At 33.3% G+C, this 61,136-nt stretch overlaps 2 protein-coding genes and 1 long non-coding RNA gene across 7 annotated transcripts; all 3 read left to right on the forward strand.

Annotated features, from left to right (window-relative positions):
* Positions 1 to 4,317: 4,317 nt before the first annotated feature.
* LOC132069337 (uncharacterized) lies at positions 4,318 to 6,057 on the forward strand. 2 transcript variants are annotated; one of them, XR_009417750.1, is made up of 4 exons: positions 4,318 to 4,389; positions 4,696 to 4,800; positions 5,069 to 5,202; positions 6,020 to 6,057. It is a non-coding gene; the product is annotated as an uncharacterized LOC132069337 (long non-coding RNA). The 2 variants fall into 2 exon arrangements; XR_009417749.1 differs by lacking the exon at positions 4,318 to 4,389 and adding an exon at positions 4,390 to 4,512.
* A 17,729-nt stretch (positions 6,058 to 23,786) lies between these two features.
* LOC132029993 (pectin acetylesterase 8-like) lies at positions 23,787 to 33,205 on the forward strand. 4 transcript variants are annotated; one of them, XM_059419439.1, is made up of 12 exons: positions 23,787 to 24,499; positions 25,081 to 25,163; positions 25,293 to 25,422; positions 25,506 to 25,585; positions 25,723 to 25,809; positions 25,946 to 26,070; positions 26,183 to 26,243; positions 32,110 to 32,163; positions 32,267 to 32,344; positions 32,459 to 32,564; positions 32,673 to 32,818; positions 32,953 to 33,205. In XM_059419439.1, exons 1-12 carry the CDS (start codon positions 24,364 to 24,366, stop codon positions 33,043 to 33,045), a joined length of 1,179 nt encoding a protein of 392 aa, XP_059275422.1. In that variant the 5' UTR covers positions 23,787 to 24,363; the 3' UTR covers positions 33,046 to 33,205. The 4 variants fall into 4 exon arrangements, with proteins under 4 accessions (XP_059275422.1, XP_059275421.1, XP_059275420.1 ...); XM_059419438.1 differs by lacking the exon at positions 26,183 to 26,243 and adding an exon at positions 31,939 to 31,999; XM_059419437.1 differs by lacking the exons at positions 25,506 to 25,585; positions 25,723 to 25,809; positions 25,946 to 26,070; positions 26,183 to 26,243 and adding exons at positions 31,256 to 31,335; positions 31,474 to 31,560; positions 31,699 to 31,823; positions 31,939 to 31,999.
* LOC132029994 (pectin acetylesterase 8-like) lies at positions 26,364 to 27,429 on the forward strand. Its single transcript, XM_059419441.1, has 4 exons — positions 26,364 to 26,589; positions 26,705 to 26,810; positions 26,921 to 27,066; positions 27,203 to 27,429. The coding sequence occupies exons 1-4, from the start codon at positions 26,503 to 26,505 to the stop codon at positions 27,293 to 27,295; spliced, it is 432 nt and encodes a 143-aa protein (XP_059275424.1). The 5' UTR covers positions 26,364 to 26,502; the 3' UTR covers positions 27,296 to 27,429.
* Positions 33,206 to 61,136: the final 27,931 nt, after the last annotated feature.

Below are 61,136 nucleotides of genomic sequence, written 5' to 3' on the forward strand. Positions count from 1 at the left end.
ACACTTGTTCTTGCTACTCCAACAATTACCCCATGTTGTTATGCACCTTCTAAAGAGTTGAAAGGCTAGAAAAAATAATTTTTTTGATCAAGATTTCCATGGTCCATGTTTGGCCAGCCTTGGCTGAACTCCTCTCCTCTCTTTTTCTCCATTTTTCTCCAAGCTTCTAAGTTGAAAAAGATGACTAATGTCTTGCTAAGTCATCTAGAATGAACTTATATGATTCATCCAAATGTCCCATGGCCCACACATGGCTTGGATGAATTTAATTTAGCCAAGCCATGGGTGGGAACCACCCATATGCCTACGACCCAATTGGCCATTTCATGAAAATTAATTAACTTTCCATAATTCACTTTTAACCCCAAATTTTCCCTAATATTCCATACCAATAAAATCATAAGCAACTTATGCCTTAAAACAAAATCGAAGGTCAAAAGTCTCAACCTCGTATCCCGGAATAGTCTTGTCCTTAACTTATCGTAGTTAGCTCGGAATGTCCCAATGTACAAAATATGGGATACAACAATTTGTTTGAGTCATCAACCTTAAACTCCCTCATATCCTTTATACAATAAATTTTGACAGCCCGTTGCAACGCCGTTTTTGATGCGAGCATCATTCCCTTTGCAAGGACGCATTCATCAGTCATGAGATTTTTTGGTTCAATCCACGTTTTTTGACGACTTTGATCATTATCTCTTATGAAGACAAATGCATCCTCATGACCTTGTAGATTGTCAAGATATGAAATATAGTCAGAATGCCACTGCGTTGGGCTATCGGGAATTGGGTTTTCTGCCATCGGAGGTGGTACGTGGTGGTGAGTTGGTTCTGGTTAGTTCGGGGGACTAAAATGCGTATCTTCTTCATCCCCTTCACTATCTTCATCATCAGTTACCTCTGCATTATTAGCTGGTTCATTGCCATCACTCTCTGATGTATCCACATAACTTGGACAATCAGCGCCATCTAAGAAAGGCCTCCTCCTACATGATAAAAAACATATGTTAAGTTCCAAATTCAAATATATATATATATATGAACCTACACATATTGAGAATGAGCATGGTGTGGAGAATGATCAACTCCACCAAACTGAGAGGACCGCCTAACATCCACAGTTGGTATCATTGGCGAGTTTTGATAATAGTCAGCTGCACCGAACTGAGAATTATTATAATAATCAGCTCCACTGAACTGAGAATTTTGATAATAATGAGCTGCTCTACTAAATTGAGATGATTGCCCAATATTACTCGTATTAGGTCTATAACCCCTACAAAGATTTAAAAATGATTATTTACCAATACACACAATAAACACGTGCTACTGCACAAAATAATAATATAAGAATGCATATTTACCAAGTTTGATTTAATTGTTGGGTTAGATTTTCCAGCGGCACCTGGCCACTCAAAATGTCCCCGTAAGAACTAATATCCCCATAAGTATTAACTTGACTGGGCTGTTCTTGAGGCCCCTCTCAGGGTATCTTTTCAACATACATCTCAAGAAGATTAATGGCGACTAAATGTTTATATTCTTCTGGCGCATTCAAATAATCCCTTAAAGAATCATCATCATTGATATAATGCCTACCATAAAGCACTATACCATGGGAAACTGATTGTGGATATCTGCCCGTTATAGAGATTTCATACTCATCTGGACTAATGTTCATTTTTTCATGTATGTAGGTGACTAGTGATTCATAAGACATTTTAAGTGGACATTTAACATGAACTTTTGGTCTTTTATTGTAACGAACTGTACTATTGTCATCAAGAATAATACCATCTCAATATAGTGAAACTGATGGAATATCTTGAGCCATTTTTTGTATGAAGTTTGATTTTTTTTTTTGAATGACTTAAGAGAGGTTTTTTTGAATGACTTAAGAGACTTAAACTTATGAAATGGATGAGTTTCTACCTCGTCCAGCAGTCTTCTTAAATAGATTCATATTAACCCCTATTGCACATTGAAATGTTGCGCAATAGTCACTATTTTCATCATTTCATACATTATATTGTCAAATCGGTCCTTTATGTATGATAAAAAAGCTGAAATTGACATGTATGGCATATAGTCTAATCAAGCATGGGGTATAAATACACCTGTATTGTGCATTAAAATATTGCGCAATATGAATTAATGTCTAATAAAACGGTCAAATAATGCATCATTGTATTGTCAAATCGGTCCTTTATGTGTCATAAAAAAGTTGAAATTGGCATGCATGATGTATTGTCAAATCGATCCTTTATGTGTCATAAAAAAGCTGAAATTGGCATGCATGATGTATTGTCAAATCGATCCTTTATGTGTCATTAAAAAGCTGAAATTGGCATGCATGATGTATTGTTAATCGGTCCTTTATGTGAGATAAAAAAGCTGAAATTGGCATGCATGACGTGCAGTCAAATCAAGCATGGGGTGTAAATACAAGTTTACAAACCCTAAACCTAAATATAACAAGTTTCCAAACTTACTTCAGAGCACTTTACAACCCCTAAAACGACATTCCAAATGTATATGTATACTTGATGTAATGAGTCGATATTATTTTACGCTTAAAAAAATATTAAGTTCTATATAAAATATTTATATTCCGGTGTTTTAAAACTGACTAATCTTCTGTCAAAGTACGGAAAAAAGCTTAATTTTAAGTTTGATTTCCAAGAGCAAAGGCTGGGGTCGGGGGAAAGAGGATTTCACGCACAGATTCTGTGCATGAAAGGACTAAAGTGTAAATGTATACTTTGGCCCTTTCACGCACAGATTTTGTGCGTGAAGCATACTTTGATTTTTTTTTTTTAAAAGGGTTAGTTTAGTTCCAAAAATTATTTTTTGGGTTAAAAAGTTCCGGATTCAGAAGCATGACTCAAAGGTGAAGCGTGTTCAATACTATTTGAAACTGACACGTTCGGTTCTCGCCTAGAGCACTAACTATGAACATTGTCCTACGTCTATATATATTATTAAAAAGAGAATAGTTTGTCATAGGATTTTGACAAGTGTCGGCGTAGGATCATAACATGTGGTAGTTTTAGAACAATAAATAGTTAATTAGTTATTAGTTATTGTTTTTAATTTAGAAATAAAAATAATTAATGGTATACATCTATATATTCTATTTTAAATTGGTAACAAAAAATTGCCAGATCAATACTTTTCCATGATTAAGTTTTAAGAATTTGTAATTCATTTCTTCTAAATTCTACTTGAAAAAAATAAAAAATGAAGGGAAAAGAAAAGAAAAATGAGAAGGTGGTTTACAAAGGAAATATGAAAGAAAGAAAGTGGGCAACAAAGATGGAACCGGTGCCACACAATTTTAGAACATTGCTAATAAACATTGTAAATAATTGAAATGAGATATAGAATTTTCAATTTGTTTTGAAAGAGTAAAAGTTGTAATTGAGATAATTAAAAGAAAAAAATAACTAACCTAAATGCGCGCGCGCGCGTGTACACACACACACACACACACACACACACACACACACATATATATATATATATATATATATATATATATATATATATATATTAAAAAGAGGATAGTTTGTCATAGGATTTTGACAAGTGTTGGCATAGGATCATAACATGTGGTAGTTTTAGGACAATATATAGTTAATTAGTTAATAATTAGTTATTAGTTATTGTTTTTAATTTAGAAATAAAAATAATTAATGGTATACATCTATATATTCTATTTTAAATTGGTAACAAAAAATTGCCAGATCAATACTTTTCCATGATTAAGTTTTAAGAATTTGTAATTCATTTCTTCTAAATTCTACTTGAAAAAAATAAAAAATGAAGGGAAAAGAAAAGAAAAAAGAGAAGGTGGTTTACAAAGGAAATAAGAAAGAAAGTAAGTGGGCAACAAAGATGGAACCGGTGCCACACAATTTTAGAACATTGCTAATAATTATTATTATATATATATATATATATATATAATAATAATAATAATAATAATAAATAATAATAATAAAAATCACACGATGCACGTCACTTACCCCATTTTCCCCACTAATTCACAAACACACGCATGCACGCATTAAAACTTTAAAAATTTCTAAAACATGTTTTTTGGATCTTTTTTCGTAGCAAATTTATTTTCAGAAATATAAGCATAAAAACACGTTCTTGGGAAGTTACCAAGTAAAGTTATAACTGCAAAAATGTCTAATTTTTCTATTTAAAAATTGGGAAGTTACCAGCTGGTAAAATTATAACTGCAAAAAGAGAAATAAAATAAAATATAAGTAACAAATGCAGGGACAATTTGGTTCCACCAAATCTGGATAATGGTCCGGAACTTCCAAACCATTACTTATTCTTTATTTTTTTAGGGGAACGTCTAGGCTAGAAGAGGTTGCTTTTAACTTTTGGTGATTTGCATTCATTTTTTAGTCTCCTTTCTTAACCGTACTTGAATTGTGGACAGGCAGTGAATCAAACTTTGGGTGTTCCTTAAAAGATTTAAATTTTGAGAATGTATGTTGAGTGTTTTTATTAATATAGTACTAATAGTAATTGATTTATTGTGATAGTCTGTCTGGGATTTATGTTTCACTGATCTCTCTTACTCCCTTGGCGTTCAAATAGCTTTTTCACATAACATTGTTGTTAGTATAAGGGAATGTTGGGGTAAGATTCCTACGTAATCTTGTGATGCAGATAATATCTGGTCCATGGCTTGCTTGGTCACTTGAGGAAGCAGTGGAGGAATACAATGGAGATTCATTTGGGAAAGTCAAGTAGTCCTTTAAAGATCGATCCAAGGTATAAAAATATATCCGTGCGCACCAACAAATGTCTGCTATGAATCTAATATTTAGTGGGCATTTTATTAAATGAATGGATGTCAATATCCGCGCGCACCAACAAATGTCTGTTATGAATCTACAATTTAGTGTCATGGGCATTTTATTAAATGAATGGATGTCAATATTTATTATTGTGTATGGTTTCTTAAGTTTCTGTCTAATTTATCCTTAATTCATTACATGGTTGATTTATGCGCTGCCTCATTCGATGAATGGTGAAGAAGACCAAGAAGACGCTGTTGGATAGGAGGCACTTTGCACTGGAGCAGATCCACCATTTGGGAGATGGTTCTCTCCCGTAAGGCTTAGTTCTAAATTTATTTGGCGGAAGTACGCAAGCAAGCTTTTGAATTCAAGAGTAAGTTAATACCTTCTTTGATTTTTTTTTTTTTTTTTTTAGAGAAGGTAATAAGTATTATCATTTAGTGATCAACACTTAGAGATGCTAAATTACTGTACAAGGAAAAAAAAAGTGTATCCCTCTTTTAAACTTGATAGGACTTATTTAAACCAAAAAAAAAAAAAAAAGGATTTTGCCTAGCATAAATCATTGTATGATATCTTAACTATGGATACTACTCTGCTTCTCAGATCCAAGTGGAATGTACCAGGATGTTGTAACATGAAGCAATCTGAATATTAAATTTGTTTTGCTCTCAATATTAAAATGCGTTCTTTAAAGTTTTTATGTTGCGGGTGTTTTGTTGTGGTGTTTTGGGATCATTGTATGTGCATATGCAGATATAAGATTTGAATGTCTCAAATCTATGCATATGCAGATACTATAAGATTTGAATGTCTCAAATCTGTTTTCCTTGAGGTTGTCATTTATTTAGTTTTTTTTAGCTAACCCGTCCACCCAGACTTTCAGCTATTTATTTAGTTCATTTGAACCTAAGATTGTCTATGAGGTTGGTCTAAACCAATATATATAGATGTGCATGATTTTGAAAATCAATACCGGCAACTGAATGTTATTAAGGAGTTGAAAAACTCAAAATGATAATGCTAAGTACGGGCCCAACATGCTGAGTTTTGAGGCAGTTTTTGTCACAATCTTTTATGTACTACTAACAGCTAACTACACTTAGCCAAAGGCTTTAGTACTAGCACGACGGAAAATCACATTTCCATATACATGTGGATATTCACAATTTAAAGGATTCTATTCACAGGTGGAGGTTAAATTCTGAATCTCTCTGAAAATAGTACTTCTAATTCTATTTTTCTTAGAGATTACTGATTTAGATATCTTTATCTCTATGAATCTGAACTTTTCTTTTGATGGATGATCATATATTTTCTTCTTGCCCAAAAGTCCACTTTTAAGAGATCTAATTTCCATGAGGATAGATGTTCTAATTAAACATATGCGTCACTGCATATCATTTGGTGGCATATTTTTAGTGTGTGCATCTCACAAACTATAGTCATGTCTGTGTAGCCCAAGGCAAGGCATCAAACATCTGTACTTCTGATTAGCTGAATCACAAACCAAACGAATTCCTTACTAATATATATTTTTCGAGCTCCTCCATTTCAATCTTTTATTTATTGACATTTACTTGCCTTTTGCGGTTTTCATCCTAAACTTCTCCAAATATTGTGGTTTATGGAATGGTAAAACTTGCCTACTAAGCTGATGACTACAACTCCTACAACATAGGAAATGATGAGTTCGAATGAGCTTATAATGATAATTTTGGGTGCTATGCATGATTAAGATGCTTGTGTGTTTTGCACATACTATAGAATAAAAGATGTCTGTTATATACGCATCATAATGATGTACACAAAGTGTTTTAGAAGTGTTTTTGTGATGGGTATCTATTTCGCACATGTATATGGAAATGCCATGTTCTACCGTGTTAGTGCCAAGGCCTTTGGCTAAGTGTACTTAGCGGTTGTAGTACAAAAAAAGATTGGGACTTAGGACTTCTTTCCTCACTTTTTCTTTTTAACGGTAGAGTTTGAGAATTGTCTGTCTACGACTACAAGACATAGGAAGTGTAAAGGCGTATTCGTTACAGACATTCAATACTCAAAGTGTTTAAACTAGAAATTTGTGTTCGTATTATATTTGATTTTATTTAAATCTGTATTGTGTGTAAATTCTTATATATTATGGATCTCTTAGTCGTTTAGAAGGTTAGCAAGAAAATGATGTATAGTGGCTAATACTTACAAGAAACTGGATATAAAAGCAATAACTGGGTTGTTTTCTAATGAAGAATAATACACACACTTGAAACTTCTTTGATCTCATCTATCTTCTAATCTTCAGCCATGCATCTGTAGTGTTACTAGGAGTAACCGATGTACCCTTTCTTTGATAATCAGATATTTGATTAAACCAAGCCTCTGCAAGTTTAGAATCTTTCTAACACATAGAAATTGTATCTGTATTGAGGGGGTACTAAACTTGAACAAGAACTGAAAACATTCTATGTATTTATATAACTTCACACTTCTTTTTATGTTGTTTGGCTTTTGATTGTTCTACATATCAGTACGGTTTTTCTCCCCGGTCATCATTAGTTAATTCGTTAAAGACATTAATATTGTCTACTAAATTTTTATTTTTCCTTTAGTGTTGCGTTACTAATTACTCCAATTATATCAACTTTATTGTCATGCCAAGTATGTCTTAAAGTTATGCTGATGGGATGGACAAAGAGATACCAAAGGTACACACATTGTAAAATTTTGAAAAATAAAATGTTTAATCCTTTAATGTTTTAAAATCCTTAAGTTAATTTTTTGTTAGTATATAAATTTGGTTAGGATGTCGAGGGCTTGATTTAGAATATATGCAGCTATATTGGTGGAGTTGATCTGAGGAAAATTAGATTTCGATGACTTCAATAACCCGTCAGATACATTAGAATACTTGAAGTCGCCAGTGATTCTGAAGAATATATTTAGTTAAATGTCATATTTTTATTTTATTTCTAGAAATTATTTTTGTCACAAACAAGAAGTTTTTCGTACTGTCTATATTTCTGGTGTAAAACAGTTCTATTTCTATTTTATAGGTATAAGTGCTTGAAACTAAACAATTTGAAATCTTGAATATTATAAGCAAATTTATTTCAAATTGTGTAGATGTGAAAACCTCATGATATATAATCGTGATAGGAAAATTAGAAAATTGAATCGTTGGCATCACTATGATTTTTAAGATGAATTCAATTTTTTTGTGGTTCAACTTTTTACATGTTATTAACATGCGTTACAGTGTAAGAATAAATTCTTAATGTTAGCAATTTTCAAGATGATTAGAACTTAAAGTCTAAATTGTTACAATTATCTATCTACGCTCTTTTTTCTCTTGAAACTATCCGCGCATCGCGCGGATACGTATACCCTTTTTGTGTCCTTTCTTTTTTATGTTCAATACCTATTCTATTTGTTTTTTTCTTTTTCTTTTCATTCTTTGTACTTTTCTCTCCGTTCCTTTGGACTTTTCTCCTTTTTCTTTGTTCTCTATTTTCATTGACAGTAACATTGAAATGAAAACACACGAAAAGAAACTCAAAACATCCAAAATCTGAAGATTTAGCTTTTAAGTTCTTAATCAAATTTGTAAAATTTTCTAGTTCTTTCAGGAACTTTAGAATGAAATCAAATTAAATGTATTTCTATTGTTTATTACTTTTCATAGTGTCCAATTCAATTTAGAACTCTCTAGCATTTAAATTATGATAAGAGTATTCGTATAGAAATAGCATAATTTTCTTAATTTTATTTTTCGAGACTCCTATTTGCTTACTTTTATATTTACCTTAGTGAATTCTTTCATTTGATTTTTCTTAAAATAATGGTGTCTGAGTCAGTTTATGCGCACGTCGATCTTTAATTTAATTTTATCAAGCTTGTGAGGATAACAAGTATTTGCATAGATAACATTTTAAAGTTAGGATTGGGTACATACTAATTGTGTAACAGTACTCCCTACCGAAATTTTTGTTTCAACTTGTATAGATTTAAATATATTTGCTAGAAGAGTGTGAAATCCCTATTGAAAGTGTTGATTTTACTTGTATTTGTTAATAGTAAAGGCATGATTCACCCATTTGAATTTCATTTTTGCTTGTAAAGTGATATTTTTCTATTAAAAATGTGATTCTTGGTTATTTTGCTAATAAAATATATGTGATTACTTCTTGAAGAGTTTTTTGTCCTTTCTGTTGACTAATTGTGAGATTTTTATTTATTATTCTATTACAGGTGTTTTAAGATTTAGCTAAATATCACGTACTTTCATTAGATAAATGTGTTGTACCCATTTTTAAAAAAAAAGAAAGAGTCTTGACTTTTTCAAATTTTGAACACCCGTAGCACAATCTCATCTACATACGCCCACTTAATGCAATAATGCATGAACTTCATTAATTTATTCTCTCGGAGTAGTTTCTACAAGAGAGAATGCTTGTCAATAATAATTTAAAGATTTGATTGATAAATTTAACAAAGTCCTTGATTCTATTTGTCGTTTTCTACTTTACCCAAATCTTTTTCAATAACTTTTTTTTTTTTATTTTGCAAAACAATTTTACCAAAAATCTAACTAAAATAAATCCAAGTAAGTACCATCTTAATTTCCAGAAAATATGTTTACTTTCAAATAAATATAATTGAACGTAATAGTGATAAACAAGAATTGAAATAATAGGAGCCTTTAAGAAGGCAGGTTGGGACTAACTTGTATAATTTTAGGTTACAATATATAGGAGTATTAACACTTAAGAAGGCAATAACCTATTTAGTGTATTTTTTTTTTAAACTACATCAAAGGAATCTCTTATAAGTCGAAACCTTGTGAGAGGCACTTTGTGAAAAAAACTTCTTCAAATAAATGTCAAGGTCTATTTAAGTATCAGAAAAGGGCCAAAAATATCCCTAAAATGGATCACAAATACCTTTCATCCATTTATTAGTTTGAAAATACTCCCAACCTATTTTCTTGTCTCAAAACTACCCCTCAAACTAACACCTTAAACTTGGTGGCTGTTTCCAATTTAAAAATGTCATATGAATTATTATAATTGGCCACATATATTATTAAAATATAAAAATCAACTCACCCGCTTTTAAATCTAAACCTGCTAACCCGTTTAATCTGACCTATTTTTTTAACACAAACCCCACATTCCGTTCTCATTTTAGACGCAACAATCAGTTGTATTTAGGTGTGGGTTAAAACATCATCCTGTTCAATTGTAGTTAAACCCACACCGAATTACAGCTGAATGTTGCGTCTAAAATGAGAATGGAATGCGAGTTTAGGTTAAAGGAGCGGGTCTGATTAAACGAGTCATCGAGTTTAGATTTTAAGTGAGTGAGTTTAATAGTTAAATTAAATAGTATATGTGGCTAATCATAGTAAGCTACGTGGTTTTTTTAAATTGAAAAAAGGCCACCTAATTTAGGGTGTTAGTTTGAGGGGGTATTTTTGATCAAAATAAACAAATTGGGTTAGCTTTAGACCAATAGGTGAATGAAAGGTATTTGTGAGCCAATTTTCATACGATAAGGATATTTTTGGCCATTTTACGTTTAAATATTATGAGATCTTCCTTTTTTCATATTTTGTGTAGTAAAAATAATGTTATAACCTCAAATGGACAAATGTACCCCTCATAATTATAAAGTTCCTTAGCCTCTTGGAAACGTCCAAAGAATTATGTCAGCACATGACACTTTTCAAAGTTAGGAAGCTTCACTTCATTTTCCTTATGTACAATAATTCCTAATGATTTTTTTACTTTTTCTTTTTAGTTTTTCAACAGCACAAGCACTTCATTATGCATAAGTCTTTTTCTTTTTCTTTCACTAGTGGAAACTTGAAGGGTATAGATATTTAAAATTCTCATGCAGCTGAGCAGTAATATTTTGAGAACCTGTGATAATCACCATAGTTTTATCCTGTTTGTATCCAAAAAACTAAAAGAAAGAAAAATGTGAGAACATGTATCCACACACCACATGCAACAACAAATTTAAGGGGCTACGAAGAAAATTAGTACCCCTCAATCTCATATTAGTTGTCATGTTTCCTTTTGCATTCATCAATGATAAAAAGTATTTTTTTTTTACTAATTTACCCCCTCTTCAAAAAATATGCACTATATCTAAGAACAAGACTAAGCTGATCTTATTGGCATTTGAACAATCATAATACCAACCGATAATTACTTGTTTTAAATATTCAAATTTATAGTTTTAAATAATTTAATCAATATTCGTTACTTTAAAAAACACTTAACGTTAAGGGCAAAATGAAGCATAATTAATTAATTTCATCTTGATTTTGTAAAATGATCAAGTATTTTTATTAACCTTGACAACTAATATGGGACACAAGAAGTACTAATCCATATATTGTAACATTGACAATTAATAAGGGATGGAGGGAGTAATTTGTATATTGTTAGTAACCTTGATAATTAACATGGGAATGAGGGAATAATTCGTATATTTTTAGTAACCTTGACAACTAATTTGAGATTGAGAGAGTAATCCATACGTTTCTAATGAAGTTCAACCATAATGTTAGTATGGGTTGAGAAAAATGTGAAGAACGAGAGAGGTAAGTTATAAAAATTGTTGTCAGCCAAATATTCTTAGACTACATATGTCAATGCCAATTATTAACTAAGTGACTGCCAATTGCTCTTTATAATTGTATATATAGCTGCCTCTTATTTTCTAATATTCACACCCTTTTATACCTGGGCCATGTTTGTTGGCATACGTTTGTAATGTATTTTATGGGATATGAATTTGTAAATTTTGATTATTGACTGTGTAATGACATTTTCGCAGTAGATTTTGTGTATTGTTATATGACAATACTAGTATTGAAGTGATTCCTAAATACTATATCCAAAAAGAAACATGGAGTTTTGATTGATGCTCTGTTATAGTGGTGAATCTAGGATTTCAACCCACAGATGCACCATCATTGACATCGGTAGTAGGACAAGACACAAATACTTGTGATTTCGACAATTGCCAAGCTAAAGTTTGAAACTTTGCATGTGATGGAGCTAGGGAGTTGGACGAGAGATATAGGAGAATAGTGGTTTTATGACCTTAGTTATTAATATTACAGTATAAGTAATTTTCCCCTATTTGTTAAGAAGTTAATTATCGATAAGTTTTTATAGGAAGCAATTGATTGACAACTCGAAAAGATGATAAATGACAAACTGAAATTTAAAGAGAAATCGGCATGTATAGATCAATTGGGTGAAAGATTGGCATAAAATAGACTAATTTTCCCTATTGGGACACATTCAATCTAATATGTCTTAAAATTGGCAGCCTTCGCCAGGGTCAATCACCTGTCATCTTCTGGCTTCTATAATTGTCGACACTACCTCAAACTCTCTCCAAAGGCATAAGTGGCTCATTTTTAAAACCGTGGGGGGTATAATTGGTCCCATTTGCAAATTGAGGGCATAACTGATCCATTTTCGATAGTTCAGGGGTAAATCTGACTTGCCTTGTTCCCTTGAACAATGGCCGTGAAATATTGAACTCAAAACATTAATGTAACATTGAATTTATTGAGTGAGGTTGAAGGACCTGAAAACACTATTAAAGACCATTGAAACTTGGTTTGAATTTTTTCAATATGCTTGTGATTTATCACGATAGGGTGATACCGAGTTTCAGTCGAAACATCTTAAGGAGCTTGAATATCAATTTTGGAGATTATTTAAGGGGGACTTGAGCTGATTTTCATATTGGAAGTTTAATTTGAAGACGATTTCGTCCATGTATATCACCTTGTATCTCCTATATCTCATGTATATCGGTGAATATCCATGGAATGTGTGTTCGATGGAAGAACGTATATAATGTATATCCATGTATATTTGTGCATGATATACAATATACACGATATACATACATGCTATACATTATCGAGGTGATATTGTCCAGGTCAATTTTGGGATATTAAGCATAACTCTAAACCAGCTCCAAATCACCTTCAATATCCCTCAAATTTTGAATATAGCTTTATCAAGCTGTTTCCAATGAATCTCAACCACATCCACTAAGAAAAACTATTTGAAAAGTTTGGAATTTAGTTTTGTGATTCAAAATTGAGATATTGATAAGATTTTGCCACTGATGAATTGTGAGAGTTTTTGTGGTAGTAGTGGAGAAATTCGATGAATTTAGAGATAACGGGATAATGGAGGATCGAAGGAATTATACCCTGTTCGGCCATGCTTTTGGGGACCAAAAGCGCTTATTTTAAAAAGAAAAATGAGGTGTTTGGCCAAGCTTTTAGGAGAAATTAAGTGCTTTTTGGGAGTAGCACGAGGCTAAAAATGTAGCTTTTCTCCAAAAGCCTTTTTTTGAAAAGCACTTTTGAGAAAATACAGTTAGTGTTGGGATCGAAATAATCAGGGCGTCATGCGGAAGCTAATAATTTCAAACGTTGAACACGATAAATCAGATAACAAAGAAAATATACTAAAAAGATATAATATTGTAATATAATTTGATCAACTGACCTACATATTGAAAAACTAATATTAAAAAGCATAAAACCTATTGAGAGAATTATCTCCCCCTAAACAAGACTCTTTAATGACTACATTGTGGATGCTATTATGTTCTCTAGTTGTGAGAAGGGGGTCTTCAATTTATAGATATCCAAAACTTTTCCTCCAAGAAAAGGGTTGCTCATATATGGAAGATTGATATTTTCCATTTGTAAAAAGTAAAATCAATTATGGTGAACTCTTTGCTCTTCCTTCAAGAAAAGGTAAAATCCAAATATGGTAAGAAAATCAAGACAAAACCCTAACAAATCTCCCATTTTGGCTTGGATTATCTTGACAAAACTTGATCTGTCTTCTTCACATAATCTTCATCACTGCTGCTTGCCGTGGTTAAAAATATGTTAAAAATATTATTGGTTAAAAATGATTTAAAAAATATTTATTTTTATTTTTAAAGATGCAACAACAGGAATGTTGAAAATATAGTTGAAACTTTGTCTCCACATGTAGCACCTCCGGACTCTTTGTTTTGTTTTTTTTTTTTTTTTTTTTTTTTTTAATTTTTGACAAAACTCTTCATTATCTCCAAATTGGTTGCTCTTGATTTGAACTCGCCTTGAACCTGTCTTCAACCTTGTTAAACCATTGGCTCTAATATCACTTGTTGAGATCGAAATAATCAGGGCATCATGCGAAAACTAATAATTTCAAATCTTTAAGGCCATAAATCAAATAACAAAGAAAATATACTAAAAGGGCATAATATTATAATAAGATTTGGTCAACTGACCTACATATTGAAAAACTAATATTAAAAAGCATAAAACCTATTGAGAGAATTAACTCTCCTAAACAAGACTCTTTAATGATTACATTGTGGATGCTATTATGTTCTCTAGTTGTGAGAAGGAGGTCTTCAATTTATATATGTCCAAAACTTTTCCTCCAAGAAAAGGGTTACTCATATATGGAAGATTGATATTTTCCTTTTGTAAAAAGTAAAATAAATTATGGTAAACTCTTTGCCCTTCCTTCAAGGAAAGGTAAAATCCAAATATGATAAGAAACTTAGGGCAAAACCCTAACAATTAGAATACTTTTAACAAGCTTGGTCAAACACTAATTGTTGCTCAAAATTGATTTTCAAATTGATTAGCCAAATACAAATCGCTTCTCATCAAAAATACTTTTTTAAAAAAATACTTTTTAAATAAGATAATTTTAGAAGTTTGGCTGAACATGCTATTTGTCTAGTTGGTGGTGGGTGCATAAATCTCGCAGTATCACTAAAAAGGGGGATTTGGCTATCCCTTTCCATTTTATTGAGCTACATTTGCTAAATCTAATCTTTGTTAAAAAATGTGCTAATAATTAGGGTCATTCGCACAAATGCCCCAATTTTGGGGCGTTCTTTAATTTTTGCACCTCAAGTTTGTGGTATTTAATTTTTGCCTTCAGCACTTTTCACGTGGCATAATTTTAGATTTCACTTGGCAAAATTTATATTCTCGGCAATGTATCATGATATCCCACAAGTTATGTCAATGGACACGACAAAAATTGCAACACTCAAAATAATATGAAAAATACTACACAACTTATGCTGCATAACTTAATTCCTTCCGAATATGTGTTGAGCGAGGCAAAAGTTTAGTTTTCGAAGGTAAATGCTACAAAACTTTTACCAAAGCTAAGCAGATCTAGATATTTTCATTAAATGAGCAGTAAAAGCAAAAAAAATTAAAGACCACAAATATGAGGGGCTAAAATTAAAGACCAGTGTGTTTGAAGGACAATCTGTGCAAAAACTTCTACTAGTTATTGGGGGTTATATATGCGGGTCAAATTTCCAAATTAAAACTCTCTTATACTTATATACTAATCAACGTCGTATATAATCCAAATCCTTAATAAAAGAGGATTGCAACCTTGGAAAAGTGAAAATAAATAAATAACAGGGAATAAAGCATACAAAACTTGGAAAATGAAATAAAGAAAAGAAAGAAAAAGGAAAAAGAAAAAGAAAAAGAAAAAAAGAAAGAAAAAAAGAATACTACGGACCTAGCATGTGGGGAAGAAAGAAAGAACGAAAAGAAAAAGTGGGAATAGAGAATATATAATTTGGAAGAATAAAAAAAAAGGTAACAAAAAAAAAAAAAAGAACATTAGTTTTGAACTTATAATTGATTGTAACATTAGTTTTGAACTTATAATTGATTGTAACAATTTGATCTTTAACCATAGTGCACCTGCTATTTGGATGGATGCCCAAGTAAACATTGAGTTAAATTTTCAGTATTTCTATTATATATAAGTATGAAGATGAGATGAACACAGCTACACATATTGTATCAAAAGCTATCTGAGCTATACATTAAATTTAGACTTATTTCAATTGTACTTGATTTCTTCCCTTTTTTATTTCCAGTTGTTAGTCCACTTCATTTAACAAGTACTACTACTTGGTTTGCCACATGTACACGTGTATTTCACTTTTACGTTATCATACTTCTTTACTTCTACACTTCATTTTATTACTCTATTATGGAAAGCACATGAAATTATACTCTAAGCAGGGACTAACATGTATACATTTCAGAAGTTTAACATTAATAATACCTCTTATGTGTTTACTTTTTAGGTCCTCACGTGTCCACAGTGTCTCAATTGTCCTTTCATTGCCTTCATTTGGCATATACTCTCTTTGTCTCAATTTAAGTATCTAAGTTTGACTAGACAATAAAAATAGACTTTTGAATCTTGTGGTTTTAAATTAAAAATGTGTATAATATAATAAAATATCATTTGAATCCTGTGATTATAAACTTGACATGTAGGACATTTGAATTATCAACTTAATAGCAATTGAGAAATTAAGGGGAATAATAAGAGGAAAAGAAATAAAATATGGAGACTCACTAAGGAGTTTCATTTGTGAATTGCTTCTTCGCTTAATCGCTTCTCCTCTTAATTTTTTCATTGCTCATGTTTTCTTTGATATTTAATTTTTCCATTTTGTTGCTTATTTTATTCTTCTTTGCAATTCTCCGGTTATTGTTTCTTCACCTTTTCAAAATTTATTATTTTATATTTTCATTTAGCAATTTGAGAATTTTACTTAGTGATTAAAATTATGTGATTTACCATATTAGGTCCATTTTTTAATTTAAACTTCTACCATGTAGTCAATGATTAGTTAGTTTATATCCTAAATCATTTTTTTAAAAAATTTCTGACTAAGTCTCTTCAAATAATTAAATTGACTAAACATGGTGATTAATTATGTTGGATCCCGTGCATCGCACGGGCGTAGTTTGCTAGTACATATAGAAGAGTAAAGTATGGTCCAAATTTGATCAACGTTGAGTTGGACAATATTTTTGTTAAAGAACCTTTTGTAAAATATGGTGGAGCCTAATTTCAACGTGATGGAGTTGGGTCATTTTGGGACTGTGAAATGGATTTTCCCTTCAAATTTATAATTTTTTAAATATAATTTCAGATATCTCCCTCCAGATTTGCCTTAACACTATTGATCTTCTTTGCGATTTGAGATATTACACTAACTTCTCTTATGTGGATATTTTTCTAACAAAACTTTTTCAAATGATAAATTTTCTATGTTCTTCCTAATCTACCCTTTTATGATATTAAATTTGCTCTCTTACACACAGGAAAGACGAATTCAACAGAAAAAAAAGAAGACGAAGTCAAAATGCAGATATATTGAACCATCAGAGAACTGGATATTTCATCCAAAGTGAACGATCAATGAAGCAAATAATAATACCAACCTGTTTCCCATTTTACTACCGATTTCATCTCAACAACCTAATACAATAATGCACAAAGTCTTCCCGTTAAATATTGTGAAAACAGAGTGTATATTCAGCTGTATATTATTGTATATCACATAGTGGAGGTTATTAGAGTTAGTTAGAATTGTGATCATTAGATTGTTATGTGGTTTTGAGTGCAATGATCTGATGTATGACAACTGTAGCATAGCTGGACGAACTACACTACAAATATCCTATTTCCCTCCATTATGTAATTCAATCATATACAAGTGAATAAGAAAATCTTCTCTCTACTCTATTTCTCTCAACTACCTCTCCATGGTCGAGTGCAAAGCTTGATCATGGATTCCAATTGATTATTCACATGGTATCGGAGCATTGATCACTCGATCAACACTGCGCAGATCAAAACTCCATTGGAGAGTATAATTGGAAGCTTAAAACACAGAAAAATAGGAGAAGAAGCCACACCAGTCACTATTGATCATCATCATCCACTTTACTTGCAATCCTCAGATGTACCAGGTATGGTACTAATGCCAACTAAACTTACAGGTCCAGAATATTACATATTGTGAAGCAGATCCATGAAACTAGTAGGAAGAGGAAAGGGAAAACTAGAATTCATAAATGGAACCTGTGTTAAAAGTGTCTATAAAGGCAAAAGAGACTTAGAAAAACTATGGGATAAGTGTGACGCTATAGTGCTATCATGAATATGAAGTACAGTTTTAAGTGAGTTGATACCAAGTATCATCTATGATAAAAGTGCTAAGAAGGTATGGAATTAGTTTAAGGAGAGATTTGACAGATCTAACCTTACTAGGATCTATCATATATGGACAGGTATAATGAATTTGAAACAAGGAAATGACACAGTAATTGCCTACTATTGTAAGATGAAGAAACTACGATAAATTGGATGTGATTGTGCCTTTGCCCTCATGCTATGATGAATCCAAGCATTATACAGACCACCTTAAAGCTCCAAGGCTAATACAATTTCTGATGGGATTGAATGAAAGTTATAGCAACATAAGGAGAAACTTATTAGCAAAAAAGAAATGATGTCACAGTAAATGAAGCTTATGTAGTAGCAACACAAGAAGAAAGTCAAAGAGCTTTAGGAGTGGTGGATATTGGTCATATAGAGGCTCTAACTATGCTAGCAGGAACGAACCAAGGGAATAGGTACAGGAGAGAAGCTACACAATCAGGATATTCTGGTCCACCTTGTGGAGAATGTGGTTACAAAGGACATAGGACCAAAGATTGTTATAGATTGGTTGGATATCCTGCAAACTTCAAAAGCAAGAAGAAACAAGCACAATCTGGTGACTTCAAGCCCTATGCAAACTCAACTACCACTGATGGAAATGCAGGAGAGTTTAGTAGCTCGCAACATCAAACTGGTGGTTTGTTCACTCCACCATAGTATCAGGAGGTACTGAACAAGTTGGATGAATCAGGAACGAGAAGTGTGTATCTAACATGGCAGGTATAACTTCTTTATTGTCCAATGCAGTAGCATATGAATTGATAGTGGATTTAGGAGCATCACATCACATAACACCTTGTAAAGAACTGCTGCATGCACTTAGAAACATGTCTGACCACAAAGGTAATCAAGTGTAAATGCCTACAAGAGGGAAATCTCACTTAGAAATTGCAGGAAATGCTATGATCTTAGGACATAAGATTCAAAATGTGTTACATGTGCCAGATTTCAAATTTAACTTGCTCTCAGTGTCTAAACTCATCAAGAAACTATGTTGTGTAGCAATATGTTTGCCTGATTTCTGCGTGTTTCAGGGAATCTTCAATGACAAGGTTATGGGGATTAGTAGAGAAAGAGATGGTTTGTACATATTGTAGGGGTCAAGATAAATAAGTGCACATGCAGCTGATAGTGCACTCATTCCCAATAAAAAAGGATTCCTGTGACATATGAGGTTGCGGCATCCTTCAGGAGGTGCAATGAAGCATATTCCATCATTGAAGTCAAAAGTAGAGTATGATATTTAGGATAGCTGTCAAGTATGTCTTTTGTCCAAACATCATAGATTGAATTTCCTTTAAGTAAGCATAACACTGTTGCTCGTTTTCAAATTATGCATGATGATCTTTGGGGACCATATAAGAAAGAAACTTATGATAATAAGCATTACTTTGTGACTTTAGTAGATGATTACAGCAAATATACTTGAATTTTCCTCATAAATTCAAAACAAGAAGTGTTCTTGTCTTGTCAGGTTTCATAAATTTGATAAAGAATCAGTTTGGTTGCATCATTAAAACACTCAGGTCTGATAATGGCACAGATTTTTTAACTCTAATTGTGTAAATCTGTTTGCTCAACATGGCATTATTCATGAGAGTAGTTGTCCATATACACCTTAGCAAAATGGAACAGTAGAAAGGAAACATAGGCATATCTTAGAAGTTGCTAAAGCCTTAAGATTCCAAAATGGAGTTCCAATAAGTTTCTAGGGTGATTGTGTGAGGACAACTGTATATTTGATCAATAAACTTCCTACATTAATTCTAGATGGGAATAGTCCATATAAGAAGCTGTTTGAAAAGGAACCAAGTATTGAACTCTTAAAAGTGTTTGGATGCCTTTGTTATGCAAGCCAGCTGCCAAAAGAAGACAAGTTTGATCCAAGGGCTAAGAAGTCTGTCCTAGTTGGTTATTTTGAAACTCAGAAGGGGTATAGCCTATTTGATCTCAGTACTAAGGTTATCTTCATCAGTAGAAATGTGAATTTTAGGGAATCCGTTTTCCTTTTTAAGCAAGACTCTTTATCCAGCACATATGACATATTGCTGCTCCATCATTAAAAAGTTGCTGAAGTAAGGTGGACAGGAAGTGATCCTGACACTAATGGTGATGCTGATACTTCTCCAATTTTCCATGAAGAGGTGTTACAAGCATCATCCACATATCAGGATGATGTTGTGCCACCTCTTGACACTAACAGTGTTGAAAATGATAACTCATTTGAGGTAAGAGGAGTGGTGAATGAAGAACAGTCTCATGCACCACAAGAAGAGGTAGAGGAAGAGAAACCAATAGCACCAATACTGCAACAACATGAAGAAGTCAATGCACAAATGCCAATAATGCAAGAAGAACATGGCAGACCTGCCAGAACTGTCAAACCACCTATTTGGCATAGAGACTATGTGGTGACATCTCAATATAACAATCATTGTGCATATCCTATTTCTGACTATATATCATACTTACATCTATCATCAGCCTATCAAACATATTTGAAGTATTTTTCTAGTACTGTTGAGCCCAGGAATTTTCATGAAACTTTAAAGGAGAAGGTGTGGATAGAGGCAATGCAGAAAGAGATTGAAGCACTAATGGATAACAACACTTGGGAACTGGTGGAGTTGCCACCAGGAAAGCAAATTATTGGATCCAAATGGGTATACAAGGTAAAGTTAAAGGCTAATGGAGAGGTACATAAGTACAAAGCAAGGCTGGTAGCTAAAGGTTACACAAAAAGAGAAGGTTTAGATTATCATGAAACCTTCTCTCCAAAAGAGAAAAAATGATTGCAGTAAGAACAGTGATCAACATAGCAGCATCACATGATTGAGAACTATTTCAAATGGATGTCAACAATTCTTTTCTCTAGGGAGATTTAGAAGAGGAAGTATATATGTCCTTGCCTTAGGGATTTCAAAGACAAAAGGAGAATAAAGTGTGCAGACTTTTGAAATCACTATATGGGCTAAAACAGGCTTCAAGGAAATGAAACATCAAGCTAACTTCTGCATTACTGCATGATGGGTACACACAGAGTTGCTATGATCATTCATTATTCACCAAGAAGAGAGGAAGTGAGATGGTCATCATCATCTTGATATATGTTGATGATCTACTGATAACATGAAACAGTTCTAGCCTGGTGGATGACACAAAGAAGTAATTACATAGCCAGTTCAAAGTCAAAGATCTGGGACTATTGAAATACTTCCTTGGAATAGAGGTGATGAGATCAATGCATGGGATATTGCTCAATTAGAGGAAATATACACTAGAGTTAATTTCTGAGCTGGGACTTAGTGGAGCAAAACTAGCTTTCACACCATTAGAAGCAAATGTTAAGTTGACTTTAGTTGAGTATGATGCAACATGTGACAAGGAAGATGATTCAACAGGAAGAAAAATGGATGATCCAGCACTGGAAGACATAGGCAAATATCATAAGTTAGTAGGCAAGCTGATTTCTGTGACCATTACAAGACCAGATATTTGCTTTGCTGTACAGGCGTTAAGTCAGTTCATGCAAATTCCAAAGAAGTCTCACTGGGATGCAGCATTAAGGATAGTGAGATATATCAAGAGATTACCAAGATTAGGCATACTATTGAAAAGCAATTCTATTGAAGAGATGACAGTCTTCTGTGACTCAGACTGGGCGTCATGTGCTAACACTAGAAGATCAGTGGTAGGATTTGTTGTGCGTCTTGGACATTCATTAATCTTCTGGAAGTCCAGGAAGCAACATACAATAAGTAGAAGCTCAGCTAAAGCTGAGTATAGAAACATGGCTTCAGCAGTTTATGAGACTGTTTGGTTAACAGGTTTGCTAAAGGACTTAGGGGTTGATATAAAGCTTCCCATAAAGGTATATTGTGATAGCAAAGTTGCTATACAAATGGCAGGGAATCCCATATTTCATGAACGAATGAAGCACATGAAATTTATTGTCATTTTGTGAGGGAAAAGTTCAAAGATGGTACCATTTTGCCAACCTATGTCAACACCAAAATGCAGCTGGCTGATCTATTTACAAAGGGTCTAGGAGTATCACAACATCACATGCTCTTGTCCAATATGGGACTGATAGATGTGTTTCACCCCCCAGCTTGAAGAGGAGTGTGAAAACAGAGTGTATATTTAGCTGTATATTAAGTATATTTTTGTATATCACGTAGTGGAGGTTTTTAGAGTTAGTTAGAATTGTGATCATTAGGTTATGTGGTTTTGAGTGCAATGATCTAATGTATGCCAGCTGTAGTACAACTGGACTAACTACACTACAAATATCCTATTTCTCTCTATTATGTAATTCAATCATATACAAGTGAATAAGAAAATCTTTTCTCTGCTCTATCTCTCTCAACTGCTTCTCCATGGTCGAGTGCAAAGCTTAATCATGAATTCCAATTGATTAATTCACAAATATGCAAACTCAATTTATTAACAGAAGCAAAAAGGGTCAAATGTTAAGAAACTACCGATAGGAAATTAGATCAAACTCTTTGGAAGACATTTAACAATTTGAAAGCAAAGGATAAGTAAACACAATGTAAAATTGAATATGATAATTTAATTTAGAAACTGAGGATAGAATTTAAGGGATTATGCAGGAATTTTTTCAATTATATCGAAAGGAAATTGAATAGGGACTTGTTGAGAGTTGTGGAGTTTGATCTGGTTAGAAAAAAAAAAAGTAGTGCATTTGTCATCTTGCAATTGATTTCATATTTTTTGCTAAATTCGTCTATTGTTTTTTTTATTAATCGAAATGGAAAATTTATATCAACCAAGTGTAAAATTTACAATGCACTAGTTCAGTTTGGACTCTAGAACAAGATCTCAGGGATTCTTCTACTTCATATAGATATACAACTTTGTTATATGACTAAGTAGGAAAGCTATTTAAACTATCTAGAATTGTAGACCATTTGCTCTGCTGCTGTCCTCGTATATGTAACTGAAGCACAATTTGTCTGATTTTGTGTCTTGTGTCTTTACTGGTAGTTTGGAATCTTCTTGCGTTCCTTTCTTCCCAAATGTGATATATATATAGCTGCTAAGAAAAGAAACCTCAGTATGCCAGTTCTTGGCCTAGTGTTGTTGGCCCTTTTGGTTATCCATTTCATTTCATCGACCCAAGGCAAGATAGTCTGTTTTCCCCTATCAATGCAGTAATGTCTTCCAGATTTCTTGAGAATAAACACAGGTAAATAAAAGGTGAGTTAGGGTCTCTGCTTCATCAATATTACATAGCACACATTTTTCTGATACTTGTATGCCCCATTTCAACAACCTATCTACTATGGCTAGTCGACGATGTAGTGCTAGCCATAGGATAAATTGGTGGCGTGGGACAGTTTGAGTTCCCGTGGCAAACTTTTCCAAGGAACTTTCTGGTATTGAGAGCATGAAGGATATATAGGCCTTGGCAAAGCTAAATTTTCCTTTAATGCAGCAGTTTGTCAGAGTTGTTTAAATATCTTGGTTGTGGAACCACTTTATGCTATTAATAATCTTTCGGACAATCCAACAAGCTTGCCTGGGTGTGTCTGTGTCCATCAGCTTCCTATTTTTTTTTATATAGAATGCATGGATCCATTGGACCCAAAGGGTGTCTTTCTTAGTACTAATAGCCCAGAGCAGTTTACATAAAGCAACTTTATTCCACACATGGAACTCCAGGAAGTTAAGTCCACCAGCTGATTTTGGCATACAAAGTGTGTCCCACGCAATAGAAGCCTTCTTTGATTTATCATGGTTTCCAGTCCATCGGAAGGTTCTACACAAGCTGGTGGCTAATTTGATAACTTTTTTGGGGATGAGGAATCAGCTTTGAGTCCATATGTTTGCATCTCAAAGAGCACACTCTTGATCAGTTGAGCTCTGCCACTGTATGATAGAAATTTTGTGGACCAGCATCTGATTCTAGCAATCATTTTCGTCTATTGTTATGTGCACGAGATAGCAAAATTCAATGTCACAAGAGGGTATATTAGGAAAAACATAGAAAATTTAACATATAAACTAGTTTTGTTACAAAAATAACTATATAAGGGAGGTTAGTGTATCATGTGAAATCATAAGGGAGGTAAGTGTTATTAAGGCAAAACTAGAAGGAGGTCTATGAAATTATACTTTTTTTAAACAAAGAACAGAGAAAAACATCAATACGAAAGGAAATTCTTCCATAATAATCACAAATTTAAAGGGTATTTTTAGTATGTTACTCCCAACCACAAGATTTAAATATCTTCTTTACCTCAGATGTTTTCTCTACATTGTTTCTTAATGTCAAGGTATAAAACCATCTCATTCACTTCTACTTCTAATTACGTTCATTCATAAGCATTATTTGCTTTCTCCTTCGAAAACCTCCTTTCTTTCGCTTTAAGAAGAAGAAAATAATAACAATGTCGTTCAAGAGGATAGCATTAACTTTTGTGTTGGCTTTGCTAGCAGTATCGTGTACAACTCATGTTCTCGGTGTTGGAGATGCACTAATTGTCAATATGACAATACTCCAAAGCGCAACTGCCCAAGGCGCAGGTAATGGTTAGCTACACTGGCGGACCTATATGGACGTGCACTCCCACCCTTCAGAAAAAAATTATGTATATATATGTGTATATACCTTGAGAAATTAGTATGTATTTAATTGTGCAATCTAACAAATGAAAGTGTCTTTGGGGCACGTTGGTTGCAACTCCTGCTTCCCTTCCATGTCACCCCGGATCGAACCCGAATGTCACTTTTAATTATTTTCTTGAGCCTATTTTTAGGAAAACGATAAGCATTAAATGAGCTCGTCTAGATTCAAACCAAAGACGGTCACCACATGTTGCACAACCTTAGCCACTGAGTTATCACCTTCATTTGCTTCGTTGTATTAAATTTTATTTATTACACATATTTGACTTATATACTTGTATTTTCGCCACAGCTACGCGATTAGTGACCGGTCCTACACAGTATTATCCCTCAGTCGTCATTAAATTTTTTGTTGGCGTTTATATTGAGATAATAGTGTCCCTGGCATCTTAAAATCCTGGGTCCACCTCTGGCTACACATATAAAGTTTTAACAAAAAAGAAAATCACATTCATTTTTTTTTGTTTATGAGTGAACAGTATGCCTAGATGGAAGTCCACCAGCATATCATTTGGATAGGGGACATGGTAGCGGAGTTCGCAGCTGGATTATCTTCTTGGAGGTTAGTTATTGCTTAATTCTTTTTATTTTCATTTTAACAATACGACTAGTTAAGTCATCAAATTAAATCCAACTAATTAAGCCATCAAATTACCATCAAATTAACTCCGAAAAAATTTCATATTTATAGGGAGGCGGCTGGTGCAACAATACTGCAGATTGCCTTTATCGTTCAACTATGCACTTAGGTTCTTCCAAGCAGATGAATCAACAGTCTAATTTTACTGGGATACTTTATAATAGATTCGAAGATAATCCAGGTGAGGCTCTTTTATGTTCTTTTTTCTTTGTATGCATAAATTTCTGTCCACTTCTTCTAACTGAAAAAATGCTGGTATTGTAGAGTTTTACAATTGGAATAGGGTGAAGGTGAAATATTGTGATGGTTCATCTTTCACTAGCGATGTTGAACAAGTTGACACAGTAAGAAATTAAATACTACACAAGTCTCTCATATATATACTCCTATATATACATTGATAAATATCATTGATGGCTTGGTGATTATATATCATGTAATGCTTTCTTTTCACTAATTGGAAATGCCAAATCTACATTAGGAGAACAAGCTGTATTTTAGAGGGGCAAGAATATTTAAGGCTATTATGGAAGATTTATGGAGCAAAGGAACAAAAAATGCTGAAAATGTAAGAGTGTCCTATTAACTTCACTCTCTAGCTTCATACTCATGAGTCATGATTACAAGTTACGTACAAACGTACCTTAGATAATTTTTTTCTAGTTCACTAAATCTTCAAAAATAAATATGCAATGTAATGATAGGCAATCCTGACCGGATCTTCAGCAGGAGGGTTGGCTACAATTTTGAACTGTGATAAGTTCAAATCTCTCTTGCCGAATGTTGCCCGAGTTAAGTGTGTTGCAGATGCAGGATTCTTCCTTGATGGGTGAGCTCTTCTTATTACACCTTATGTGATCTCAAGAAAATGATGCTCCCTTCTATTAGATTTATTGTCTAATTTATGTCTGTGCCATTTTCACGTTTTATAATTTATGTAGGAAAACAATCGCTGGTACTTCATATATTGAAGAGACATATCGGAGTATTGTTAACCTACATGTGAGTCGCATCATTTTTTTTTTTTTCCTTAGTAACTTTGGTATGCTTAAGAAGTAGAAGAAACTTCATTTTTTTTCTTTACTATAATAGTTCTCTCTCTCTCTCTCTAAGGGATCTGCTAAGAATTTGCCTTCTCACTTGCACGTCTGTAATGGAGCCAAGTCTGGTAAGACTTTAAGCTTTGGAAACGAAAACATTTCCTTATTTATGCTAGAGAATAAATATTGACCTCTAATGATAACATTATTTTTCTTTAACGATGGTGCAGTGCTTTTTCCCGCAAAATGTCGTCCCATATGTTCAAACTCCACTTTTTATAATCAATTCAATTTATGACTCCTGGCAGGTTAAAGAGACAAATTAAACACTAGTTTCTCTCAGTTTTAAGAATTTTGTTGTTTCTTTAAGTAGTTTTTATAAATTGAAAATAAATTTTGACTATTCAACACTCTTATCTCCAGATTAATAACACTTTGGTTCCTCGATACCTCGATCCTGAACTTGTGTGGGATCATTGCAAGGCTCGCTTAAGTAACTGCACACTTAGCCAACATTTAATTATTCAAGGTTTGCGCTTCTCTTGTGTTTAACTAATGTATACCTCCCAATAACATAAGTATAAATGGCTTTTTTTCTCCACTGACACTTTTTTTTCTTTCTTTTGTTTTTAAATATAGATTTTGGAGTAGAGTTCTTGAAGGCATTCGGTGGACTAACCCCTTCTTTTACGAGGGGTTATTTCCTCACATCTTGCCATACTCATCTTGGAATTCTGCAGACGCGTTTTTGGTTCAGTCCTACCTCTCCAAGATTACTTCATAAGGTAATTATTCTTTTTGTTTTCTCTGTGTAAAGTTTGAATAGATGCACTTTATGTTTTGAATCTTATCATGCGCCTATGATTGTTAATTTTTAATGAGTTATAATAACACATTGTATTGTAACATTTATTTGTGTAGACAATGGGTGAAGCTGTTGCTGATTGGTACTTTGAAAGAGCAGGGTTTCAATACATAGACCCATACCCTTGTGCTAGAGATTGCAAGGTGTAGTTAAGTTGGTGAACGTCCATAACAAATGGGCTTGCAGATGTTGTACGTGCTGCTTATTTGGTGGTACATAGCTATTGAGGAGTACCTGACCATTGGAGTAAGATAGTTTTTATGTTTTACATTTAAGTCCTATTAGATTTAGCCCAACTTAAGTTTTAATGTATTTCAATATTATGGAATCCTATGTTGTGGTCATAGCTGTAATTTGAAGGACAAGTGTACCGATTCTGTTACGGTGAATGAAAAATCTTAATCCTTCTCTCTCAGCTCTCTTTTTTTCTTCTTCTTTCTTATGGTTGGTTTAGTAAATTTGATATTTTTTGAACAAGTTATGATGATCCTAATAAATAGGGAGAGAGAGAGAGAAGTTGACAAGATTTAGATACTAATAATGCACCTTCACGGCCATAGAAAAAAATTCTACTGACATTTTAGTTGTTGGACAAATAAATCATTAACTCTTTTAAGAAAAATCATAGTAATACTTTTGGTCTCTCATCATTGTTGTGTTTCAATGAGGTTTTAAAAAAAGAGATATTAATGAAGTAACATCACATGTCATGATGTCAACATCAAAATTGGACTGGATTTGATAGATGACATAATTGTGCATTTATTTTAATGAGAAATCGAAAAGCTAGCAAAAACAACGTACGTATTCTCTAACTAATCGATAGATGACCGTTGGAGTAATAGTTGATTAATTTTTGTACTTATAAATTCTTTTGTACAATTTATAACTTTGTTTTGGTGGTTTCCCATTCGAAAGTGTTAGAAGTATTTTTGAAAAGCTTGGTCAAATGCTAATTGTTATTCAAAATTGCTTTTCAAATTGATTAGTCAAATGTAAACCGCTTCTCATCAAAAGTATTTTTTTGAAAAACGCATTTAAGATAAGATGATTTTAGAAGCTTGGTAGAACAAGCTATTAGCCTAGTTGGTGGTGGGTGCATCAATCTTGCAGTATCACTAAAAAGGGGGATGTGGCTATCCGTTGCTTTTTTTTTTGAGCTACAGTTGCTAAGTCTAATCTTTGTTAAAAAATAGCTAATAGTTAGGGTCATTCGCACAAATGTCCCTATTTCGGGGTGATCTTTAATTTTTGACCCTCTTATTTTGTGGCCTTTAATTTTTGCCCTTCGGCATTTTTCTCGTGGCATAACTTTAAATTTCGCTCAGCAATGTATCATAATATCCCATAAGTTATGTCGATGAACATGTCAAAACTTTCAACACTTAACATAATCTGAAAAATACTACATAACTTATGCCGCATAACTTAATTAATTCCTTTCAAACTTGTGTCGAACGAGACAGAAGTTAAGTTTCCGAAGATAAATGTTATAGAACTTACACCGAGTAAAGCAGACTTGGACAGTTTCATTAAATGAGCAGTAGAAGCAAAATTAAAGACGACAGAGATAAGGGGCTAAGATTAAAGACTAGTGTGTTTGAAGGACAATCCGTGCAAAAACTTCTACTAGTTATCGGGGGTTATATATGTGTGTCAATTCTCCAAATTAAAACTCTCTTATACTTATATGCTAATCAATGTCGTATATAATCTAAATCCTTAATAAAAGGGAATCGCAAACCATGGAAAAAGGAAAATAAATAAATAACAGGGAATAAAGCATAAAGAACTTGGAAAATGAAAAAAGAAAAAGAAAAAAGAAGACTACGTAAGTAGCATGTGGGGAAGAAAGAAAAAACGAAAAGAAAAAGTTAACAAAAGAAAGAAAATTAGTTTTGAACTTATAATTGATTGTAACAATTTGATCTTTAAACATAGTGCACCTGCCATTTGGATGGATGCCCAAGTATACATTGAGTTAAATTTTCAGCATATATAGAAGAGTAAAGTATGGTCCAAATTTTGATCAACGTTGAGTTGGGCATTATTTTTGTTAAAGAACCTTTTGTAAAATATGGTGTAGCCTAATTTCAACGTGATGCAGTTATGTCATTTTGGGACTGTGAAATGAATTCTCCCTTCAAATTTATAATTTTTTAAAGATAATTTCATAGATCTCCCTCTAGATTTGCCTTAATAATATTGGTCTCCTTTGTGATTTGAGATATTATACTAACCTCTCTTATGTAGATATTTTTCTAACAAAACTTTTTTAAATGATAAATTTTCTATGTTCTTCCTAATCTACCTTTTTACGATATTAAATTTGCTCTCATACACACAGGAAACACGAATTCAACAGAAACAAAAGAAGGCGAAATCAAAATGCAGATATTAAACCATCAAAGAACTGGATTTTTCATCAAAAGTGAACGATCAATGCACCAAATAATAATAACAACCTGTTTCCCATTTTACTATCGATTTCGTCTCAATAATTTAATACAATAATGCACAAACTGCAAACTCAATTTATTAACAGAAGCAGAAAGTGCCACATGTTTAGAAACCACCGATAGGAAATTAGATCAAACACTTTGGAAGACATTTAACAATTTGAAGGCTAATTGCTAAGGATAAGTAAACACAATGTAAAATTGAAAAGGATATTTAAATTTCGAAAATGAGTATAGAATTTAAGGGCTTATGCAGGACCATTTTTTTTTTTTTTTAATGACAACGGAACCCGCAGTCACTATCCTTTGGGTGAGCACAGGGTAAACCCCGCTCTTGTGCCATAGCCCGCAAACTACACAGGAGAGATAACCCGCACTAGGCAAGACATGTGCGACGAGCTTTACCCAGAAGGCAAATCCCCTATTTTCGTATGCAGGACTTTTTTTTTTTTTTTCATTAGATCGAAAAGAAAGAAATTGAATAGGGAGTTGTTGAGAGTTGTGGAGTTTGATCTGGTTAGGAAAAACAAAAAGAATTCTAGTGTGTTTAGCATCTTGATTTCATCTATTTTGCTGAATTCGAGTATTATTATGTGTGAGAGAGAGCAAAATTCAATGTCACAAGAGGGTAGAATAGGAAAAACAAAGAAAATTTATCATTTAAACTAGTTTTGTTAAAAAAATAACTATATAAGGGAGGTTAGTGTATCATCTAAAATCATTAGGGCGGTAAGTGTTATCAAGGCAAAACTAGAAGGAAGTATATGAAATTATATCTTTTTTAAACAAAGAATAGAGAAAAACATCAATACAATAGGAAATTCTTCCACAATAACCACAGATTTAAAGGGTATTTTTAGTATGTTACTCACGACCACCAGATTTAAATATCTTCTTTACCTCAGATGTTTTCTCTACATTGTTTCTTAATGTCAAGGTATAAAACCATCTCATTCGCTTTTACTTCTAATTATGTTCATTCATAAGTATTGTTTGCTTTCTCCTTCCAAAACCTCCTTTATTTCGCTTTAAGAAGAAGAAAATAATAACAACATGTCATTTAAGAGGATGACATTAACCTTTGTGTCGGCTTTGCTAGCAGTATCGTGTGCAACTCATGTTCTCGGTGTTGGAGATGCACTAATTGTCAATATGACAATACTCCAAAGCGCAACTGCCCAAGGCGCAGGTAATGGTTAGCTACACATATAAAGTTTTAAAAGAAAAGAAAATCACATTCATTTATTTTGTTTATGAGTGAACAGTATGCCTAGATGGAAGTCCACCAAAGATATCATCTGGATAGGGGACATGGTAGTGGAGTTCACAACTGGATTATCTTCTTGGATGTTAGTTATTGATTAATTCTTTTTATTTTCATTTTAACAATATAACTAATTAAGTCATCAAATTAACTCCGGAAATTTCATATTTATAGCAAGGCGGGTGGTGCACAATACTGCAGATTGCCTTTATCGTTCAACTATGCACTTAGGTTCTTCCAAGCAGATGAATCAGCAATCTTATTTTACTGGGATTCTTTCTAATAGATCCGAAGATAATCCAGGTGAAGCTCTTATATGTTCTCTTTTCTTTGTATGCATAAATTTCTATCCACTTCTTCTAACTGAAGCAATGTTGGTATTGTAGAGTTTTACAATTGGAACAGGGTCAAGGTGAAGTATTGTGATGGTTCATCTTTCACTGGTGATGTTGAACAAGTTGTCACTGTAAGAGATTAAATACTACACAAGTCTCTCATACATATACTCCTATATATACATTGATAAATATCATTGATGGTTTGGTGATTTATATATCATGTAACGCTTTCTTTTCACTAATTGGAAATGCCAAATCTACATTAGGAGAACAAGCTGTATTTTAGAGGGGCAAGAATATTTAAGGCTATTATGGAAGATTTATGGAGCAAAGGAATGAAAAATGCTAAAAATGTAAGAATGTCTTATTGACTTCACTCTCTAGCTTCATACTCTTGAGTCATGATTACAAGTCACGTACAAACGTGCCTTAAATACTTTTTTTTTCTAATTCGCTAAATCTTCAAAAATAAAAATGCGATGTAATGTTAGGCAATCCTGAGTGGAGATTCAGTAGGAGGGTTGGCTACGATCTTGAACTGCGATAAGTTCAAATCTCTCTTGCCGAATGTTGCCAGAGTTAAGTGTGTCGCAGATGCAGGATTCTTCCTTGATAGGTGAGCTCTTCTTATTACACCTTATGTGATCTCAAGAAAATGATGCTCCCTTCTATTAGATTTATTAGTGTCTAATTTATATCTATGCCATTGTCACATTTTATAATTTATGTAGGAAAACAATCGCTGGTACTTCATATATTGAAGAGACATATCGGAGTATTGTTAACCTACATGTGAGTCCATTTTTTTTTTCTTTAGTAACTTTGGTATGCTTAAGAAGTAGAAGAATCTTCATTTTTTTTTTCTTTACTTTAATAGTTATCTCTCTCTCTCTCTCTCTAAGGGATCCGCTAAGAATTTGCCTTCAGCTTGCACGTCTGTAATGGAGCCAAGTCTGGTAAGACTTTAAGCTTTGGAAACAAAAACATTTTCCTTATTTATGCTAGAGAATAAATATTGACCTCTAATGATAACATTATTTTTCTTTAATGATGGTGCAGTGCTTTTTCCCGCAAAATATCATTCCATACGTTCAAACTCCACTTTTCATAATCAATTCAATTTATGACTCCTGGCAGGTTAAAGATACAAATTAAACACTAGTTTCTCTCAGTTTTAAGAATTTTGTTGTTTATTTAAGTAGTTTTTATAAATTGAAAAGAAAATTTGACTATTCAACACTCTATCTCCAGATTAATAACACTTTGGTTCCTCGATACCTCGATCCTGAACTTGTGTGGGATCATTGCAAGGCTCACTTAAGTAACTGCACACTTAGCCAACATTTAATTATTCAAGGTTTTCCCTTCTCTTGTGTTTAACTAATGCATACCTCCCAATAACATAAGTAGAAATGGCGCTTTTTCTCCACTGACACTTTTTTGTTTCTTTTGTTTTTAAATATAGATTTTGGAGTAGAGTTCTTGAAGGCATTCAACGGACTAACCCCTTCTTTTACGAGGGGTTATTTCCTCACATCTTGCCATACTCATCTTGGAATTCTACAGACGGGTTTTTGGTTCAGTCCTACCTCTCCAAGATTACTTCATAAGGTAATTATTCTTTTGTTTTCGCTGTGTAAAGTTTGAATATATGCACTTTATGTTTTGAATCTTATCATGTGCGTATGATTGTTAATTTTTAATGAGTTATAATAACACATTGTATTGTAACATTTGTTGTGTAGACAATTGGTGAAGCTGTTGCGGATTGGTACTTTGAAAGAGCAGGGTTTCAATACATAGACCCATACCCTTGTGCTAGAGATTGCAAGGTATAGTTAAGTTGGTGAACTTCCACAATAAATGGGCTTGCAGATGTTGTACGTGCTGCTTATTTTGTGGTACGTAGCTATTGAGGAGTACCTCACCATTGGAGTAAGATGGTTTTTTCTATGAAACTATATATAATTGGAAATAAATAAGAGAAGCAAACCAATATCTTTGTAGAGAGGAGGGAGAGATTATATTGTCATCTTTTCTTAATGTTACAAATGAGAAGACAAAGCTCTTTATTTATAGAAGAACTTTGCTTCTCAACCTACAATATACAATTTGTGCAAGTTGATGGATACAACTTGCAAGTGCAAGTTGTATTTATTACTTTAAGTCAAGTGATACAATTTATACTTCTAATTGTATAATCATTAATAATACATTCAATATACAACTTGACAAATAGTTTATAACACTCCCCCTTTGATGTTTATTAATAGATAATATGCCTCGTTAAAACTTTACTAGGAAAAATCCAGGGAAAAAATCTCAGTAAAGGAAAAAGAGTATACATATCTGGTAATACACATTTTCGGCTACCTCATTAAAAATCTTACCGGGAAAACCCAATGAGACAAAACCTTGGTAAGGAAAAAGGAGTGCAGCGCATATTTTACTCCTCCTGATTAAAGCATTACTTGATCCTTGACGATGATGTACTAAGAGCTTGCATATCAACTTATTGTATGTTGAGGTTGGCAGTACCTTTATGATCGAGTCTGTCAAATCATCATTTGAACGAATTGGTTGATCACCTATGCCACCATCTCTTGATAGAGTTGCATTGTTGTCATATAATATTGTTAGAACCACATCAAGACCATGTCTGGCTTGCTTTATTAACTGTTGTTATTTTTTCATGTGGAACATGGCATGAAAGTAACCCCGCATGGGCATAAATAACATGTTTGGATCAAACATTTACGTCGATCATATGAATAACCCGTATATTCAAAAGCTTGACAATATGTGTTAGGATAAACACATTCATGTTGGGGCTTTCATTTGCAAGATGCAATTGATCTTACTTCAATATCTCCATGTAGGAGTTAAAAACTATATCATGTCCACAGTTATAGCAAGATATTTAAATGCATTAATTGCACAAAGATATGATACTTCAGGACCAATTTAATTTTTTAGTTCTTTGCTTTTAGAAACTCTTCAAGAGCTCAATAATATTCAAGTCATCAACTTGCAGAACAATATGAAATAGTTTGATTATTATAAAGAGACAAGGGTATATAGAGTCATCTTTATACCCTTCGTCAATAAATATTCATTAAGGTGATTCCAGTATATTGACTTTGATTCATTTAATTCATATTAAGGATTATAAACAAATTTTTCAAAAACTTGTATATGCTTTACGGATTTTGAATGCTAAAATTTTCATATAAATTTTATCAAGTCAGCCATATAGGTTGTGACAACTTTTATTTAGTGTTTAAATGACGTGACATCTTCTGATGCCTAGACTGCAGGTCCAATAAACTTTACACTTATCAGGATGCATCATGCCACTTGAAAATCATTTCGACGTCAGTATCCTATTACAGACGTAGAATTTAGATCCTCACAATTTTCTACAATATTGTGCACTATCTTGTATCAATTATATCGTCGACGAGATATCATTTGTATCGGTTCGCAATTCGACATAACTTACTGAAATCTCATCACTTCATAACCTCCCATAAGGTTTCATGAAGTGTTTTGTCATAGACTCTTCAAGAGCACATTGCCTCCTTATTATGATCCTTTAAATCATTTGCTCCTCACATTTTTCAAGGTTATTGTAGTTGGAACTGATTTGTCTACCATGCTTCATGCATGTTGTAGACTTGTCCTTCATGGACATTCAATTGGAGCATTTGAGGCAGAAATATGAGATTGACTTTGGGTTAGCAAATGCTTCCGACATTTGACTTGAATTATCTTTTGAATGAGGATCATATTGATGATAATTCACAACATATTTCTTAGCTTCATATATATCCCCCCCCCCCCATGCTAGAAAAACTAACATATATCCCCATGTTATTTGGAGAACCATCTGCGTGTATCGTGGTAGATCCATTTATCACATACCATACATCAAAACTTATTAGATGGACAATCATGGTTCTTGACGCTGAACCAATCGAGAGGGGGTAATCAATCATAATTTATTGATCTGTTCTATATAAGTGTTGTTTTATGCAATATATCATTCTCAAACCAACACATGAATTTTTGTTCTCATAAGTAATGGTTTAGCCATTTATTAGAGGCATTCAACACCAACCCAGCTTTGATATAAACCAGCATTATCAAGATGAATTGTCTTGATTACATAATCTGGAAATTGTGCTCTTAACTCAATTATTTTGAGCAAGCAACTTTGTAAATGTCAATTGCCGGTTGACGATAAAAGCACATGTGACTGTCTCATATATGCATCTATTTAATACATCACATTGTAGGTGAATGGGCCATATTCACCTTTTATATTTTTTAGAATTTAGGGGATTCAGTCCCAATATTAGCTGAAGTAATCAACTTATCATGAGAACAAGCAACACAAAAGATATCTTAAAGAATCTTCTAGTTCTTCAATATATTCACCGAATACTCACTTAATTAGCACATCAAATTCAAATCAGTACAACCATGTCATGTCAGCTGATAAATTATCTGTACTCCAAGTTTACTATGACATGTGCTATTTAGTTTAGTAAAATTATGATTTACTATTGCATGAGATTTTATATCAATAAACTTCTGATTTTGCGGTATGTAAGATCTTAACATGCTCGGGTAACGTTTCACATATGTATTTCTTATCCGGAGTAACTTGAAGATCTTCTAATCATTTGTAGTCTCAATATGATAACCATTTTTATTGCAAGTAAACTTCATGTTTACCTTAATTTATGTTTTGATCGTACCAATTATGATCTAAGATGAATGGCGCTGTCATATATAACCTCTTCAAGAGACTTTAATTTACTTACCATAATCATATATTATTTGTACACTACTAGTGTCATGATTCTTGTAAACAAACAACTAGCTCTACTAGAGCCCTTCAAAATTAGTTTTGTAATACCAAATATGGCTTAGATACTGCTGGTATCATGAAAGAAAATTTGATTAGACACTACTCGTGTGATGAAAGAAAACTGTAATCAAATGAAAATTTAAAGACAATTTTAATTTATAAATATGAAATGTAAACATTAAGTTCTAAACTGTAGTATTTCAAATATCTCCTTCAACGAGATTAGCCATTAACATCTAAAAATATTTTGCATCAAATCAGCAACCACATAGTAATCATATCCTTCAGGAAAAAAATTCAGTAATTGTTATTTCCTTTGAGAAAATCAACAACAACTAACCATAATGTATCAATATGGTTATAGTAGAAACATTCTACCTTGCTTGCCTTTTCCTTAAAATGATACTTAATAAAATCATTCAAGATATTCTACGTACGACAGGTGCATTTTGCAATGTCGTTTATACCACATGTATTTCCTTTGTTCTTTTATCTCTCCAGGAGGTAGGTTGTGGTATATCTTCATTTACTTCGGGGAGTGAAACCATATTATTTGAGTGTGCTTGATATACGATGTTTATCTATAGTTCATTATTTTGCTCAAGCACAAGGAGACATTACTTCAAAATATTTCTCAAATATTTTAACAATTTTTTCTGCTTCAGGAGTAAAGTTTAAAGTTATACTACTTCGAGAGTAAATTTCAAGGTCTTACCACTTCAGTCGTAAATTTCAAAATTCTATTACTTCGTAAATTTCAAAATTCTATTACTTCTATTACTTTAAAGTAGATTTCAGAGTCTTACTATAGATTTCAGAATAGTTACTACTGTTGACACCAATTTTGGCCCTCCTTTTTCGTTTAATTAATTTCACTATGCTTCTCAGTCCTGAAAATTCGCCAGAATGAGTTTGGAATATTTTCATTAATTATTACGCTATTTTCCGAGATGTATTTCTCTAAAGTTAAGGACATTTTTATCGTTTCTTAGAAATGACAAAAAAATAAAAAATCATGTTTTATAATTATAAATGACTAAACATCATTTTTTTTTTATAATTAAAATCACTCGAAAAAATAATGTTGATACTCGTATATCAATATTGGCATTGGCATTTTTCCTTTAATCCTACTTATTATCGTATTAATCATCTTTTGCTCTATTTTTTAAACTAAATACGTATATTAAATTACTTGTATTGTAATTTCTATAGGTGTATATTTTTGGGAATTAATTAGGACAAAGAAGCATATTTTAATTAATTGATTGAAGTAAAGGGGGATTAGAAAGTAATTCATCTACATAAAGATAATGGGTCATCTCCCTTTTCCTCTTAACAAAATCAGCAGCCTAAAATATCCCAAGCCCAAAATCCCGACCCGGCCCAATCATCTATAACACTCAATCCCTAGAACTAAACTTCATACTCTAAGGGGTCGTTTGGTGCATGGTATAAGCTGAGATATCCCAGCACTAATTTTTTATATCATGTTTGGTAGAAGGTATAAATTTATCGCAGGATAAATTTATCTGTATCTTAAACAAAGTATAAAATCGCATCCTATGGTATAAGTGGGATATACATTCTTATCTGCATTATCATGATTATTTTATCTGCTTTGCTCACAGATGGTATAAAATAGTCCCAAGATATGGGATAAATTAGTCCCGGGACTATAATCCCGGGATAATTTTGGCCGTGCACCAAACGACCACTAACAGCCCTAACCAAACGATCCCTACACTCCTCTTCAACCAAGCATAACCCTAACCAGCCCCTAGCCAAAATCACCGTCATCACGTCGCCTCACCACCACCACGCCCATCGGACTGCAAAACCAAACAACCTTCTCTCTCTTAAATCGAAAAATACTGAAATCCGTTGGTTTGAAGTTTTCACTGCCTCCACTGCTACCACGTCTCTTTTCCCTTTGATTGACGGGGTGGCAGAGCCGAAAGGAGCCAATAGGAGGTCATTTCAACCTCTGTAGAAGAGGAATGCGATGAACCGTTGGTTTCAAGTTCGCCTCTCCTTCGACCAGGCGGGTATAGGTTCGTTCAACCCTCAAACCTGAAAACCATAGAGAAATCTCCATATTCGGAGTCCCAGTGAATCCACAGCCATCAAATCTTATCTGAAAAGGTGATTCTTTTCCTTCTGACCATAATTTTATCTTTTTCCAGCCATTAGAGATTTCCCCTTTTTTTTTTTCCTCTTTCAAAATTCAAATTCAGCTTTTGAGGGAGCCGTTAACCCCATCCTTTGGTTATAAATAAGAGCTCGTTTTAGGCTGTTGGGGGAAGCAGGAGAATTGTAGAGAAAACTTTGATTTACTCTAAAGTTGAATTGAAAAATCCCTTTCTTTTTCATAAGTCTTCATAACTAAAAAATATCCATAGTTCTTTCAAAGGTTCTCAGAAATCCTCTTTTAACTTTAAGTTTCTTTTTGGCTGTCAAACCTCTTTTCAAGTTCTCGGCTAAATCAACAAGCTTTCCGAGCGGATTCAAGGACTCGAGACGACAATAGCCCAGTTCGCTGTCCTAAAGAAGGTAAACATACTCGTCTTCTCTTCATCTTTAATTTTACAGAAGTGGAAATGTTGTCGTTTAATAGTTTTTGTCATTTGTTTGGATTTCTGCCTACTTAAATCTCTTCGCTGCTCTATTTTGTTCAAGTCTTAGATAAAATGGTTAATGAGGATTAATTGCACTCTGAAATGTTAATTACCTAGTCGACTATATGAGTGTATTGATATTCATTTTGTTTCGAAGGGCTGTTTGCATCATTATTAAAGGATTGTTGTTACCATAATATTACCAAGAATCAGTATATATTAGGTCGGATTGGATAAATCTACTTAATTCTCCGAGCATATTGTGAGCTTGAACTCTGTGTTTACTGGCTTTCGCAAGCCTTGCGGCTTAAGTTCCGTGTCTCAAAAGTAGTCCTCCTCACTGTTAAGATACAATCATGTGTCATGCTAATAAAAATAGGATCCTTTAGTTGGACGACTTGAATGATATGTCCCCTAACGAATTGCATGAATTTGTTTTGGTAAACGCAACTCGACCTCTGTGTGTGGTAGTCACCTCTTAGTGTATCTGGGGTCATAAGATTGATGTGAATCTTTATGTTTAAATTACAAAGTTATTATAAGTGTTTTTGCGGAATATTTTCACATCTTGGTTATCATTCTTTGTGACAAATATAACACATCTCTTTGTCTAAAAGTCTTTATATACATACATATATATATATATATATATATATATGTACAGTCATTGTTTAAAAGAGTTCAGTGTCTTAATTTAAATGACATAAGATTAGAGGTAAGTGGATAGCTGTTGATATACAGCTCTTTTAGTTTTCCACAAGTTTGGGAATAGTTGCATTCATCTCAAGAGTCTGTTTGCGTATTTTTTTTAACTAAGTGAAGATGATGAATTTGTTGAGTTGCTGTGTTAATAAGTGCTTAAATCAAGGTGGCTGATTTTTTTTTTTTTAATAAATGATGGAAAAAGGTTGTTTTACCTCTTTTGATCTCTAAGTCTGTTGAAACTCATTCCATGCGCTAGTTATACTTAAAATGGGTTAATTAATATGAAGATTGTACTACCCTCATATGGTTTGATTAAGATTTGAGGTTGTCCAAGGGATCAAAAAGGGTTTGAATCTAACTAGATAGAACATCGAATCTGGAAGTTGCTTTATGTCATCTGCTCAAAACAGGGGTTGAAATTTGTTCTCTCCTTCTTGTAGAAGTGTAAATAACTAAATAGGTTACTCCATTTCTTTGTCATAGCTTAATTTGGTTTAGCCAGTTCACTAAGGCAGTAGCATACCCACTTTAGATTTGTCTGGACGTCAACTCTATTTGGCTAAAGTTTCTACGTGAAAGGGGTTGTTTGTTTCTCTTTAAATGGATAATATTTGAAGCAAGTGAGATACTATATGTGCGTCGAGTCAAAACTTTATTGGATTTACAATATCACATTGTCTCTCATGTTTTAAGTATCTAGAGTATTATTCGGTTACTTGCTCTAGATTGTGCAGTTACTAATTAAAGCTAGGACTTTCTTACTATTGCTTCTGCTTTAAATTTTCCTTTTCTTTCTAATCTTTTATCTGAGTCTTAGTTGATTATTCAGAATTTGTTTATTGTATTTTAGCATCTTAGCTTAACTCAATAGTTTAGTCCTGTACACTGTTAGCTTCACCATCTACTAACCTACCTAATTGCATTTAAGTTTTAAAAATCATACGTATAGTTTGGTTGCTGGTGTACCTTTTTTGGGTCTGATTGTTGATACTTAAAATCAAGAATATGTTCCTCTATTTTGAGCTTAAATGACTTAATTTTTAAGATTTTGGAACACTTAAAACTTGCATTAAAAAGGGGGAATGGGGCTGTTATATTCAAGTTGATGGTATGATTAATGTGCTGACTTACTTGTTTTGGAGAATAGGATTGTTTTAGAAATCTTGTCTAGGTGAACTGTATCTTTTGTCTAAAATTGGTTTTGAATGTGCTCATGTTAAAAATTGAATTGATATTTAATTTCTTGAGAAGATATGTGGTTATGTCTTGTTCTCCTGTTAGGTACTTTAGCTGCACATTTAGAAGATCTAGGATTTTTTTATTTTTTATTTTTATTTGTGTGGAAGATTTTCTAGCCAGGTAAAAAAGGGTTTGTACTAGTAAGGTTCTCAATATGACCTTAAGGAGATGAACTTGTTACTTCTCTTCACCTATTCGTGTGACTAAAATAGGGACATGTGCAAGAATCTAGTGACTGTTTTCTTGTTCCTTTTGCGTGTCTTAAGTGGTTTGATAGCATAGTATGTTAAAACTATCGTTGAGATTTGTTAAGGTTCCTAAGGTTGTGAAGAATTTTGTTTAGTTAAAAATGTTTACAGAATATGATGAACTTTTTAAAAAAAAAAAAAATTTCCCGCTAGCATTTGATGGTATTCCTTTCCTTTTGAAGTACTATAACTTGATAATCTCGCCTTATCTTACTAAACCATACAAGTTGGACTTATTCTAATTTAGGTGCCATCGGGGATCTAAATTTGTTTGCTACGTGACGTGAGTGATGAATTAACGTTACAGTCCCATGTTTCAAATTTAAAGGAATCTCACGAGTTGCTTAGTTTATTTGGAGATTAATTTAATCAGTCTGTTTCTTTTAGAAGTATTTATTTCCAAGTGCTACAACTGTACGTTTCCTTCTAGATTATATGATGTTCAATTAAGTTTTGATATTTACTATCAAGAACTGTTTCTAATTCTTTTTTTTTTTTTTTTTTTTAATTTTATGAGCAACCTTGGGAGCATTTGGAGTTATGGGAAACTCTAGGTTCTGCCCAGATCAGAGAAAAGCTAGTAGCAGCCTCCTTTGCTCGTGTCTAGCGGCCTTTGTCCGTGTCTAGCGTCCCCGTCCCTCTTCCTCTCTTAAAATTTTATATCTTTTGTATTATTATATGTTATTTGCACCCTTTGACTAACCTCTTTTATGAGTTTATATTTGTAGTATTTTGTTTCTTGCTTGTCTGTGAACTCGTGAATGCCCGAGCTTTGTCAATGGGTCACTTTTCCTTAGACATAAATCTTGGCTTAAGGATAGCTTAGGATAAAGAAATGACAAACGTCCCTTTAACTTCGCATATTTCACAGGTTGTAAACTTTTTTCTCCATTAGATAAGGCTGATTTTTTCCTTTCTTTCTTTCTTTCTTTAAAGTGAACCAACGTTTCTTTTTAATTTCATTTTAACAAAATGAGCGATTTAAATAGGGGTTTCAAAGGATAAGATGCATATTTTATGGGTAATCATTTTATATTCAATGCTAATGTATGGAACAGGTCAGATTCATTAAGTTTAAATGAGGAAACTATATTAGGGCCCGAGTATAGTGGTTCAAGCTATTTTACGAGAGCTATAAGGTAAATATTTCATTTTATATACACGCATGCATATATACTATCTTATTTTCAGTAGTTCCTTTAATCATCTTTTCATCATGTGTATACATATATATTATTTTCATATCACAAATAGCTATTTTTGAATTATTATACCGTTTTCCATGAGATATATCGCACATGTACCTTATTTTTTTCTAAAAAATATGCATTCCTAAGCCTCCCATTTTATACTATTGTATACAAAAATACATCGTGAATATATATGTATATGTTTACATCTCATGTATACTAACTACTGCCTCTACAATAAACATACACATGAACCATTTTCATATACGTATATATCACATATACTATCTAATTCTTTTACATATCAACATATACACTTTATTCTCTTATAAAGAATATATCCCTCCTTATTCTATATTATACATGTTATCCTTATATAAAATGACTGTCATACATATTTTCCTCATGCATACATTACCATTGACCACTTCCTTTATAAATATGCATTTACTCGCATAGTTATATTTACTTTAAAACCCCCTTTTTTTTTTATACAAATAGTTTTGAGAGAGTAGTTTCTTTTTCCGCAATTCTTTAAATAGTTGATAATAAATAAGAAATGATTAAATAATCCCCCTCTAGTGTTAATTAAACTAAGTTTAAAGACTGTCTTCGGATAGGCTCTGAGGGATGCTTAACACCTTCCCCTCGGAGTAAATAAAACCCTTACCTAGAATCTCACAGGTTTCAAAGACTAAAAAATGGAGTTTTACATTTTTTTACAAATGGTTTCCTAATATTTCCTAAAATTAGGTGGCGACTCTAAAAATTTGCAAAACCAGAGGAAACATAGTCATAAGTTGTGAACTAGTTTTAATCCGTTGAAAATAGGGCATGACAACTACTTCAGGAGTAAATTTCAGAGTTCTACTGCTTAGGGAGTAGATTTAAGAGTTCTACTATTTCAAGAGTAGAATCCAAAGTCTTACTACTCCGGGAGCAGAGCTCAAAGTTCACTAATTCGGGAGTAGAGTTCAAAGTTCTACTACTTCTGGAGTAGAGTTCAAAGTTCTACCACTTTCGGAGTAGAGTTCAAAGTTCTACTACTTCGGGAGTAGAGTTCAAAGCTTGCTACTTCGGGAGATAATTTATGAGTTTGCTACTTCAAGAGTAGATTTTTAAGTTTATTACATCGGGAGTAAAACATAAAATATTTAGAATTTTTTTCCTCAATTATTCTACTTCTTTTGGAGATGAGTCGCAATAACTTCACAACCAAATGCACGCCCATATTTATAAGCTTTACTAACTGTCACATTCACTTTCGAGAATCGATCTGCATTTGTAACATTTATCAAAAGTTCTCATTCCGGGAACAGATCCGAATTTATAACATTTATCAAAAGTTCTCATTCTTCAGGAATGAAGCATATCTTATCGCGCTTTAAGCATATCAAATTATGATAGCTTAGGAGCTCTTTTAAGAATTTTCTATTTCACGAGCAAATCGAGGCATCACATAATATAGATGATTTGTCTCTAATATATCTTCCATTGTAATCACAGTAAGCATACAAAAATATTACCACTTCTAGTGGTTATAGGCATAAATATAGTTTAGCCATAACAGGACATAATTAGAAAATATTGCACTATTGGTGGCCATATATTTCTTGCTAACTCTACAGGATTATGGAAAATATTGAATTGCTTGACTTGTAGTAATATAAGCAATAACCCCTACTAGACTTGATTTGAGGTATATAACAATAAATTTAGGCGATAGAAAAATACTTACCTTTAAGGTGGGCAAATAAATTATATATCTGAAGTTTGAACCTTCTCTCAGCAAAGGTTTTTGTGGAGAGGGGATACCGACCAATAGCATACCCCAAACAACTTGTCAATTTTGAATTACTGGAATTCAACTTAGTGGTAGAGGCTCGTGCTGATAACGCGCTATGAAACTATATATAATTGGAAATAAATAAGAGATGCAAATCAATAACTTAGTAGAGAGGAGGGAGAGATTATATTATCATCTTTTCTTGATGTTAAAAATGAGAAGACAAAGCTCTTTATTTATAGAAGAACTTTGCTTCTCAACCTACAATATACAACTTGTGGAAGTTGATGGATACAACTATACAACTTGCAAGTTGTATTTATTACTTTAAGTCAAGTGATACAATTTACACTTCTAGTTGTATAATCATTAATAATACAACTTGACAAATAGTTTATAACAGTTTTTATGTTTTACCTATTAGATTTTTGTAAAGTTTCTAATTGTTCAGTTTAGCCCAACTTAAGTTTTAATGTATGTCGATATTATGGAGTCCTATGTTGTGGTCATAGCTGTAATTTGAAGGACAAGTGTACCGATTTCTGTTATTATGAATGAAAAATCTTAATCCTTCTCTCTTAGCTCTCTTTTTTCCTCCTTTCTTATGGTTGGTTTAGTAAATTTGATATTTTTTGAACAAGTTATGATGATCCTAATAAATTGGGAGAAAGAGAAATTGGCAAGATTTAGATACTGAGGGCCTGTTTGGAAAGGCACCTGGTAATTGGATTTGGTGCAATTACATAGCCTAATAATTACACAGTATTATAATTACAACGACCTGTTTGTTTCTCATAACGTAATTACAGTGTAATTACAAGCGTGTTGTTTGGTTGGACAACTGTAATTACACAGTTAGTTTAATTTAAAAATAAAATTTAATTATAAAAAAGTTAAAATTAATATTTAAAAAATATTTGCCTTTATAATGATATTAAATTAGTTATTTAATAACATATTGTTTCTTGAAAATATATTAATTAATAATCATGTATTTGTAACTAATATTGTAAAAAATAATTGATATATATTATCAAATTAATAATGTTTAATTATAAAACTTAAAAGAAGACTTCTTTTGTGAGAACGTCATGGATTGGATGTCTGACAAAAAAAATATTTATAAATATAATGCCATAACATTATTTAAATGTTTGACTGAAAAAAACCATCAAATGTAAGTGAAAAATAAACAACATGCAATGTGAAAGCAAATAACTTAAAATTGAAAATATAACCTAAATTCAAAATCCAAAAGAAAAAGTTTAACATAATACTCTTATGTCAAATTCCAACATTACATAAATAAGTTCTAACGTAACTTAAGTAAATAATTCAAAAGAAAGGGAAAATATAAGTCTGTAACCTCATTCACAATGAAATTCTACTTTAATAATGTGACCCGGTATATGCCAAGTTTGTTAATGACTCATTCTTTCCAATATTAAGAGGTGTAGTTTCAAAAATTAGAATAATAACTCGGTTATGATAAATGAATAAAATAAAAATAAAATTTACTAGCAATTACACGGAACCACAAGAAGTAAAGGTTGGAAATGAGAATAAAGGAAATGAAAAATAAATAATATAAAAAGAAAAATACATTTTAAAAAATAAAAATAATTAAAAAATAAAAATAAAAAAATAAAAATAATAGAAATAAAAAATAAATTAAAAATCATAAGAAATTAAAATAATAGAAATAAAAAGAAATTAAAATAAACAAAGTAAAAAGTAACCCTGTAATTACAATGTGTAATTACACCCAATTCTCAACACTCCCCCCCCCCTCCTTGAAAATTGGACAGTGTAATTACACCCTCTCAATTACACTCAATTCCCACCTAATTGTATAATTGCTTGGTCAAACAAACAGGTCAAACTGTGTAATTACACCCAATTTCAATTACCTGGGTGGCTTTTCAAACAGGCCCTAATAATGCACCTTCATGGCGATAGAAAAAAATTCTAGTGACATTTTAGTTGTTGGACAAATAAATCATTAACTCTGTTAAGAAAAATCATAGTAACACTTCTGGTCTCTCATCATTGTTGTGTTTCAATGAGGTTTTAAAAGAGATACTCCCTCCGTCTCAAAAAGTCTTCTAGTGATGGGTCTCCAATATCAATGTTAGCAAAGATGTCATGAATCCTATCCTCAAAATCAAGAGTAATCTTTGTTGAGTCCCAAGCACCATTAATAATACAGTTACTAATCATAGTATGTCTGTTGTGGTGATAATCTGGAAAAATATTGGCTAAAGCCCCTTTATCCAACCAATTGTCCCACCACAAACTATAATTACCAGCATTGATCTTCCAAAGCATATTATTCTCCACTTTATCTCATAATATGTGTTTCCAGGCATGTGAATTACCAAAGACATTTTTTAGCAGCCGGCTGGGACCTGCTATAGTATTTAGCTCTCACAAGGTGGTATTGGTTCTGAACCTCCACCACCTTTTCATAGCAAGAGTATCATTTATCTCCATCATACTCCTTATGCCAAGTCCTTCCTCATTAGTAGGATAGCATAGGTTCTTCCAGGCACTCCAGTGATACTTGTTTCTTTCATTTAAAGTGCCCAGAAAAACCTAGCAAAATATTTCTCAATAAGAGTAAGATTTCCTTTTGGGGGGCTCATAGCTGATAAGGTGTAAATGGGAAGTGATTGTAACACATTCTTGATCATAATCATTTTCCCACCATAGGTGAGCACGCTGCCTGGCCAACTGTTGAGTCTATTAGCCACCATAGTGGCCATATTCTCAAAGTAGATTAGCTTCTTTCTTCTAATAAGCAGAGAGCAGCCAAGATAGGTGAAAGGAAAATTTTTTGCCATAAAGCCAGTGCAATTTCTCATTCTGTTGATTCTTTGTGCACTAGCATTTGGATCAGTCAGAAAGAAGCTTTTTTCTCCATTAACCTTTTGGCCAGAAGCATTTTCATACTTCTCAATGTGATTCATAACAAGATTGATAGATCTTTCCTTGCCACTGCAAATAATAACAATATCATCAACATAGGCAAAGTGGTTAATTTGTGGGCCTCTTTTATTCATATGAAAAGGAATAAAATCAGGCTCATTGTTGAGGCTATTTAGAGATCTGATCAGAACTTCAAAGACCAATAATAAAAAGGGAAGGGGATAGAAGATCCCCTTGTTTCAAACCTTGAGAAGAGGTGAAGAAACCTCTTTTTACCCCATTAATGATAATGGAGTACCAAACTTCTGAAATAAGACCCCATATTAGATCAATCCAAATTTCTAAAAAGCCAAATTTTCTCAGGATAGAAATCAGGAAATCCCACGAGAGCCTATCATAAGCTTTTGCCATATCCAGTTTGATGACTATATTCCCTCCTCTGTTTTCTTTTCTGATACCCTAAATGGGCTAACATCACATTTTCAGTAATCAGTCTGCCCTGGACAAATCCACTCTGGTTCTCTGAAATGATCAATGGGAGAAGGATATTAAGTCTGTTGTATAGGATCTTGGAAATGATTTTTGTAGTAAAGTTTGTAAGGCTTATGAGTCTCATTTGTGAGAAGTTAGTAGGGGAAGTGACTTTAGGAATGAGAACAAGACAGGTGTGATTATAGAATTTAGTGAGGTTCCTTCCATTGAAATATTCTTGAACAAAGTCTATGACCTCACTTTTAATGATATTCCAAAGACACTTGGAAGAAAGTACCATTAAAACCATCGGGCCCTGCAGTGCTCTCAGAACTAAGGTTGAAAATGGAATCCTTGATCTCTTCTTCCTCAGGGATTTTAGGCAACATGTTATTGTTATCCTCTGTAATTAGGTGAGGGATATGGTTGATGTGGCGTGATTTTACGCCACAATCGATGCTTTCTAGCTATAAGTTTTGCTTGTTTTTTAAGCGAGTCTATGTGATTTTACGTGTTTTTTAGTGTTTTTCGTAAAGGAACATATTTGGCAAGATCACAAATAAGTGCGTATCATGGTCGTAAATTGATGTTTACGGACCGTATTCTACAATACGGGCCGTATTCCATGGTCGTGTTTAAAGATAACGAACCGTAAAGTCAAACCGAGAAGATGGTGGTTTACGAGCTAGGTTTACGACCGTATGTCAGTTTACGGTCCGTATTCCATCACGTATTTAACCAGTTGAGCATCTGGCAGAAAGTTGAAGCAGAGGATGTTGAAATACGACCATGCAGTTTACGGACCGTAAACCACTTTACGGTCCGTATTTAAAAAGGGAAGTTGCACACAGCTGAGCAGCCAACTTGGGCGTAAACCATTTTTACGGTCCGTAAAGTGATTTACGGACCGTATTTCATCATGACGGGACTGAAGTGCAAAATCTGTAACTTGTTTATTTTTCCAAACATATAAATAGTTCATTGTAGGGTTTTAGTAAGGAGCTCTCATATTTTTTTAGTTTTGACTTATACCATACAATACTCTCAAGTTTTTGAAGGTTCTAACATCAATCGAATTTATTCTCGCTTCCTCTTTATTCAAAGTAAGCAATTATGAATGTATCAATTTCTTATTTCTTGTTCTTTGTCATGAGTAGCTAATTTCCTTACTAGGGTTGTGAACCCAATTGATGGGTGTTTTGTGATTGGGTTGTGATTGATATACAAATAATGGATCATTAGGGTTTGTTTATTCTTCATTCTTCATTCATAATTAATGGTTGCAAACATTGATTAAAGCCACAAACCTTTGATTTATTTGGGAAAATAATTAGGGTTGGTAAGAATAAATAACAAGAACTCAAAGCATTAAACTTTGTTTAATAAATTCACTTAGGAATAAGAAGAATTTACTTGGCATGATTAATCATTCTTCATAACCACTTTCTTATATTTGGGAAAATCATAGAAAGACATAATCTTTATTTATTGGGAAATAGTAGAGATTAACACAGAGATTAAGTGCATTCATTCTATGATCCATTAGGAGTATATCAAGATCAATACCCGTGAGCATACACCCTATCTAACGGGACACAACCTTAGTTTCTCTTACCATAAATTCCCACCAAATACATAGATTAGCAATTAGTCATAGAAAAACCAATTTTTACCAAAATCATCGGATTAAGACATTAGACCTAGAACTTAGCATCTACGATTTTAGTAACCTTTTCACACCATATTCCCTGTGGGATTCGACCCCAACCTTGTTGGGTTACTATATTTGACAACGTCCGCGTTATACCATTAATAGGTGTAATTTGAGCGTATCAATGGTTCAAAATAGTGTCATCAGTAGTGGGAATTTTCAGATTAAACAGTTTCTCAAAATGATGAACAACAGCTTTCCCAATCTTATCCTCTCCTTGTATCCAGTTTCCTCTGTGATTCTTGATCCTAGAGATGTGCAGTCTTCTTTTTTTTGTCCCTCATAACACTGTGAAAGTATTTGCTATTGTAGTCCCCTTCTTGAAACCATTTTATTTGAGATTTTTGCCTAAGCAAATTGTCTTGGATGCCTAACCACTTGATATATTCTGCATTGGCTTTATTGAGTTCCTGTCTACTATGCTCATTGTTGTTCTGCCGGTCCATTTCCTCAAGCACTTGGACTTTAGTCTCCCAGGAGTTAAATTGTTCATTAATGTCTCCTATGCCTTCTTTGGACCACTGGCTAAGTTTTTTCCCCACTGCTTGGAGTTTACTTTTGACCCTCCACATTGCATTTCCTTGCATATGTGAGTTCTATGTATCCTGCACAGTAGAAAGAAAATCAGGTTGTTTAGTCCAAAGATTTAAAAACTTAAAGTACCTGATGATATCTTGTTGCTCGTTGTGACACTTTAAGAGAAATGGTCTATGATCAGACCCAGTTTTGGACAGATTTCTGACATAATTGTGTTGATAGTGTTGAAGCCATTGATCATTGACACATATTCTATCAAGTCTCTTCCATATCCTTTTGTCAGGTCTTCTATTGTTGCACCAAGTAAATTTTGGTCCTACAAAACCCAAATCTGTTAACCCACAAGCTTTCATTGAGCTGATGAAGTCAAAGCTCTTGGATGCTCTATGGGGCCTACCTCCTATTTTTTCTTCACTGTTCATGATAACATTAAAGTCACCACCAACACACCAAGGACCATTAATTCTACTAGCTAGTTCTGTAAGACTATCCCATAGCTCTCTTCTATCGTTAGAGCTGCATTTAGCATAAACAATAGAGACATACAAAACCTCATTTCTAGAGTTATCAGTGATTTCAAAGGTGATTCGTTGATTATCACTATCGAAAATAGTAGCTTGAACATGATTTTTCCAAAAACATCAAATTTGACCATTGTTATTAGAGAGACAGTAATGGTAACCCAAAAACCTTTTATAGCCTTCAATCTTATTGTTAGTTATAAAAGGTTCTGAGATTGCCACAAAATCAGATTTGTTGATATTAGTTAATCTTTTAAGCCTATGAATAGCTTTCTTGGATCTTACCCCTCTGATATTCCATATGATTGCACTAATCATGGAAAGCCAGTTTTTTGTTGCCATTTTTGTTCCCCTTCCCATGTTGTTCAGGGGAATTGTTGGATTTACCTTTTTTATTCTTGTTCTTCTGCTTGTTTTTACCTTTGCTGTTTGATGGTTGAGCTTTGCTGTTCCCTTTAGCTTCTTGAGTGTTGATTTATTTGTTTGCTCCTGCTTGCTTTGCACCTCCATGTTGTGTCCGTCCTTTGCATATTCTTTCTCTTGAGTATCTATTTGGCCGGTATCAGAGCTTTTGGATTCTAGGATAACTTCTTTCTCAGGGGAGGTAACCTCAGTGTTCTGTGTTTGTTCATCTGGTGTAGGAGATATAGTAGGGATCCAGTTTAAATCTACAGTGAGATGTATGGGTTCTGTGTTCCTGTCCTCAGTGTTAGCACTAACTGGCTCATTGGAAGCTTCTGTTTCACCTTTTCTTTCCATAGGATTTATCAGTTCTATGTTCATATCCTCTTTTTCATTGTTGATATCAATTTCTTTGTTTGATTCTTGATCTCTTTGGGCAAATGAATTGGAATCACTCTCATCCAAGTTGTTCTTGATATCACCTGTAGCATCTCTTTCTTCTTTTTTCTTTTCTTCTCCTTCATGAGGCATGTTCTGTAAAATCTATTTTATTCCTGTAACGATAGGGGTAATAAGATCATAGTTGACATGTTTGGGTTAATTTTTCTGGATTTCCTAGCTCCTTCTTGGGACATACTGGGTTTGAACTGAATTTTGGCTTTCTTTTTGGGAATTTTTTTGTTATCCTTTTTCCTCTTTCTTCTGATTTTTTTGGTTCTATCTATGGTCGTGTTCTGGATTTCAGTGGCTTCTTTAGAATCTTCCCTGTTGTTAGTAGTTGTTGTGGCAGTTAGCTCCTTGTGTTCAGGCTGGACATTGTTGTGTCAACCTCATTTTCAACATCATCAATCTTAGTCCTCCTATTGTCTTCCTCTTGTCGATGTTCCTGATTTTTGGCTTGAGGTGTGATACCATTGTCACTATTCTTGTTTTCCTCATTCCCCACTTTCTTCTCCACTCTTCTGCATTGAAGTATTGAATGCCCAAGTATTTTGCAGTGTCGACAGTATTTATGGACACTTTCGTACTCCAATCTTTGATTGAACCCTTTGAGAGTGTGGTCCTCATCTTGAGATCCAATCCAAATGGACTGGAGTTTAGTTTTAGTGAGGTCAACCTCGACTCTAACTTTGGCAACACTGGGTCGAGTTCTTCCTTCAGTGGCATTATCCATTGAGAGAGGAGTTCCATTAAGTGCAACTATTTGTCGAAGGTAATACCAAGCATGGAGGTGATAAGGCAGCTCGGGAAGAAGGACCCATACTGGTACGATAGGGGAATGCTCCTCCGGCTTAAAATCAGGCGTCCATTTTTGGAGCCACATTTGTTGCCCATCAATTTCAATTGACCTCCTATACTAGAAATTCTTGCTATCTTCTTCAAGAGAGAAGTCAACAAAAACTGTACGATAATCAAAAACTCCTATAGTGTAAGTACCTTTAACCTTGATTTTTTTCGCGAACTTCGATCTGATTCTGTCAATTTGAGGTCTTGTCTTTATGAATTTTCCGACAATAGTGAATTTACAAGGATCTGTCATGATGCCATAGTATTCCGACGCATTGAAGACCACCGCCGGAACTCCATTGTGTTTCATAATTTTGGATTTGACTTTAGGGCATCCAAACTTGTCAATTTTGGTGTTTAGATTTGGGGTTTTGGTTACTGCTGTAGCAAAATCAAGTTTTTTCTCTTCATTGGGTTTTATCCCCTCCGGTGGGGTGTTGTTTTCTATAGGACGTGCCGGAACAGCCGTGGCCGGCGGGCCCATGGGGGAGGTGCGTGAGCACCAGTCGCGTGAGAGTAGAGGGAATTTCTATTCAATGGCTAATTGTACGGAGAGCATTTGGTGTTGTTATTCGTAATCCCTATAAAACTTGGGTTTATGTGTGTCAATTCTCCAAATTAAAACTCTCTTATACTTATATGCTAATCAACATCGTATATAATCAAAATCCTTAATAAAAGGGAAACGCAACCATGGAAAAAGGAAAATAAATAAATAACAGGGAATAAAGCATAAAGAACTTGGAAAATGAAAGGAAAAAAAAAAAAAAGAATACTACGTACGTAGCATGTGGGGAAGAAAGAAAAAACGAAAAGAAAAAGTTAACAAAAGAAAGAAAATTAGTTTTGAACTTATAATTGATTGTAACAATTTGATCTTTAAACATAGTGCACCTGCCATTTGGATGGATGCCCAAGTAAACATTGAGTTAAATTTTCAGCTTATATAGAAGATTAAAGTATGGTCCAAATTTTGATCAACGTTGAGTTGGACATTATTTTTGTTAAAGAACCTTTTGTAAAATATGGTGGACCCTAATTTCAACGTGATGGGAGTTATGTCATTTTGGGACTGTTAAATGAATTCTCTCTTCAAATTTATAATTTTTTAAAGATAATTTCATAGATCTCCCTCCAGATTTGCCTTAATAATATTGATCTCCTTTGAGATTTGAGATATTATACTAACCTCTCTTATGTAGATATTTTTCTAACAAAACTTTTTTAAATGATAAATTTTCTATGTTCTTCCTAATCTACCTTTTTATGATATTAAATTTGCTCTCTTACACACAGGAAACACGAATTCAACAGAAACAAAAGAAGGCGAAATCAAAATGCAGATATTAAACCATCAAAGAACTGGGTTTTTCATCACAAGTGAACGATCAATGAAACAAATAATAATACCAACCTGTTTCCCATTTTACTATCGATTTCATCTCAATAATGTAATACAATAATGCTCAAACTGCAAACTCAATTTATTAACAGTAGCAGAAAGTGCCAAATGTTTAGAAACCACCGATAGGAAATTAGATCAAACACTTTGGAAGACATTTAACAATTTGAATGCTAATTGCTAAGGATAAGTAAACACAATGTAAAATTGAAAAGGATACTTATATTTCGAAAATGAGGATAGAATTTAAGGGCTTATGCAGGACCCTTTTTTTTTTCTTTTTCTTTTTTTTATGACAAGGGAACCCGCAGCCGCTATCCTTTGGGTGCGCAAGGGTAAATCCCGCTCCTGTACAATAGCTCGTAAACCACACAGGAGAGATAACCCGCACTAGGCAAGTCACGTGCGACGAGCTCGACCCAGAAGGCAAATCCCCTAATTTCGTTCATTAGATCAAAAAGAAAGCAATTGAATAAGGAGTTGTTGAGAGTTGTGGAGTTTGATCTGGTTAGGAAAAAAAAAAAAGGAATTCTAGTGTGTTTGGCATTTTGATTTCATCTATTTTGCTGAATTCGAGTATTATTATGTGTGTGAGAGAGCAAAATTCAATGTCACAAGAGGATAGATTAGGAAAAACATAGAAAATTTATCATTTAAACTAGTTTTGTTACAAAAATAACTATATAAAGGAGGTTAGTGTATTATCTCAAATCACAAGGGAGATAAGTGTTATCAAGGCATAATTAGAAGGAGGTCTATGAAATTATCCATTTTTTAAAACAAAGAACAGAGAAAAACATCAATACGAAAGGAAACTCTTCCACAATAACCACATATTTAAAGGGTATTTTTAGTATGTTATACTCACGACCATTTTCGGGAATATCTTGGCTGACAATTTCATTTTATGGTTCTGTCATATCATATACGTTTTCTGATTCTCAAAATACTTCAATTGGTACGCTCAAGCAATAGGCTAATTCAACCACCTATTGTTCAGTTTTTTGTGGAGTCAAATTCCCATCAATATGGGTCAAGGGAATGAACCCCTGCCTCGGACGTCATGAAAAACAAGCTAGAGAAAGACTGCAATATTAAACTGAATAATAAATTTTGGAACTTGGGTGTTTTGCCCAGTTACCACTTACCAGCCCTTCATTTGCTTGTTCAACATCTGTGAAATTGATCTTCAGAGCTATATAGCTGGCCTTCAGAGTATGTTATCCTTTTGCTTGTGGTATAAGTAATAAAACAGTATCCGTTAAATTCTACTTTTTCATGCAACTAAATATTTAGGTTCCAGATTCTTCAGAACTATACGAGGATGATAAGTATGGTGTAATGCTGTAATATCACCTATGATGCCTACAATTACAAGGAAGTGCATGAAGGAAGCTTTAATTTGAGGTGAAAATCGACATGGTTGAAGCTTCCTGATAGGGTAATATCATACAGTTAACAATACATCCAATTCTATTAATGACTTGTAAGCAAATATTTCTCAAAAACCAAAAAGGGGAGACAGGGATGGGAATGAGTTGTCAACAAATATTTGTAGACACGTGATTTTTTACTCTCTCGGGACTTTTTCACTGTCTTATTGACTAATTTTCCTTTTTAGTCTAATTTTTGACATTGTTTACTTTTATTTCTTTTTTTTTTTTTAGTAGGTTTTTATTAGAAAATTTGAAACCGCAAAAAGAGTCTCATTTTTAGAATATACGTTTTGTTTTAATTTGCAACAAAAGAAAGAAAATTTCTCAAAAAATACGTTTTATCTATTTTAGTTAATTTCCCAGTTATAGATTGTAATAAATAAGTATCAAGTAACTGAGTATTTTAATCTTGCTTATCTAATTAGGAATAGGAATTTTATCAATTAAATCAAAAATAGAACCAATAGTGTATTGCCATTTGGCAAAATTCCACTCTATCTACACAAAAAACACATTTCATTTTGAGAAGGAATATTCTACTCTTGCTTGCCAGGATATTTTTTACACATGGCCATTTTGGAAAATAAGGGACAAAGAATACACACTCAAAACCTTACACCTAAGCATACTATAGATAGAAAAGATTATCCACCTAATAGACCTAGACACAACATATACAATAAATCAGCCGCCACACAAAAAATCAGCTGAGACCCTTTTTTTTTTTTTTAATCACCACCTAGATCACGTACCATACAAGGGTATATACCCAAAGCTAAAAATCCATTGAAATCCATGTGAATATACACACAAAAGCTAGTCTTGAAACTAGCAGCTAACACCATAGGTTGCTCCTTTTTCTCTAAAACAATCTTAGCTCATCTCTTCCACGTCAAAATGCTGTCAAAACTCCACCATTTCACTACCCATTTTGATACCCAAACACCCCAAAACAACAAGAAGCTATCACAAAAACTCCATAGCTGCACCGTCCTTAAACCACCCCTTTTTCCTCCATTAGGCACCACCTTAAACTAAAGAAAAACATCACATAAGATACACACCCTTAATCCATCAACTACCTGAAAATACCATGTAGATTGTAGAACAACCATAGCTCTATCCCTGGTTGAGGAGGTCCAACGATTCATGAGTTCGTTCGGGGCTGCTGTCGAAGTCTCCGGTCCTGGATTTTTGTTCTTCGAAAAGGGTCGTACATTTTTGTTGTACTAAGCTTGAGCTTGGAGTTTCTTTGTTAATATATTGAAGAGGGTTTTACCCCGTTAAAAGGTCCATCCTTTACTCTTATTATTTTAAATATCATGAGTGAATGCTTATACAGATGCTTACGGGATTGAATATTATTTCAAGTATGTTAATATGTTACCTTCTTTGTGTGATATGCTTATTAAATGGACAGCATGAGAATAAGATTTACATGTTAAGAGATGAAGTACAAAAATGTAGGTTGTTAGCCATGAAAGTCCGGGGGGGGGGGGGGGGTGAATTGTAACTTTTTCGCTCAAACAGTTGACTGACTTAGAACACTAGTCGACTACGAAGAAATGCAATAATAAAAGTGCAGAAAGTAAATGACACCAAGTATTTTATACTGGTTCAGATTCAATGTGAATCCTAGTCCAGTCCCCTTGGGTTGCAAGGGTGTTCTCTGTTGCTCTTTCTAAGTGGATTGGTACAATGATTTGTTTGAATAAAGCTACTATGTCTACACTCAAACACTCGTGATCTTTTTGATGCAATGTCTCACAAACTATACTATATCTCTCCTTTCTTTTTTGTTTACACTATATCACTCAAGAATACAATGTTCGTGAAAAGTAAAGCAGAGAGCTTGAGAGTATGAGACCAAAGTATGTTTTGCTTTGCTCTACAGTCTTGAATATATAGTCTTCAAATCAACTAGCCGTTAGACTCTTGTTCAGCAGAGATGTCAACCTAAGAGAATTGATCCTTGTAAATTAGGAATATTGAGGATCCTAATTTCCAAGAATAAAGCAAGAGCTCATTAAGTCTGTAACGCTACTTTCCTTCTGTGCATCACCCTTATTTAGCAGATACTTATTTCCTTGTGTGTCCTTGATGAATAATCAATGTTGTACAGCTGCCTTCGTTATGCACCATTTGCCTTGTTTGAATGGTACTAGTTTCCTTGTATATGCAGATTTGATTTAATGCTTGAATCTCCATGATTGTGCTGATTTTGATTGATTGAGTAAAATCTGATCCTTGTTCCAAAAATAAGCAGTAGCTTATTTTCTTCATGCCTTGAAATACTTTCCTTATGCAGCCGACTGAACTCTTTTTGTCCATTGGGCTTTTCTGTCCAATGGATTTGGTTGAACCTTTGAGTATTGTACCTTCAATAATTTGTCATCATTAAAATCATAACACTAACAATCTCCCCCCTTTTTAATGATGACAAAAAAATACTCAAAGTAAGTGTAGTCAACTTCCCTGTTTAACTTGTTGATTCTTTGTCATAAATAATGCTCCCCCTAAATAGTTGACTCATCCATTTTTCTCCCCCTTTGGCATCAATCAAAAAGAGAAACACACAGCAAAACCAAAATAATAATACACAGAATGGAGTGATAATAGGGTTAGATCAGATGGCTGGATAGACCAAAGACTAAAGGAGTCCAAAAGGGGCTGAACAAACAGCTACAAACCTTAGTCTAGTTCTAGTAAGGACAAGCAAAATTAACATAGCCAAGATGGACTTATGTCCAAAACTAAAAGATTTTTTAAAACGAGCAGGTTATAACACAACTACTCCTGCTCCCCTTCAGAGTGCTGCTCCTGCTTCTCCTGAGCAAAGGGCCGAAGGAAGTACGCTAAGGTGTTAACCATAGCATCCTTCATGGCATCCAGAGTTGCAGTCAACTTAGCAGGAAGGCCATCAACACTACCTTGCAGTTTGGTAGCCAACTTACCTGCTTCCCTTAAGCCACCATCAATCTTTATACACAGTCGAGCAACATCAGCACTCGCTTCCTTAGAGACATCCCTAACTTTTTCCATATGAAAGTGAGTGGACACAAGGAGATCTTTGAGGGAATCAAGTTTGTCATCAAGGGCTGATAAGTTAGCAAGAATATCAGAAGAGTGATCAGAAGGGGGGTTCGAGGAGGAAGGTTTGGATTGTTAGAAAACAGAAGGACAGGAGTTCTCAGGTTCCTTAACCATATCCTTCTTGAGAACCCACGCATCATCCATACAAACATATCCCATACTAACATTGTTTAATGAAGATAGGAAGGTGGTCATCAAGATTAACATGATGGGCTTCCATAATGTGAGTAATGAGCATACCATAGGGCAGATTAGTGGGATCAGAAGCAGATTCTAACATGTGGTTCATGACTAGGGAGGAGAGGTGAAGCTTTTTTTTTAACCAAACAGTAAGTAAGGAGAGTATCACGCTTGTTATACCCCATTTAAACGGGTTAAATTAGGTACAACATATTGGAGATACCTAAATTGCTTTATTCCCCAGCGGAGTCGCCAAGCTGTTATACCCCATTTAAACGGGTTAAATTAGAGTACAACATATTGGAGATTCCTAAATTGCTTTATTCCCCAGCGGAGTCGCCAAGCTGTTATACCCCATTTAAACGGGCTAAATTAGGTACAACATATTGGAGATTCCTAAATTGCTTATTTTAAGGAGTCACCACCTAATTAATTTTAAGGTGAATTAGGGCACCTAATTTATTAACTAAGTTAAAATCTAACTATACCTTCGTTAATGGTCTGCTTAAATTTTAATTTTAGGTAAGGGTTCTAGATTATTCTAAAGGGTAGGGGTTAGGCATCCTTTAGAATCCGTTAACTACGGTTATCCGATCAAACTTAGGTTAATTAATTTAGGTTAAAAGTGATGATTGAATTTCAAGAAAATGACTTATACTTATTGCTGAGATTGTAAAGGAAAGTATAAATATACTATTTCAACTAACTTGTAGAAATCATAGTGATTTAGCATAAAGGCAAATTTTAAATGCTTTTACAAATAAGATTTATAAATGCGGTTAAGACTTTGAATAAAACAAAATAATACATTTTGATATAGGATGATTCGCGTGAAAGAAGATTTTAAATGTTATTTTAAAATAAACTAGAAAATATTGCTAAAGTTTTAAAAGAAAATATAATAACGCTATTTAAAATAATATTTATAAATGTTATTAAGGTTTTAAATGGAAATGCGGTAATGCTATTTAAAGTAGATTTATAGAAGGTGTAATGATTTGCATAAAAGAAAATGATATTTAAAAAATGAAGTTATAAATATTGCCAAAGCGTGAAGAAATAATGCTATATATAAAAATAAAGCTTGCGAAATATAATAATTTGCATATAAATAATAGTTTTTAAGAGAAGACTTAGTAAATGGGATGCAAAAAGAAAGTGAGTTTTCTTTCTTCTTTAATTAACTATGCTCAACTTAAAGAAAACATGTATAACTTGATAAATCTTAAAGAAATTATTTAAGAATATATTTGAGTTTATATTTGCATATTAAGATGTTTTGAAATTAATATAATAAGTATAAAATATAATTCCTTTAATTTGAATACATGAATTAATATTATCAATTATTCTAGAGGTGAATATTATGGATACTATAAATAATTTAAATATAAAAGAAGAAGATGAATCTTATGGGATTAATTATTTATTTTTCTTAAGTTAACTACCCATTTCTAAAACTAAATCCTACTAATTTGCTAAGAGTTCATCTAAATTAAGGAAAAATAAAAACAAGATAAAGGGTTAGTGGCATAATACAAGTTAGATGCACAGAATAAAATAAAAAGGGCTAAAAGTCTGGGCGTGTAACGACCCATTTGGTCGTTTAGCACTTTTAGGCATAATATTCCTAAAACACCCTTTTCGTGGTCAAATCTTGCTGTCTATAGTCTGCGATAACGGGTGATTCGGTTATTTAATTGACGAGTTTTAGTCCTCATTTGACATGCGAGGACGAATGTTCTAAAGGAGGGGAGAATGTCACACTCCATAATAATCCTTGCTACTTGTATTAAAACAAGAAAGAATGAGTTAAGAAGGTTCAAGGAAAGTTAATCGAGTTAGTAAGAATATCGTTATAAATATGGTTGTCTTAAGTATCTCGAGGTGACCTGGTAACCTAAAGGATTTGAAATCGCGTTATGAGTATGTATATGAGGTAATGTGAGTGACCTTTTAAAGTATTTGAGATTATTAGTAATGATATAGAAGATGGACAAAAGATAGGAATATACTTTTCGATTGGAGTTTCGTCGAAGCTTTGTGAGTTCTACTTATGGTTATTGTGATTCTACGGACCCTTCGAGACATGTATATGAATTGTTATGGATGTAAATGACTGTGTATATGTATGTATAAGAGGTTACATGAGGTTGGAAGAGGATTAGAAGTTAAACGAAATGAATCGGAACAATTTCGTAAAATCTCGGACCCGATTTTAGCCTATATTGTAGGAGGCATATCTCCTAGTATATGAGGAGTTTTAAGGTGTTTCAAAAGCCTAAAATTAAGTTCATCGAGTCTAGTTTGCAACGCAACAAACAGCTCGTCAAAATGATATCGGGTAAGGAGATATGGATGATTCAAGTCGGGCTGAGTATTAAGACTATCTCAAGATACAAAGTAGAGACTTTAACTTCCGATTTCGTTTGAAGTCACAATTTATCTACAAATTTTGTTTGGTATAGAAGCATTAATGGAAATTAGGAACTACTTAATCGTGGTGTTAAGTTAAAATTAGTGGCAACAATGAGCCAATATGAACATTAACATGCCATGTCCAAAAGATGACTCAAAGTCATCTTAAATAAAACTACTATGGGAGACATACAAATATACATTTAAATGTGATTCATCCACTACACTTACATTATATTGTGGACAACCAAATTGAAAGAAAGGAGTGTGGAATTCAGCCAAGTGACTGAAAATAAGGCATCCATGTGAAGCATGCATTTGAATATTTAAGCATCTACTACTTTATGAAAGTATACATTATTTTAGGAAGACCCAACATGGTGGAGGGATCATTTCACATTAAATATTGCTCATTCATCTTGGCATAATTACAATGGACAAAGGATGGTGTATGAATCATTCACCACACATACAATTGTCTTGTAAACAATTGAAAAGAAAGAAGAAAGGAGAAACAAGAAGGTGAGGCTTGGCCACACTTGGCCTAAAGTTGTAGAAAAAAATGGAATTTTAAGTGTAAAGTTAATGGAGTGACTCATGCCATAAGTGGAGCATGTGACCAACTTGTAGGCATCAAAGTTGAACCAAATAATGACTAAGGAATCAGCCATTACATTCATTTCAACTTCACAACAAAGAAAGAAAACCTAGAGAGGGAAAGAGGAAGCTTTCGGCCAAGGGGCTGATTTTTGAGCCCTTTGAGTCTTGATCCAAAAATTATTTTCCAAGGTGTTTCAACCCTTTAGAAGGTCCCTAAAACGTGAAGATAGTCTTTGGAGCAACAAGAACCATTTTCCATCTCAAGTCACCAACTCTAGCCA

Source organism: Lycium ferocissimum, chromosome 9 (genome assembly GCF_029784015.1).
Source record: "Lycium ferocissimum isolate CSIRO_LF1 chromosome 9, AGI_CSIRO_Lferr_CH_V1, whole genome shotgun sequence".
Taxonomy (NCBI): Eukaryota; Viridiplantae; Streptophyta; class Magnoliopsida; order Solanales; family Solanaceae; genus Lycium; species Lycium ferocissimum.

What these genes read in the sequence shown, in the direction of transcription:
- LOC132029993 (XM_059419439.1), top strand. Translation starts at nt 24,364, where the DNA reads ATGTCGTTCAAGAGGATAGCATTAACTTTTGTGTTGGCTTTGCTAGCA. An exon ending in TAGATTCGAAGATAATCCAG is followed by an intron (nt 25,423 to 25,505) that starts GTGAGGCTCTTT and finishes CTGGTATTGTAG; the next exon opens with AGTTTTACAATTGGAATAGG. An exon ending in GCAGGATTCTTCCTTGATGG is followed by an intron (nt 26,071 to 26,182) that starts GTGAGCTCTTCT and finishes TAATTTATGTAG; the next exon opens with GAAAACAATCGCTGGTACTT.
- LOC132029994 (XM_059419441.1), top strand. Translation starts at nt 26,503, where the DNA reads ATGGTGCAGTGCTTTTTCCCGCAAAATGTCGTCCCATATGTTCAAACT. An exon ending in CAATTTATGACTCCTGGCAG is followed by an intron (nt 26,590 to 26,704) that starts GTTAAAGAGACA and finishes TCTTATCTCCAG; the next exon opens with ATTAATAACACTTTGGTTCC. An exon ending in CTCCAAGATTACTTCATAAG is followed by an intron (nt 27,067 to 27,202) that starts GTAATTATTCTT and finishes TTATTTGTGTAG; the next exon opens with ACAATGGGTGAAGCTGTTGC.